This window comes from Mesoplodon bidens (assembly GCF_964165515.1).
Source record: "Mesoplodon bidens genome assembly, chromosome: 11".
NCBI lineage: Eukaryota > Metazoa > Chordata > Mammalia > Artiodactyla > Ziphiidae > Mesoplodon > Mesoplodon bidens.
In genome coordinates this window covers 47,893,040-47,965,128 of record NC_138167.1, presented here as the reverse complement: position 1 = coordinate 47,965,128, position 72,089 = coordinate 47,893,040, and the positions used below count along the sequence as shown (strand labels likewise).

General features: G+C 42.2%; 1 protein-coding gene across 11 annotated transcripts; it reads right to left on the bottom strand.

Annotated features, from left to right (window-relative positions):
* Positions 1-45,544: 45,544 nt before the first annotated feature.
* On the bottom strand, positions 45,545-65,048 carry KANSL2 (KAT8 regulatory NSL complex subunit 2). 11 transcript variants are annotated; one of them, XM_081249028.1, is made up of 11 exons: positions 64,969-65,048; positions 64,340-64,409; positions 63,865-63,897; positions 63,174-63,352; positions 62,551-62,665; positions 57,802-57,969; positions 57,428-57,590; positions 56,210-56,306; positions 52,005-52,258; positions 46,943-47,062; positions 45,545-46,253 (listed from the first exon to the last, which is right to left on the bottom strand). In XM_081249028.1, the coding sequence occupies exons 2-11, from the start codon at positions 64,399-64,401 to the stop codon at positions 46,122-46,124; spliced, it is 1,323 nt and encodes a 440-aa protein (XP_081105154.1). In that variant the 5' UTR covers positions 64,402-64,409; positions 64,969-65,048; the 3' UTR covers positions 45,545-46,121. The 11 variants fall into 11 exon arrangements, with proteins under 11 accessions (XP_081105154.1, XP_081105149.1, XP_081105153.1 ...); XM_081249023.1 differs by lacking the exon at positions 63,865-63,897 and having other exon boundaries at positions 64,151-64,409; XM_081249027.1 differs by lacking the exon at positions 63,865-63,897 and having other exon boundaries at positions 52,107-52,258; positions 64,151-64,409.
* Between the last annotated feature and the right edge of the window lie 7,041 nt (positions 65,049-72,089).

Sequence of the window (72,089 nt, the reverse complement as noted above, 5' to 3'; positions counted from 1 at the left end):
CCCGTTTTGTGGCTCCTGGCTACATAAGCAACAAGGAGAGCAATAGATTAGGCCAGATACAGTCAGGGGCCAGACCATGAAAGACCCTGTAAAGTCAAGATACGGATTTTGACAATTGTAAGTATTAGAATATGTTGAGAAATCACCGTATTGAGGGAGAATGAATAAAATGGATCAAGAAATTTTATCCAATCAGATGAGTACTGTTATATCTTTTTAACAATTCCTCAAATATATAAAAAATTTTGCCAGAGAAATAAAATTGGAGCTGTGCTTGCATTACATCAAAAGAATACCAACCATTATGTTGATTTTGGGGAACTTTGACATATGTGCTAATAAAAAAAAACTATAAGAACTTGTATAACACCCATTTAGTTCTACTTCTATAGACTTATAAGCAGACAATTTTTGTTCTCAGAGAATATGATAAACAATTCCACAATATTCTTACTGTAATTGTGAGGTATATAAGAATATAAACATTGATTAAACCTATATCTTTTAACTATTAAAAATTATCTTGTGCTAAACTGACTTTTTTGAACTGATCATCTTTCTTAGGGGCAAGATGAACAATTTAATCAATTAGTCTTGACTACATGTTCTCTGACCTTTCAGTACAAATGCAAGAATGGATCCGGATAGTCACACTTCTTTCTTTTTACATTAATTGCTGGGTATGTTTCTCCATACGGAAAAAAATGAAAAACGTTAATTTTTTGGTGTCATCACAGATAGAAAAGAAAACCTGCTTTTACATTTCCATGTCATCACTTCACACATTAAAACTAAGTGACAACTAACACTCCAATCTCACTTTAACAAGCAAGCATCTCGGGTATACTTTAGAACAGGATGACCCAGAGAAATTATCAGTGTGGTATCCAAAAGAGAGTGTGGTGTCAGCGTCCAAGTGTGGCTTTGAGCACTGGCTTTGCCAGTTAGCATCTTAATGGCACTACTAACACATTCTAAACCTACCAGAACCTCATTTTTCTTATCCATATAATATCACTAACAATATCTACCTCCTAACGTTCTTCAAACAATAAAACAGGTAACATGAAGTTGTCTAGCAAAGAGTTGATATTATATAAGTTTAATATTTTCCTTCTTTCCCTTGTATATGGAAAGGAAATTTAACAATATCATGGTATTATTTATTCACAATATAACTTTCAAAGTAGCTGCTCTTCTAGGTAGAGTCTTAAGAACTGGACATTAAAGCCACATGATTTGAAGTAAGATGGTAAATCTTATTCTTGTTTTTTAATTGATCTATAAGATGAAAGTTGATATATACGTTTGCTAGGGCTGCCATAACAAGATTCCACAGACTGGGTGCCTTAAACAACAGAAATCTATTTTCTCACTGCTCTGGAGGCTGAAGGCCCAGGATAAAGGTGCTGACAGTTTTGTTTTTTCCAAGACCTCTCTCCTTGGCTTGCAGATGGCCATCTTACTGCTGTGCCCTCACGTGGTCCCTCTTCTGTACACATTTCTGGTGTCTCTCTGTGTCCTAATCTCCTCTTCTTATAAAGACAACAGTCATACTGGATTAGAGCCTACTCCCACAGCCTCATTTTAATTTTACCTTAATTGCCTCTGTAAGAGTTCTATCTGCAAATACAGTCACATTCTGAGGAACTGGGGTTTAAAGTTCAACAGATGAATTTGAGGGACACAAATTACATTGTTGGGGGTGTAGGAAAAATTTCAATATTTTCAAATATTTAAATGATTTTAATCCTAAGAAGGAACAAAATGATACTTTAATAGAGAAGTTTTCTCCCCTACAGTATTATTTTTTCCCCCTATGGTATTATTTAAGGTGAAAGATGATGCCTGTGGAAGATGATGTTAAACATCGCTCACTATCTGTGCCCCCATCCTTCAAAGCATGAGCTTCTCCCTCTCCCACTGTATTTACTCTGAATATTTGGGATAATTTTGGAATAGCACTTACAGCTGATTTAAAAAATAAATTACTTCACAGCAAATCTACTGTAGATAAAAAATACCTGCTAGTATCACATGGACATTTCAGGGATGGCTTGGCCCATGACAGCAGGTGCACTCTCTGCTTTGGGCTGATGTTCTTTTGTATACATCTTGTCTTTTTTCTTTTCTTTCAGCTAAGGCTGGGGTTCTTAACCTGACAGCTGTGGGTGAGGGTTAAGAGAGCCCACTGCTTCCCTGAAATGTACACAGAATGGTGTGCAGACCCGTGTCATTTCCCTGTGGAGATGCTTCATGTGTTTTTGCAGATCTTTGAAAGGGTTTTGCATTCTGTCCTTCAATCATTGAACTAATGTTTACTATGGTAATGTTTATTTCTATATGCTGGGCACAGTTCTAAATGCTGGTAATACAGTCATGAACTACAAAGACAGCAGCCCTGTTCTTACAGAGCTAACATTCTCAATCCCAAAAAGGCTAGGAAGCCCTAATCTAAAGCTTAAGGTAACTTGTTATGGCTGTTCTCCTTGTATTCCAAAAATGAATAATTACTTGATTGTCTTATGAATGGAAATCTTCTGAGTCAACTTTTTGTTGTTGTTATCATTAAAGTAATTATGGGAGGGCTTCCCTGGTGGCGCAGTGGTTGAGAGTCCGCCTGCCGGTGCAGGGGACACGGGTTCGTGCCCCGGTCTGGGAGGATCCCACGTGCCGCAGAGCGGCTGGGCCTGTGAGCCATGGCCGCTGAGCCTGCGCATCCTGAGCCTGTGCTCCGCAACGGGGGAGGCCACAGCAGTGAGAGGCCCGCGTACCGCCAAAATAAATAAATAAATAAATAAATAAATAAAGTAATTATGGGAAATCATGTTTACTACTAAAATTTTATCTATATATAAAACTACATCTACCTATGCATGCATAAATATACACTTATATATTAATTATATATATTTGTGTATACATGTGATTGTACAAAACCTTTTCTGTTTTAAATTATTTCACTACTATGCTTTTCCACCTCCAAAATAAAATGGAAATTTTATATCAGTTTAATACTGTTTTGATGTCTTAATAATTAAACGGATTTTGCTATCAGAAAACTGGACTTTATTCTCCACGGACTTAGAAAAATCAGTAACTTACATAGCACAGATATTCAGCAAATCTTGGTACAAAGAATAAAAAGTTGCAGGATGGATGAAAGGGTAAATAAATGACAAGTCTACATTTAGAAATAAAGGGTTTTAAAAGCTAAACTCCTTTGTGGTTATACATACCAAGAGTATACAAACTAGTAATTCCAGGACACCACTTCATGTGAGAAACACAGCTGAAAACCATTTCCTACAGACAGCAGGCTTTCGGCCAGGTTACTTTCTGCAATCTAAGATGCCTATAAAATGCCTATTATAGAACAAAGGAAAGAACAAACTAGAACTTCCATCATATTTAACCTTGCCTATTATGTAAACAGAAGCCATAAACCCTTTGTGGTACTGGGTCACCCTCTCTCCACAGTACATTTCTTGAACCTAGGGGATATCATTTAGCTTTTTTTAAAAACAAGGTTGTAATTACATGGCTGCTTACAGAGCCACATGCAAGGGCCTTTGAAGCAGGAGCATTCAGTGGGGCAAAAATCACACTTCTAGACTTGAATAATTTTCTCTTTTCTACAAAATGAAGTATAGCATAGAATTTTTAAGGAATAAAATTGAAATGTAGCAAAAATTGTTGGAGTCATATTCAAATTAATCGAGTTTTGACTTTCCTAGGTTGTGTTAATTTGCTAGGTAGTTTTAGGTAATCAGATGATAGAGGTCAATAGGCCTATAGAGATATTACTGAAATTTTCCAGAACTCTTTTTTTTTAATGTAATAATTGCACTAGCTCAAAGGAATAGATGACATCCAGAAATAATGAACTATTAAGTGGGCGAGTTAGCGCCAATAGGAATTTCTAAACCAAACTCTGAGCAGGGCTACTCTTAAGGTAAGGAGTGTCCATCACTCACTCGCACTCGTACAAGAGTACCATCTGCTATTGGATGGTATCACTTATCTCTCTGCAAAAAAAGCAGCCTTTAGGGATGGTAGGCCTGAGCTTCTGGACTAATTATAAGTTAGATGATCTTGCTTAGCTACATTTCCCAAGCAGTTTTATCTAAATTTCCTGCCTGACGCCTATTTTATTTTATTTTATTATCTACTCTAATTTTATTATCTACTCTAACTTTTGCCAAGAGCTAGAATGCACAGTTAATCTGCCCCTTGATTTGGGAGCAGATGTAGTGGCTGCGCCGTCCCATCGGTGGGCTAAATGTCTCCTGACAACACTGGGATGTTATCCTCTAAGGAGTGATGGAGATGGAGAATCTGGAACTGGTCTGTAAAGGACAAAGGGTCCCTGAAGAGGGGAGGGTTAAATTTATCTTGCAAAGTGTCTGATACTGCATTTACGTTATAGAAATCAGATTGGGGGAGGGTGTATTTGATTAATATATGGCCATTATAGAATATAAGTTGAAAATTATTATTGAATTTACTAAGAAAGGATTGACTGGCCTTTCTTGCTAGGCTACAAGAGCACCAAGATTAAGTATATCTCCTGAGAGGTAAGATGATGGACCACTTAGGGAGAGGGCCTTGGTACTTTTATTAGTGACATAGGTGTGAAGGGCAAATGGCTTTGGTGACTGGAATATAAGTCAAACCTACTACTAGGGTAGTGTTACGGAATGGTGCAAGCTGGTAGACTAGAGCATGATTGCTTCAGATCAAAAAGCAATCACCAGGGGGACTTCCCTGGCAGTCCAGTGGTTAAGAATCCACTTTCCCATGCAGGGAACGTGGGTTCAATCCCTGGATGGAGAACTAAGATCCCACATACCAGGGGACAACTAAGCCCATGCACTGCAGCTACTGAGCCCTCGCTCTCCAGAGTCTGCACCTCACAGCTAGAGAAAAGCCCACGCACCGCAACAAAGAGCCTGCATGCCACAATGAAGATCCCGCATGCCATGACCAAGACCTGATACAGCTAAATATATAAATAAATAAATAAAAGCAATCACCGGGGAAGCAGCTGAATTTGGAAGGTCAGAGCAGAGGAATTTTCACCAAAGCCTTGTAGTAGCACACTACTACCAAATTCCACTATTAAAGAGCTCAGTGTGGTTGCTGTAGTCAGCATGGACTACGGCTTAAAGTGGGGAACTGACATTTACTGAACTGGGTTAAACATTTCTTTGGCCAAAATTCTGTTTCCAGAAATAAAAATATACAGCTTAAAGTTAAAATGCAAGAATGTGAGAAGAGTTACAGAAAGAAAATGACATTATATTCTCTAAAAATTACATCAAATATGCAATAAAAATATTTGAGTTCTTGAGACAAAGGAAGGGAAAATAATGAAACTATTAAAGTTTGGGGCTGGGTTAACAGGTGCATTATATCTAATACGGCTGGGAGAGGAGGGCAGGAAAGTACAGGAAAGGGGCCCAGGATATACACATGCATCATTAGGAAATTGGTTTAGAATAGGTTTATAACAACCACAACCAGGGAAGCAGACCCTTGAAAACAGAGGTCTGGATATAAGTACTCACATCTTTTTTTTTTAATTTTTATTAGAGTATAGTTGTTTTACAATATTGTGTTAGTTTCTGCTGTACAGCAAAGTGAATCAGCTATACGTATACATATATATTCTCCTTTTTGGATTTCCTCCCCATTTAGGTCACCACAGAGCATTGAGTAGAGTTTATAATTTGGCTCTCCACATACCTTGCCTGCATAGAATGTGCTGGCTAGTCCATCCTATCCCTTCAGCATTTACTCTTCTCATTGTAAATTAATATATTGTCATTTTGATTTTAGATCTCAATGTTACAGACTCTGATTATATTTGAGATCAAACTACAATGTGCTGATAAATCAAGTTCTATCATAAGAATCTGACTTTGAATCATAGAAAACTCATTAAGGTAACGTCAGATATCTTGAGAGAAGCCTTTGAGACATCTCCATGTGATCTAATTTCAGCTCCCAGAATTTGATGCAGCAAGCTAAGTTTCTTTCCTTTCTGAAACTTCTATGCATAGACAAGCATTTCATCTATACTGCACTATCCTAAGAAGTTGCTTCAGATAAAAATCTCTACTAAATCCTTTCTAATATAAGTGAAGCATGGTTTCTTTGTTTTTCTGCTTTCTCATTAAAAGTGAAATTTCCAAGGTGGTTCAACATTTTTATTTTCTCAAGGACTTCATTTTTATAGATCTTTCTCCTACATGTAAAACTTCACTTATATCTCTCCTCCTCAGGTCATTTATGCTTTCTTTTATTTCTCTGAACCATGCCTGCACATATTTTCTACATTTTGCCTGAGTTGCATTGTTCCTATCTTGAGGTGATACTCAAGACAGGATAACAGCAATTCTGAGTGGTAGTAGAAAAACTGATTAAAATTTTTTTGGTTATACATTTTCACACTATTCTTATCCCAGCTGATTTTTAAATTTATATTTGGTCTATGTTACTTTGGATATTTATCTCTCATATGTGACCAAAGCCAACCCCTCCCCACTGAATATATCTCTGTTGGTAAAATACTCTGGTTTCAGATGTATGGTATCAGGTAACATTTAGTTTTAATTTTTTCCACCTCTGTCACTTTAATTTAAATTCACTTATAATTATCAATTTAGTAAATTACAGCCAATCAGCCTGATTATTTTCCCAACAAATGCCATTGTCAACTTTAATAGCAGACACCTATTCCATATACGTAATTTAATTCATTTGCATTTCAAATATGCTCTGTGTATTGTTACTTTCAAGAAGCCTGCGCAGGGCTTCCCTGGTGGCGCAGTGGTTGAGAGTCCGCCTGCCGATGCAGGGCACACGGGTTCGTGCCCCAGTCGGGGAAGATCCCACATGCCGCGGAGCGGCTGGGCCCGTGAGCCATGGCCGCTGAGCCTGCGTGTCCGGAGCCTGTGCTCCGCAAAGGGAGAGGTCACAACAGTGAGAGGCCCGCATACTGCAAAAAAAAAAAAAAAAAAAAAAAAGTCTGTGCCATAGGGACTTCCCTGGTGGCTCAGTGGTTAAGAATCCGCCTGCCAATGCAGAGGACATGGGTTCGAGCCCTGGTCTGCGAAGATCCCACATGCCGTGGAGCAACTAAGCCCGCATGCCCCAACTACTGAAGCCCGGGCGCCTAGAGCCCATGCTCCGCAACAAAAGAAGCCACTGCTATGAGAAGCCCACGCACCGCAATGAAGAGTAGCTCCCACTTGCCGCAACTAAAGAAAGCCTGCGCACAGCAATGAAGACTCAACGTACACACCATACACAAAAATAAACTCAAAATGGATTAAAGACCTAAATGTAAAGCCAGACACTATAAAACTCTTAGGGGAAATGATGGCCATTCTCACTGCTGCGAGGTGGTACCTCGTTGCAGTTCTCAAATAATTAGTGACATTGAGCATCTTTTCTTGTGCCTACTGGCCATCTGTATGTCTTTTTTGGAGAAATGTCTATTAAGGTCTTCTGCCCATTTTTCAGTTGGGTTGTTTGTTTTTTGTTGTTGAGTTGTATGAGCTGCTTGTATATTTTGGAGGTTAAGCCCTTGCCTGTCACATCATTTTCAAATACTTTCTCCCATTCTGTAGGTTGTCTTTTCATTTTTTTTTAATGGTTTCCTTACTGTGCAAAACTTGGTAAGTTTAATTAAGTCTCATTTGTATAGTTTTGTTTTTATATCTATTGCCTTGGGAGATTGATCTAAGAAAACACTGGTACGGTTTATGTCAGAGAATGTTTTGCTATGCTCTCTTCTAGGAGTTTTATGGTGTCACGTCTTATGTTTAAGTCTTTAAGCCACTTTGAGTTTATTTTTGTGCCTGGTGTCAAGGTGTATTCTAACTTCATTGATTTACATGCAGCTATCCAACTTTCCCAGCACCACTTGCTGAAGAGACTTTTTCCCATTTTATATTCTTGCCTCCTTTGTCAAAGGTTAATTGACCATCGGTGTGTGGGTTTATTTCTGGGCTCTTTATTCTGTTCCATTGACCCATATGTCTGTTTTTGTACCAATACCACACTGTTTTTATTACTGTAGCTTTGTAGTATTGTCTGAAGTATTGGAGAGTTATGCCTCGTACTTTGTTTTTTTCCTCAGGATTGCTTTGGCAATTCTGGGTCTTTTATGGTTCCATAATTTGTCCTTAGTTTTCTTCTAATAAATCTCCCTTCTTGCTTAAACAAAAAGCATGAGCTAAATAAAGGAGGAAAGACAGACTCTTCAATACTCTTAGAGGAAAACATAGGCAGAACACTCTATGACATAAATCACAGCAAGATCCTTTTTGACCCACCTCCTAGAGAAATAAAACAAGAAATAAAAACAAAAATAAACAAATGGGACCTAATGAAACTTAAAAGTTTTGCACAGCAAAGGAAACCATAAACAAGACAAAAAGACAACCCTCAGGATGGGAGAAATATTTCCAAAGGAAGCAAATGACAAAGGATTAATCTCCAAAATTTATAAGCAGCTCATGGAGCTCAATAGCAAAAATCAAACAACCCAATCCAAAAATGGGCAGAAGACCTAAATAGACATTTCTCCAAAGAAGACATACAGATTGCCAACAAACACATGAAAGGATGCTCAACATCACTAATCATTAGAGAAATGCAAATCAAAACTACAATGAGATATCACCTCACACCAGTCAAAATGGTCATCATCAAAAAATCTACAAACAATAAATGCTGGACAGGGTGTGGAGAAAAGGGAACCCTCTTCCACTGTTGGTGGGAATGTAAATTGATACAGCCACTATGCAGAACAGTATGGAGGTTCCTTAAAAACTAAAAATAGAACTACCATACAACCCATCAGTCCCACTACTGGGCATACACCCTGAAAAGACCATAATCCAAAAAGCGTCATGTTCCACAATTTCATTTCAGCTCTATTTACAATAGCCAGGACATGGAAGCAACTTAAGTGTCCATCAACAGATGAATGGAAAAAGAAGATGTGGCACATACATACAAAGGAATATTACTCAGCCATAAAAAGAAATGAAATTGAATTATTTGTAGTGAGGTGGATGGACCTAGAGACTGTCATACAGAGTGAAGTAAGTCAGAAAGAGAAAAACAAATATCGTATGCTAACACATATATATGTAATCTAAAAAAAAATGGTTCTGAAGAACCTAGGGTCGGGACAGGAATAAAGACACAGACGTAGAGAATGGACTTGAGGACACAGGGGGGGGGAAGGGTAAGCTTGGACGAAGTGAGAGAGTGGCGTGGACATATATACACTACCAAATGTAAAATAGATAGCTAGTGGGAAGCAGTGCATAGCACAGGGAGATCAGCTCAGTGCTTTGTGTCCACCTAGAGGGGTGGGATAGGGAGGGTGGGAGGGAGACACCAGAGGGAGGAGATATGGGGATATATGTATATGTATAGTTGATTCACTTTGTTATACAGCAGAAACTAACACAATATTGTAAAGCAATTATACTCCAATAAAGATGTTAAAAAAAAGATGATATATCAAAACTTTGTCAATTGATATAGAGGGCTTAGAGACATTGAAGTAAGTGTTCAATGGATAAAGCAAAGTGCAGAAAATTTTGTGAATATAACTCAAAGATTATTTGAAAAAGTAATTATTTGTTAGTGAAACGCCCAAAATGGCACAGAAGGGTGTTAGAGAATGCATGTTTTTGAGAAACTCAATGCAAGTCTAAAATGTATATTAAAGTAAAAAATCTATGTGTGAGTGACCCATCAATAACTCTTTCATTATATGGGCCAGAAGAAAATTGCAGAAGGGGATGTACCAAAATGTTCAGCATTGTTTATGTTAGCAGGCAGAAACAATCTGAAGTCCGTCAACAGGGGAATAAGTAAATAAAATAAGCTACGTATTTTTCATAGTATCTATATAACATTAAAAGCACTTAATTATTTGTGCACAAAACAATATGAAACGGTTTCAAAAGCACGTATGGAAAATAGGATGTGTTTAAATATAAAACACATTTACATAAATGTTGAAACAACATGTAGAAAATAATTTATAAACTAAATGATACTATTTACAGGATAGAGAGGAAAAGCATTGGAAATTATAGTTGTAAGGGGAGATAATGATTGCTGATGATAGTATGCCATGAATTTAGGGGTGGGAGTATCTCAATTCTGTACTGAATTCAAAAAAATAAAAAGGCAAACAAGGAAAGAGCGACATGTAAACTGAGAAGCATTTTCTAAATAAACAATAAAGAGAAAAAATGATAATAACAAATAAATAAACAAAGGAGGGAACAAATGGATTAACAAGGTGGTGAGTGGCTGAGTGAACTGACAATAAATGACAGAATGACCAGGGAAATTAATTCACGTCTCCAAAAGTTCAAAGAATGAAGAGAAACTAGACTCATCCGGAAGAAAAAGGTCTCTCCACTGGGCTTGCCTCAGAGGGATCCGTCCCTTCCCCACCAATACACCAGGGGTCTCTATTCTTCCAGGGAGCCATGACAAATTTCTTCGGTGACAGAGAGAGGGCATGGGGAGAGGAGGCTGGGAGGGAGAGGGAGGTGGATGATGAACGGGCTCTATGGAACCTCTACATCATCCTCCCTCCCCTCCCTGTGGTCTCCCTCTACTTTCAGAGTTCAGACTTGACTCTCAGTGAGAGGGCTTGAGAATCACAAATGCCCCCAAGAAGATTTTCTGTAGCAGCAGCAGCACTGGGCAACCTCATAGGGACCTAGAGCCCAGGGTCCTCACAGGCACAGAAAGCCCGGATCCTCAACTGCCCTGGGTGCCCTCAGCAGCCGTGAAGGGGAAGGATTTAGATGCACAACTGTGTGATTGTGGACTCATCTCTGCCCAGCTCTGTCCTGGGAGTGCTGTGGTCACTGTCCATGGTGCTCAGGGGCTGACTCACAGCTGGAGAGACATGTTTTAAGACACCAACCACATTAAGTCAGAGCTGAGGGAGCTCCAGGACCTCATTTTCCCTACTGCCTCATTTTGCAAATGAGAAAGCAGAAGCCCAGAGAGGGGGAGGAATTCCTCAGGGCCACACAGTGGGTGGCAGAGTGGGACTGGAAGCTCACCTCCAGATGCTTCCTCAGACAAAACTTGTTCCCTTAGGGAGGCTCCCAGGTGATGCTCACTACTCAGGACAGCTAACAGTCCTGAGAACCCATAGCAGCACATAATAGGTGCTCAGTGGACATTTGTTGACTGAATAAATGATTGTAATGGGACAAAAAAGCAAGTCTTGAGGCTGGGAGTTAATCCCCAGTCCTGTCTTCAAACAGGAGGTCTTGCTCCTTTTTGGTGTGGGTGGGTGAAATGGGGCTTGAGAATGGATGAGGTGCATCAGGAATTCTTCTGTAAACAGAGGACAACGGGGTGTGGGAAGAGGATGTAAGCAGGTACATCCCAGGAAACTGAACACAGAGGACCCAGTGGCTGGACCCTCACCCCTGCTCTCTCAGCATCACACTATCTCCCACCCCAGATACAGGGTGAACAGCTCACAAGTTTCCTGGAGAGGATGGTCACATGACCTGGATCTGGCCAATCATCATGCTCCATCCTTCCTGGCCACCGTGATTGGCTCAGGGCTGGGTGAGCGACCAATCAGGTCCCAGGATAGAGCCTTGTGCTCGAATCATGGGGAAGAGAATCTCTATTTCTGTTGGGAGCTGAGGGGATGTGACGTCAGCCTGTGGCAGCTGGTGGCCGTCTTGCTTTCCTAAAGGCACAGCCACCTGAGTGAAGATGACACCAGTAAGCAGAGCCCAGAGGTCAGGAGACACGATCCCTGCTGACATCATTGAGCTTCAGGTACAGCCCTGCCTGAAGCTGTCTGCCTGTGGACTTCTTAGTTACATAAGTCATCCTCTCCTATCTTGTTTGTTAGCTTGTTTAAGCCACTTTGGGTTTTCCATCACTGACTTTCAAAAAAATTCTGACTGTTACTTCCAGCTGGCTAAATGGAGACCCTGGAACTGCAACAGTGTGGGTTTAGGCTAGCTTCCAGGAAGAACTCCAGTCTAATCTGGAGATCTGAATGGATTCAAGCAGTATCTGTTGTGGCCATCTACAGTCTGAGCCACTCATGTTACCCAAGTTAATTCTCACAGGATTAATCCTGCTAAGGTAGCAACCAATGTCCCCATTTAGAGGACAAAACTGAGGCTCAGAGGAGGGAGGCAACTGGGCCATAGTGAGTAAGTGTGGCACCAGACAGAAAGCCCAGATCCTGCTGCTTGAACTCTGGGAAGCCACATGGTGCGGCTTGTCCAAACACGTGGTGTGGCTTGTCTGTGTGATGGGGCTTAGGCACCCAGCCCCATGCCGGCTACTGTGGGTGCCTGAAACTTGGTAACTGCCATGCAGCTGCTTTGAGACTCACAAAAGCAATTCACATTGAAGGGAGAAGGGGGACCTTCCTTCACCAGCAGCACCACACCCTCTGGCTCCCCGACACCCTGCATCCCTTTCTCCTACTTTGCATGAAAATTACAGAGTCATGCTCATGTGATCACATGGGCAGTCCTCCGTTCATGGGTTGCCATCTGCTACAGGGGATGCCAAGAGGCTTTGCCCTCACCACACCTGGAGACCTGTCCTTCCTTTGGGCCTTGGGGGACTCTACTCCCCACTTGCACACCAGAGGCCTTTTCCAGAATATGCAGAGAACCTCGCTCAGTTTGCAACAGGATGCATCCATCACTGTTCTTTCCACATCTCCCTTGAAACTGAGCCCCTGTATTCCTTTATCCACATTGTGGTCTCCATGGCGGCCACAGGAGAGATCAAGCTAAGAATGAATCCACAGCTCAGCACTGGAAGGCACACATGAGGCAAGATCTGACAGCTGGGAAGCTCTGTTTACAAGGGAGCTCACTCTTCATGCTGTAGAGGCTGTAGAATCCCCCAGGGTCTGGAAGCAGTGCTTGGACTGAAGTGAATCCATAGGTGTTTTGATGGCTGGAAGCTTCTGGCCATGGTGGGGGTGGGGCAAGGCCTCTGAGGCTCTGAAGGCCCACTGTGTGCAGGCTCCGGGTGCACAGAGAAGAGAAGGCAGAGGCCTGCCCCAGAGGTATTCATAGACCAAATATAGATGAGCCAGACAGGCAGACAGGGCACTCTAGCACGTGAGCTGCTTTCATGGGTGAAGGGTAGGGGCAGAGGCAGAGACCCAAATTTGATGGTGAACTAGTTACAGACAGAAAATTTTCAACTGAGACTTGAAGGCTCTATCAGTTAGTTATGTGTTTGGCTGAAGTGACGGAAGACCCTACTGAGAATGGCTTAAACTACATAGGTATCTTAACGTTTAATGTTTAAAGACAGAGTGAGAGATGGGAGGTCCAGAGGTGGTCTGGTGGCCCAACGATGTCATCAGTGACTCAGATAACACTCACCTCTCTACTCCACCATTACCAGAATGCTGGTGTCACTCCCTCATGGATGCAGGGTGGTTGCCTCCACTCCAGCACTAACTAACTTTGCATAACTAGGGCTCAAGCCAGAAGCAAGGGGACACCTTATTCCCTGCCCATCTCTTTTTTTTTCAGGAAGGAAAATCTCTCACAGAAGCCCCTGTAGACTTCCTCTAGTGTCCCATTGGCCAGAACTAGGTCATGAGTCTTTGTCCTGACCAATCACCAGCAGGGGAAGCGGTTGCCATGGCTAGCTTGGACCAACCATGATTTCTCCACATTGAACATGCAAAGGAAGAAGGGCTGGGTGGGCTGGGCAAAGGCTTCTGGGTGAGCAACCAACACCATGCTGCCATTAAGGGGAAATGACAAGGGAGCTGAGGGTTCAAACACAAGGGAACAGGAGAGCAAGAAGAGCAGCACATGCAAAGGTGCAGAGGTGCAGGGGACCACTGGGAAGCTCAAGATCACTGGTGATCCATTGCTGCAGGGACACAGCACAGGTGGGGAAGGTGGGCAGGGCCTCATATGGCATTTTCTGCCTGGAGCGGGGCAGGCCCTAGGCAATGCGGAGCTACTGAGAGGCACTGAGCAAGAAAGTGAGTGTAGGAGCACATGGAAAATCATGCTGTGCAGAGGCCCCTGTGCCTAGGAGCTGAGCAGAGCCGTTCTGGGATAAGCAATAATGTCACTAATAAACTCTGTTCAAACAGGTGATTGTGGGCTTCCCTGGTGGCGCAGTGGTTGAGAGTCCGCCTGCCGGTGCAGGGGACGTGGGTTCGTGCCCCGGTCCAGGAGGATCCCACATGCTGCGGAGCGGCTGGGCCCGTGAGCCATGGCCGCTGAGCCTGCGCGTCCGGAGCCTGTGCTCCACAACGGGAGAGGCCACAACAGTGAGAGGCCCACGTACCACAAAAAAAAAAAAAAAAAAAAAAAAAAAAAACAGGTGATTGTAACTGATGAGAGAGGAAACGTGGCCTTAATTAATGGATTTGCTTGTGGCAGCTACCTGTTTCTGGATATTAGAACACACACATTCAGCCAGTTCTTAGACAGCTCTGCTACACCCACACCTCTACTCTTCCACCTGCTTCCTGCCTGGCCTACACGCCCCAATGTGCCCAAACAACCCAGTGCTTTGTGTTGTAATTTACACAGGGGGCCCCCACATCTGAGGGCGAGGGTGACTGGGTTCTAGTTTACAGAGGAGAAAACAGAAGCTGGATATGGGTGAGGGGCTTGCTGGTGACTTGGGGATGGTGGGATCCCAATCCAACCTCCAGTTTATGATATCAGAGTGGGGCAGCGCCCCTAACTCCAGCCAGGTTGCTTGCTGAATGGGGAGGCCTCTTCTCTCCATGATGCTTGTCCCTGCAGAGGGCACACGTGTGACCCCACAGATGTGTCGTTCCTTCCTTATGACCTGGGGCCAGGCATGAGGAGCACCCTGGCCTGTGGGGATTGCAGTCCATGGGTGCACAGGTGGGCAGGTGTGCCCATGACTGAGAGGACAGCACCCCCAGTTAAGTTCCCCTGATTCCGAGACAATCACATCCCAGAACTGAGGGGTGCCCAGGGGTCAGGTGGCCAATTCCAGCCTTAAAGGGCAAACTGTTATCATCCAGGTGCTGATTTTTTTAATTAAATTACACATTTACAATCCAGTAGTCAAGCCCCCTTTTCAGCAATCTTGTAGGCCTCAGCCTCAGCTTTTATTTCCCTCTGAGACCAAGTTTTTAGCTTCAGACTGAGTCCCACTGTGGACATAAATACTGTCCCTTTCATATCCCTTCAGTATAAGAGGCCACCCTAAACAACCCCTCCTTCCCCTTATCAAAGCTTCCACACAGGGACTTCCGGGGAAGATGGCGGAAGAGTAAGACGCGGAGATCACCTTCTCCCCACAGATACACCAGAAATACAGCTACACGTGGAACAACTCCTGCAGAACACCTACTGAACGCTGGCAGAAGACCCCAGACCTCCCAAAAGGCAAGAAACTCCCCACGTACCTGGGTAGGGCAAAAGAAAAAAGGTTAGGGACGGGACCTGCACCAGTGGGAGGGAGCCGTGAAGGAGGAAAGGTTTCCACACACTAGGAAGCCCCTTCGCGGACGGAGACTGCGGGTGGCGGAGGGGGAAGCTTCCAAGTCGCGGAGGAGAGCGCAGCAACAGGGGTGCAGAGGGCAAAGCGGAGAGATTCCCGCACAGAGGATCAGTGCCGACCAGCACTCACCAGCCCGAGAGGCTTGTCTGCTCACCCACCGGGGCGGGCGGGGCTGGGAGCTGAGGCTCGGGCTTCGGTCAGAACGCAGGGAGAGGACTGGGGTTGGCGGCGTGAACACAGCCTGAAGGGGTTAGTGCACCACGGCTAGCCGGGAGGGAGTCCGGGAAAAGGTCTGGAGCTGCCGAAGAGGCAAGAGACTTTTTCTTCCCTCTTTGTTTCCTGGTGCGCGAGGAGAGGGGATTCAGAGCGCTGCTTAAAGGAGCTCCAGAGACGGGCGTGGGACGCTGGGGCTGCTGCTGCTGCCGCCAAGAGGCCTGTGTGCGAGCGCAGGTCACTGTCCACGCCCACCTTCCGGGGAGCCTGTGCAGCCCGTCACTGCCGGGGTCCCGGGATCCAGGGACGGCTTCCCGGGTAGAGCGCACGGTGTGCCTCAGGCTGGTGCACCGTCATGCCGGCCTTTGCTGCCGCAGGCTCGCCCCTCACTCCGTGCCCCTCCCTCCCCACCCCCGCCTGAGTGAGCCAGAGTCCCCGAAGCGGCTGCTCCTTTAACCCTGTCCTGTCTGAGCGAAGAACAGACGCCCTCCGGCGACCTACACGCAGAGGCGGGGCCAAATCCAAAGCTGAGACCCAGGAGCTGTGAGAACAAAGAAGAGAAAGGGAAACCTCTCCCAGCAGCCTCAGAAGCAGCAGATTAAAGCTCCACAATCAACTTGACGTACCCTGCATCTGTGGAATACATGAATAGACAACGAATCATCCCAAATTGAGGAGCCGTGTGGATGAAAGGTTCTTGGTGCTGCATCCAGGAGTCAGTGCTGTGCCTCTGAGGTGGGAGAGCCAACTTCAGGACACTGGTCCACAAGAGACCTCCCAGCTGCACATAATATCAAATGGCGAAAATCTTCCAGAGATCTCCATCTCAACACCAGCACCCAGCTTCACTCAACGACCAGCAAGCTACAGTGCTGGACACCCTATGCCAAACAACTAGAAAGACAGGAACACAACGCCACCCATTAGCAGAGAGGCTGCCTAAAATCACAAAAAGTCCACAGACACCCCAAAACACACCACCAGACGTGGACCTGCCCACCAGAAAGACAAGATCCAGCCTCATCCACCAGAACATAGGCACTAGTCCCCTCCACCAGGAAGCCTACACAACCCAGTGAACCAACCTTAGCCACTGGGGACAGACACCAAAAACAACGGGAACTGCGAACCTGCAGCCTGCAAAAAGGAGACCCCAAACACAGTAAGAGAAGCAAAATGAGAAGACAGAAAAACACACAGCAGGAGAAGGAGCAAGATTAAAACCCACCAGACCTAACAAATGAAGAGGAAATAGGCAGTCTACCTGAAAAAGAATCCAGAATAATGATAGTAAAGATGATCCAAAATCTTGGAAATACAACAGAGAAAATGCAAGAAACATTTAACAAGGACCTAGAAGAACTAAAGATGAATCAAGCAGCGATTAGAAACACAATAAATGAAATTAAAAATACTCTAGATGGGATCAATAGCAGAATAACTGAGGCAGAAGAACGGATAAGTGACCTGGAAGATAAAATAATGGAAATAACTACTGCAGAGCAGAAGAAAGAAAAAAGAATGAAAAGAACTGAGGACAGGCTCAGAGACTTCTGGGACAACATTAAACACACCAACATTCGAATTATAGGGGTTCCAGAAGAAGAAGAGAAAAAGAAAGGGACTGAGAAAATATTTGAAGAGATTATAGTTGAAAACTTCCCTAATATGGGAAAGGAAATAGTCAGTCAAGTCCAGGAGGCACAGAGAGTCCCATACAGGATAAATACAAGGAGAAATACGCCAAGACACATATTAATCAAACTGTCAAAAATTAAACACAAAGAAATCATATTAAAAGCAGCAAGGGAAAAACAACAAATAACACACAAGGGAATCCCCAAAAGGTTAACAGCTGATCTTTCAGCGGAAACTCTGCAAGCCAGAAGGGACTGACAGGACATATTTAAAGTGATGAAGGAGAAAAACCTGCAACCAAGATTACTCTACCCAGCAAGGATCTCATTCAGATTTGATGGAGAAATGTTTTAACGTTTTAGTTTACAGACAAGCAAAAGCTGAGAGAGTTCAGCACCACCAAACCAGCTTTACAACAAATGCTAAAGGAACTTCTCTAGGCAAGAAACACAAGAGCAGGAAAAGACCTACAATAACAAACCCAAAACAATTAAGAAAATGGGAATAGGAACATACATATCGATAATTACCTTAAATGTAAATGGACTAAATGCTCCCACCAAAAGACACAGATTGGCTGAATGGATACAAAAACAAGACCCATATATATGCTGTCTACAAGAGACCCACTTCAGACCTAGAGACACATACAGACTGAAAGTAAGGGGATGGAAAAAGATATTCCATGCAAGTGGAAACCAAAAGAAAGCTGGAGTAGCAATTCTCATATCAGACAAAATAGACTTTAAAATAAAGACTACTAGAAGAGACAAAGAAGGACACTACATAATGATCAAGGGATCGATCCAAGAAGAAGATATAACAATTGTAAATATTTATGCACCCAACATAGGAGCACTTCAATACATAAGGCAAATACTAACAGCCATAAAAGGGGAAATCGACAGTAACACATTCATAGTAGGGGACTTTAACACCCCACTTTCACCAATGGACAGATCATCCAAAATGAAAATAAATAAGGAAACACAGGCTTTAAATGATACATTAAACAAGATGGACTTAGTTGATATTTATAGGACATTCCATCCAAAAACAACAGAATACACATTTTTCTCAAATGCTCATGGAATATTCTCCAGGATAGATCATATCTTGGGTCACAAATCAAGCCTTGGTAAATTTAAGAAAGTTGAAATTCTATCAAGTATCTTTTCCGACCACAGTGCTATGAGACTAGACATCAATTACAGGAAAAGATCTGTAAAAAATACAAACACATGGAGACTAAACAGTACAGTACTTAATAACGAAGTGATCACTGAAGAAATCAAAGAGGAAATAAGAAAATACCTAGAAACAAATGAGAGTGGAGACACGACGACCCAAAACCTATGGGATGCAGCAAAAGCAGTTCTAAGAGGGAAGTTTATAGCAATACAATCCCACTTTAAGACACAGGAAACATCTCGAATAAACAACCTAACCTTGCACCTAAAGCAATTAGAGAAAGAAGAACAAAAACACCCCAAAGTTAGCAGAAGGAAAGAAATCATAAAAATCAGATCAGAAATAAATGAAAAAGAAATGAAGGAAACAATAGTAAAGCTCAATAAAACTAAAAGCTGGTTCTTGGAGAAGATAAACAAAATTGATAAACCATTAGCCAGACTCATCAAGAAAAAAAAGGGAGAAGACAAATCAATAGAATTAGAAATGAAAAAGGAGAAGTAACAACTGACACTGCAGAAATACAAAAGATCATGAGAGATTACTACAAGCAATTCTATGCCAATAAAATGGACAACCTGGAAGAAATGGACAAATTCTTAGAAATGCACAACCTGCCAAGACTGAATCAGGAAGAAATAGAAAATATGAACAGGCCAGTCACAAGCACTGAAATTGAAACTGTGATTAAAAATCTTCCAGCAAACAAAAGCCCAGGACCAGATGGCTTTCACAGGCGAATTCTATCAAACATTTAGAGAAGAGCTAACACCTATCCTTCTCAAACTCTTCCAAAATATAGCAGAGGGAGGAACACTCCCAAACTCATTCTACGAGGCCACCATCACCTTGATACCAAAACCAGACAAGGATGTCACAAAGAAAGAAAACTACAGGCCAATATCACTGATGAACATAGATGCAAAAATCCTCAACAAAATACTAGCAAACGGAATCCAACAGCACATTAAAAGGATCATACACCATGATCAAGTGGGGTTTATTCCAGGAATGCAAGGATTCTTCAATATATGAAAATCAATCAACGTGATACACCATATTAACAAATTGAAGGAGAAAAACCATATGGTCATCTCAATAGATGCAGAGAAAGCTTTTGACAAAATTCAACACCCATTTATGATAAAAACCCTGCAGAAAGTAGGCATAGAGGGAACTTTCCTCAACATAATAAAGGCCATATATGACAAACCCACAGCCAACATCGTCCTCAATGGTGAAAATCTGAAACCATTTCCACTAAGATCAGGAAAAAGACAAGGTTGCCCACTCTCACCACTCTTATTCAACCTAGTTTTGGAAGTTTTAGCCACAGCAATCAGAGAAGAAAAGGAAATAAAAGGAATCCAAATGGGAAAAGAAGAAGTAAAGCTGTCACTGTTTGCAGATGACATGATACTATACATAGAGAATCCTAAAGATGCTACCAGAAAACTACTAGAGCTAATCAATGAATTTGGTAAAGTAGCAGGATACAAAATTAATGCACAGAAATCTCTGGCATTCCTATATACTAATGATGAAAAATCTGAAAGTGAAATCAAGAAAACACTCCCACTTACCATTGCAACAAAAAGAATAAAATATCTAGGAATAAACCTACCTAAGGAGACAAAAGACCTGTATGCAGAAAATTATAAGACACTGATGAAAGAAATTAAAGATGATACAAATAGATGGAGAGATATACCATGTTCTTGGATTGGAAGAATCAACATTGTGAAAATGACTCTATTACCCAGGCAATCTACAGATTCAATGCAGTCCCTATCAAACTACCACTGGCATTTTTCACAGAACTAGAACAAAAAATTTCACAATTTGTATGGAAACACAAAAGACCCCGAATAGCCAAAGCAATCTTGAGAATGAAAAATGGAGCTGGAGGAATCAGGCTCCCTGACTTCAGACTATACTACAAAGCTACAGTAATCAAGACAATATGGTACTGGCACAAAAACAGAAAGATAGATCAATGGAACAGAATAGAAAGCCCAGAGATAAACCCACGCACATATGGTCACCTTATCTTTGATAAAGGAGGCAGGAATGTACAGTGGAGAAAAGACAGCCTCTTCAATAAGTGGTGCTGGGAAAACTGAACAGGGACATGTAAAAGTATGAGATTAGATCACTCCCTAACACCATACACAAAAATAAGCTCAAAATGGATTAAAGACCTAAATGTAAGGCCAGAAACTATCAAACTCTTAGAGGAAAACATAGGCAGAACACTCTATGACATAAATCACAGCAAGATCGTTTTTGACCCACCTCCTAGAGAAATGGAAATAAAGACAAAAATAAACACATGGGACCTAATGAAACTTCAAAGCTTTTGCACAGCAAAGGAAACCATAAACAAGACCAAAAGACAACCCTCAGAATGGGAGAAAATTTTTGCAAATGAAGCAACAGACAAAGGATTAATCTCCAAAATTATAAGCAGCTCATGCAGCTCAATAACAAAAAAAAAAAAACCCAATCCAAAAATGGGCAGAAGACCTAAATAGACATTTCTCCACAGAAGATATACAGACTGCCAACAAACACATGAAAGAATGCTCAACATCTTTAATCATTAGAGAAATGCAAATCAAAACTACAATGAGATATCATCTCACACCAGTCAGAATGGCCATCATCAAAAAATCTAGAAACAATAAATGCTGGTGAGGGTGTGGAAAAAAGGGAACACTCTTGCACTGCTGGTGGGAATGTGAATTGGTACAGCCACTATGGAGAACGGTATGGAGGTTCCTTTAAAAACTACAAATAGAACTACCATATGACCCAGCAATCCCACTACTGGGCATATACCCTGAGAAAACCATAATTCAAAAAGAGTCATGTACCAAAATGTTCATAGCAGCCCTATTTACAATAGCCCAGAGATAGAAACAACCTAAGTGTCCATCATCTGATGAATGGATAAAGAAGATCTGGCACATATATACAATGGAATATTACTCAGCCATTAAAAGAAATGAAATTGAACTATTTGTAATGAAGTGGATAGACCTAGAGTCTGTCATACAGAGTGATGTAAGTCAGAAAGAGAAAGACAAATACCATATGCTAACACATATATATGGAATCTAAGAAAAAATATGTCATGAATAACCTAGGGGCAAGACAGGAGTAAAGACACAGACCTACTAGAGAATGGACTTAAGGATATGGGGAGGGGGAAGGGTAAGCTGTGACAAAGCGAAAGAGAGGCATGGACATATATACACTACCAAACGTAAGGTAGATAGCTAGTGGGAAGCAGCCGCATAGCACAGGGAGATCAGCTCGGTGCTTTGTGACCACCTGGAGGGGTGGGATAGGGAGGGTGGGAGGGAGAAGCAAGAGGGAGGGGATATAGGAACATATGTATATGTATAACTGATTCATTTTGTTATAAAGCAGAAACTAACACACACACCAAAAAAAAAACCTTCCACACAAGCAGCAAGCAGGGCTCTATTAATGCAGTTCTGCAGATCTGTGAGCTAAGGATTTAGAATAACACGGCTAGGAGGGCCCTGCCCCACATGGCTGGGCAGGGCGGGCAGGAGGGTGGTGTTGATTCACCTGTAAAACCTCAGCCAGCTGAAGTGTCAGGCAGCAGCAGGAGAGCGGCAGCCAAAGGGCTGAGCAGGTACAGAATAAGTGGATTAAATACTTATTTGTTTGTTTGTTTGTTTATTTATTTATTTATTTGGCTGCATCGGTTCTTTGCGGCACCAGGGATCTTTGTTGTGGCATGCGGGATCTTTCCTTGCAGTGCTCATTGTGGCGCGCAGGCTCTTCCTTGCGACATGCGGGCTTCTCTCTAGTTGTGGCATGCGGGTTTTCTCTTCTCTAGTTGCGGCGCGGCCTCCAGAGCACGCGGACTCTGTAGTTGAGGCACGCAAGCTCAGTACTTGTGGTGCATGGGCTTAGTTGCCCCACGTCATGTGGGATCTTAGTTCTCCGACCAGGGATCAAATCCGCGTCCCCTGCATTGGAAGGTGGATTCTTTACCACTGGACTACCAGGGAAGTCCCAAAATAAGTGGGTTAAATGTGTTAATCCAGCAGCCTCTGGGATGGCCAGCCCTGGAGCACAACTATAAGTGTGGAAGAGGGAGAGTCTCCAGTGCCTGGATTCCGCCTTCTAGAAATCGGGGTTGTGAATATTACTCAGCCATAAAAAGAAACGAAACTGAGCTATTTGTAATGAGGTGGATAGACCTAGAGTCTGTCATACAGAGTGAAGTTAGTCAGAAAGAGAAAGACAAATACCGTATGCTAACACATATATACGGAATTTAAAAAAAAATGTCATGAAGAACCTAGGGGCAAAACGAGAATAAAGACACAGACCTACTTGAGAATGGACTTGAGGATATGGGGAGGGGGAAGGGTAAGCTGTGACAAAGCGAAAGAGAGGCATGGACATATATACACTACCAAACGTAAGGTAGATAGATAGTGGGAAGCAGCCGCAGAGCACAGGGAGATCAGCTCGGTGCTTTGTGACCGCCTGGAGGGGTGGGATGGGGAGGGTGGGAGGGAGGGAGATGCATGAGGGAAGGGATGTGGGAACAGATGTATATGTATGACTGATTCACTTTGTTATAAAGCAGAAACTAATTAAAAAAAAAAAAAGAAATCTAGAAACAATAAATGCTGGAGAGGGTGTGGAGAAAAGGGAACACTCTTGCACTGCTGGTGGGAATGTGAATTGGTACAGCCACTATGGAGAACGGTATGGAGGTTCCTTAAAAAACTACAAATAGAACTACCATATGACCCAGCAATCCCACTACTGGGCATATACCCTGAGAAAACCATAATTCAAAAAGAGACATGTACCAAAATGTTCATTGCAGCTCTATTCACAATAGCCCGGAGCTGGAAACAACCTAAGTGTCCATCATCGGATGAATGGATAAAGAAGATGTGGCACATATATACAATGGAATATTACTCAGCCATAAAAAGAAACGAAACTGAGCTATTTGTAATGAGGTGGATAGACCTAGAGTCTGTCATACAGAGTGAAGTTAGTCAGAAAGAGAAAGACAAATACCGTATGCTAACACATATATACGGAATTTAAAAAAAAAATGTCATGAAGAACCTAGGGGCAAAACGGGAATGAAGACGCAGACCTACTTGAGAATGGACTTGAGGATATGGGGAGGGGGAAGGGTGGGCTGTGACAAGGCGAAAGAGAGGCATGGACGTGTATACACTACCAAACGTAAGGTAGATAGATAGTGGGAAGCAGCCGCAGAGCACAGGGAGATCAGCTCGGTGCTTTGTGACCGCCTGGAGGGGTGGGATGGGGAGGGTGGGAGGGAGGGAGATGCATGAGGGAAGGGATGTGGGAACAGATGTATATGTATGACTGATTCACTTTGTTATAAAGCAGAAACTAATTTAAAAAATAAATAAATAAACTTAAAAAAAAATGGAAAAAAAAAAAAAAAAAGAAATCGGGGTTGTGATGTGGCTTTGGAATCAGAACACTGGGGTTCAAAGCTGTCTCCACCACTTGGTTAGTTATTAAAAGCAAAATGAGCCTCAGTTTTCTCATGTGTAAAATGGGAACATTGAGGCCTCCTCCTCTTAGGGTGGGGAGGGGGATTAAATGGAGCAACAGGTAGAGCACAGGAGCTGGCTGGCTGAGCATGCACCCAGGCATGCTGCTGTTGCTTCTATGACTAGTCTTCCAGGGCAGGGTCGGCACACTTTTCCCATAAAGGGCCATTTTAGGCTTTGAGGGACCTGCGGTCTCTGTCACAACTACCACCCTCTGCTGTTGTAGAGCAAGCTCAGCTTCAGCAATAGGTCGTCCATGCACTCACCCCTGCTTACTGAGATACAGATTATTAGATATAATTGTCATATAACATTGTTAGTTTTAGGAGTACAGCATTTGATATATGCACATATTGTGAAATGAACACCACAGTAGGTTTAGTTAATATCCATCACCGAACATAGTTACATTTTTTTTTCTTGTGATGAGAACTTTTAAGATCTACTCTCTGGGGCTTCCCTGGTGGCACAGTGGTTGAGAGTCCACCTGCCGATGCAGGGGACACGGGTTCGTGCCCCGGTCCAGGAAGATCCCACATGCCGCCAAGCGGCTGGGCCCGTGAGCCATGGCCGCTGGGCCTGCATGTCCGGAGCCTGTGCTCTGCAACGGGAGAGGCCACAACAGGGAGAGGCCCGCGTACCGCAAAAAAAAAAAAAAAAAGATCTACTCTCTTAGCAACTTTCAAATATACAGCACGGTGTTGTTAACTACAGTCACCTTGCTGTACATTACATCCCGGAGACTTGTTTATCTTATTGCTGGAAGTTTATACCTTTTGACCATCTTCACCCATTTCACCCACCCACCTCAACACCCCACCTCTGGCAAGCACCAACCTGTTCTCTGTTTCTATGAGTTTGGTTTATTTTTTAGATTCCACATAAAAGTGAGATCATAAGTGTTTTTCTTTCTGTGACTTATTTCACTTAGTGTAATGCCCTCAAGGTCCATCCGTGTTGTCGAAAATGACAAGGTTTTCTTCTTTTTTTATGGCTGAATGAGATTCCATTTTATACATATACTGCATTTTATTTATCCATTCATCTGTTGATGGACACTTCGGTTTTTCCATATCTCAGTTTCTGTAAATAATGCTGCAGTGAACGTGGGTACAGATATCTCTTTGACATAGTGATTCTATTTCCTTTGGATATATTTCTAGAGTGGAATTACTGGATCATATTGTAGTTCTATTTTTACTTTTTTGAATAACCTCCATACTTTTTTCCACAGTGACTGCACCAGTTTACATTCCCACCAATAGTGCACGAGTTTCCCTTTTCTCCACATCCTTGCCAACACTTGTTCTCATGTATTTTTGATGACAGCCATCCTGACAGGTGTGAGGTGATATCTCACTGTGGTTTTGATTTGCATTTCCCTGATGATGAGTGATGTTGAGCATCTTTTCATATGTCTTTTGGCCATCTGTACGTTTTCTTTGGAAAAATGTCTATTCAGTTCCTCTGCCCATTTTTGAATCAGATTGGTTACTTTTTTGCTGTTGAGTTGTAGAAGTTCTTTATATGTTTAGGGTATTAACCCCTTATCAGACATATGATCTGAAGGTACTTTCTCCCCTTCTGTTTATTGTCCCAACCTCTGCTTTCTGGATGACAGGGGTCCAGGCACTCGAGATCCTCTGTTTTTCGCAAGTGTTTCCAGTAGTGGGTGGGGCTTTGTTCCAATAAAACTGTACATGGCTGTGAATCACTAATCCCTCTTCTAGGAGGCTGGCTATGAGGAGTGCAGTGGTGGGTGGGCATGATTCCTGTGAATACATCAGTTGGATGGCCATGTGCTCTGGAACTCACATCTCCCAGCCCAAAAGTGATGGGGCAATTTGTAAAGGGAGGACCTTGCAAATAAACACTGAGCAGGGGCTCTTGTTTCTTGTTAGAAGGATCTGGAAACCAAGTTGTGGGGAAGAGGGAAGTCCCCCAAGTCACAGAAGATCAGTTCAGACTTCCTGGGATGCTGAGACCTGCTCCAAGCCACTGTCACTGAGGAGGGAAAGACCTCAGGCAGGGACGGGAGGAGGTGCTGAATTGCATTTGCCCTGCTTGACAAGGATCAGCTCTGTAACGTGTGGCACATGTGCTTTGCTTTGGGCACGTAAGGGCAGCAGTTCTTTGGGAAGGACTGGCTTTTTCCTCTGGTTGAGGGCCTACCATGTGCCAAGCACAGCAGTCCTCTGAGTCAGGGTTGGAAAGCCAGGCACAGAGAGGTCATTTCGCAGGGAACATTTCCAGGTCACCCAGCTGACAGGGGCGGTGCTGGAGTCTGATGCAGACCTGACACCCAGCCCACACTCTCTCTACTTTCCCAGGAGCCAGCATGATCCCACATGTCAGCGTCCCTCAGAGAGCCCCAGGTATCAGAGCTGGGAGCCCTCCCTGTCTAACAAGCCAGGACGCCGTTAAGAGGGAGGATGGAGCCTTTCCTGAGCCCGTGATGCCCATAGGCTGCTCTCAGCAAGGGGCCCAGCACACACACTCTGGGCTGAGTCCTGGCTGTGTCCTTGGGTGAGTCACTGTGTCCTCCATACCTCCATTCTCCGGTCCGCACGGGGCTGAAATCAGCGGCCACTTTGCGACATTCTGAGGACCTACAGGATCCTTGAAGCAGTGCCCAGCACACAGGGACCGCTGTGGCATCAGCTGTACTGGTCTTCTTATCTTTTCCTCTCCTCTTTGCTGGATGAGGAGGAGACCCAGTGGGGGCCGGGCTTGTCCCGATTCTCACCCCCATTCGGTGTCCAGCAGGGGGCGCTGCCAGCTGGACTCTGTCCTCTGCCCCTCCTGGGCATCCTCACTCCCTGCACCTCGGATGCCTGCAAACTGTCTTCCAGAGGCTTCTCTGTGCCTACCCCCTGACTGCTCAGCATCCCCCCTTCCAGGGATTATTCCAGCACCCTCTGGCCCTTGGCCCGCACACCTTCTCCGTGTTGGGTGTGAGATGGTGCACATGCCGTGCCTCCTGGATGGTGTGGGGGGGCTGATGCCCCAGTCCAGCCCACAGTCCCGAGAGCCAAGGTGGGGAGCAGGGCTTGTCTTCGTGCATTCATTCGTGTGCTCAGAGACCCTTAGCAACTACTTTGATGGGGGGTTACTGGGGACAGAGAGCTGAGGTGAACGTAGGAGAGCTGGGCAGAAAGGGGACATCAGCGCAGCATGAGGAGGGGGTGAACCCGAGCTGGTATCATAACCCCTCTCAGCCTTGGTTTTCCCATCTTTAAAATGGGAACAGACTGTTGTTGAGGTGAACAGCACTGTCCTATGTGCCTTAGAAGTAGGAACCCACTTAATCCTCATGGAAGTCTATGGGGTAGGTACTAATTATATCACCCTTTCCTGCAGATGGGAAACTGAGGCACAAAGAGGTGAGGTAACTGCCCCAGATCACGGAGCCCTGGCTGTCCAGCTCCAGCATCCAGGCTTGTGCTCAGTGCCCGTGTTGGGTGACCCTTGCCTCCCTCTACCCTGCACTAAGACCCATGGCCACAGCCTCATCTCAGAGTGATTATTCCTGGGGAGGAGGGCGGGGGCACTGGGGGCCTGTTTCTCTGAGCACTGCTTTCCCAGAAGGCAGGCAGCTCAAGGAACTGTGTTTTATTTACTGCCGGACACTTAGGCCCAGGCCCAGGCCAGCCACACTGCAAGGCCTGAATCAATATGTATTGAATGAACACCTGAACATCTGCACGTACGTGCACTGTGCCCACCATTTACTCATCTCCACAGCATGCCTGGCTGCACGACTGTCACCTCCATCAGTCCCCCTGCTAAGGACAGTCAGGGGGGCCAGAGCTCAGCCAGGGACAGAGAGCCTCAGGGGGCCTGTGGCTGCCCCAAGTCTCTCCTGGGCTGTCCAAGCCAATCCACAGGGAGGCCCAGCCAGCTTCCAGGAACTACAGTGAGGTCCCTGTTCCTGGGAGTGTCCTAATAGCTATTGAGGGGTGTTTCCTGAGGGTGACTTGGAACCCCATGGGGCACTGGAGGTCAGACTGATTTCTACATCCATTCCAGGCCTGGAAGCTGCTGGCAGCATGGAGCCGCTCGTCAAAGACACTAACCATGGGGCCTGGGTTATAGCAGGGCTTCCCTGCTCCCTCTCTGTGCCTCGGTGTCCTCATCTGTAGTAGAGAATTAGTAACAGGGACCCAGGAGGGCTCACTGAGAGCTGCTCTCATCAGCAGCCCCATCATTACAGAGGAAGGGGGGAAGGAGGACTGCTGCAGGGACAGGGTCATATCCCCTCTACTGCCCACACCTTCCGAGCCTTTGTACATGCTATTCCACCAAGCACACCTGGACCCTGTCCCTACCAGATCACATCTGGTAATGTTCTGAGGCCACCCCAGTCACTGGCTTCCCTCCCCTATTCGATGTATCCTCCCTTCCCCTTGAAGCCCTTGGCATCAACTGCCTTCTCATCTGCTGTTATTTGGTCTCTGTGGTCAGAAGCCCAGGCTCCCCAGTCCCCAGAGCTCCCATCTTAGGACCCAGTATACAGCAGGTGCTCAATATATGTTTTAAGCTGCTGGGAAGGCATACTCACTCTCCTTCACAGGGATTATTCTCTAGGGGAGGTCAACTCTAGCTCTTCAGTGTGCAGAGCAAACCTAGTCTGGTGTGTAGAGGGCTGCCGTGTGTGTGTGTGTGTGTGTGTGTGTGTGTGTGTGTGTGTGTGTGTGTGTGTGTGTGTGTGTGTGTGTGTGTGTGTGTGTGTGTGTGTGTGTGTGTGTGTGTGTGTGTGTGTGTGTGTGTGTGTGTGTGTGTGATGAGGGCATGGGTGGTGTCAAAGCTCCAGCTGCCGCAGATCGGCTGAACGAAAGGGCAGTCCCAGAAGAGCGCCTTGTCCCCTCCATACCCTGACCAGGGTCTGGTTCCTGGGAGATGAAGCTGTCCCCTGAACATCCATGAGGAAGCACCTGATGGGGACCCAAGCGTGGGGGCTGTGCAGTGACAGAGCATCCAGTCTGGACCCTGCCTTAGGGGGGCCACGCAGTCCACCCTTGGTCAAGCATCTTAAACCAAGGGCCTCGAACTAGGGACCAAGAACAAATCTAGATTTTTTTGAATTAATTCTAACATTTAAAAACTATAGAAGATTTCAGACAAAAACCTACCCTTCTAGATTTGCCTGTTTGTTTTCATATGAAATAAGTTCCAGCCTTCTGGGTGACATTCCCTCAGGGCAAAGCTCTTCTGGAGCTGAGTGGGAGCCCCCTCTGGTTGGAACTTGTGTCCCCCAGCTTGCCACCACTCCCTAAGCTTCCCCCAGGCCCAGGCTCTCCCCCTGCCTCTCCTTGCCTGGCCCCTGGAGACATCTGAGTTTGTAATCCTCGTTCTAGCCCCATGGAGCTTCACTTCTTCACAAGGGACATGAGGGCCACAGCTGTGTGGAGCCTACCCTGACCCCCCAGGTGGGCAGGTTAAATGGGCTGAGAGTGCAGCCCTCAAAGGAGGGGTTTATCACATGCCCTCCGAATGCAGCCAGGAAGGGGTGAGGCTGAGAGAGCCCCAGGGCCAGGGGCTCTGGAAAGTGTCCCCTGGAAGGCCATGTCATCTGACTCCAAAGCTGCACCCTAACCTCCGCCCTTCTCACACTCCCTCATGCATCACTGCATCCACACTTTCCGCCAAGCCTGGCCATGCCAGGGCCACAGTCCCAGGACCAGCACTGAGGGCAACAGTCCCCAGTCCCAGCTCCATCTCTGGCAGTTCAACCTGCTCAGTGCTGCTGTGAGGTGGCCACTGCCACACCCCTTTACAGTGAGAAGCTGAGCCTCCAGAGGGAGAAGGGTAGTCAGGGTCAGGGACAAATCCCGCAGAAGAACAGGGTCTTGAAGGGCAGGGGGCATTGCTAGCTGATGAGTAGAGGAAAGGGGTTCCTGGTGGAGGAGCCAGCCAGGTGGAGGCCCGGAGGTGTGATGCAGCACAGGCAGCAGGCTCCCCTGTTGTGGCAGGAGCGGCAGGATGTGAAGGAGGGGTCCCGAGAGACCCTAGACCCCGCTCCTCCTGCCTCGACCCAGGCCCTGGCAGCTCTGCCTCCTCTCTCTCCCCGCCTCCCCCTTCCTGCTGCCCAAGGCCCAGCCACTGAGGCGCCTCCTGTTCCACGTCCCACCTCTCTGCCTCGTCCGCTCTCCTCTCAGACACAGCAGGTAGGTCCCTCTCTTGAAGTGGTGACTAAGTTTCTCACTACTGATGGGCACTGTCATGACATGGCTTCCAAGTTAAAAAAAAATGAAACAGACTGTTAATGGTCTAAATGAGCACGAGGGGGAGAGCAGGTTTCTCTGGTTCCTGTCGATGAGCCCCTGGTCGCGGAGGGACGGAGAGGGTGAACTTGATGGATACATGACCTTTTGCCCAGCCATAAACAGACACGAAATTGAGTTATTTGTAGTGAGGTGGATGGACCTAGAGTCTGTCATACAGAGTGAAGTTAAGTCAGAAAGAGAAAAACAGGGCTTCCCTGGTGGCGCAGTGGTTCAGAGTCCGCCTGCCGATGCAGGGGACACGGGTTCGTGCCCTGGTCTGGGAAGATCCCACATGCCGCGGAGCGGCTGGGCCCGTGAGCCATGGCCGCTGGGCCTGCGCGTCCGGAGCCTGTGCTCTGCAGTGGGAGAGGCCGCAACAGTGAGAGGCCCCCGTACAGCAAAAAAAAAAAAAAAAAGAAAGAGAAAAACAATTACCGTATGTTGACGCATATATATGGAATCTAAAGGGAAAAAAATGGTTCTGACGAACCTAGGGGCAGGGCAGGATGCAGACGTAGAAAATGGACTTGAGGACATGGGAGGGGAAGGGTAAGCTGAGATGGAGTGAGAGAGTGGCACTGACATATATACACTACCAAATGTAAAATAGATAGCTTGTGGGAAGCAGCCACATAGCACGGGGAGATCAGCTCAGTGCTTTGTGACCACCTAGAGGGGTGGGATAGGGAGGGTGGGAGGGAGATGCAAGAGGGAGGAGATATGGGGATATAGGTATATGTATAGCTGATTCACTTTGTTATACAGCAGAAACTAACACAAAATTGTAAAACAATCATACTCCAATAAAGATGTTACATAAAAATTTTTTTTTAATTTAGAAAAAGGAGCAGCTGCTGGTTCTCCCTGCTTGAGTGATAAATTCAAATCTGGCTCTGGGTCCTGGAAACCAGTGCAAGTTCTGACTCCAGGGGTGAATCCTCAACGCTCTGGGTCTCCTTTAGAAGCAGCAGCAAGTTCTCCCTGCAGGAATTGTGGATCTTGGCTTGGCTCTGGGTCTCATGCAAAAGCAAGAGCAGGTAATCCTGGAGGGTTGCTTGATCCTACTATGGCTCTGGTTCTCCTGAAGAAGCAGGAGAAGTTTCCTCCAGCCAGAGGGGTGTATCCTCATCTGGCTCCGAGTCTCCTGCCAAAGCAAGAGCAGATTCCACCTGTACGGTTGTTGAATCCTACTCTGGCTCTCAGCCTCCTGCAGGAGCAGGTGCAGGTCCTCCTTGCAGATTCGTGACTTCTAATCTGGCTCTAGGTCCAGCAATGTCAGTGCAGGTTCTCTCCACCACAGTGGTGAATTCTCATCTGGCTCTGGGGTTTCCATGGGAGCAGGTTCTTGTTCTCCCTGCTGGAGTGGATATTTCGCCTCTGGCTCTGGGTCCCAGACAGCTGGTGCAGGTTCTCCCACTGGCGGGGTATGGGGGTGAATCCTCATCCCTCGGGGTCTCCTTTACAAGCAGGATCAAGTTCTCCCTGTAGGAGCTGTGGATCCTGGCCTGGCTCTGGGTCTCTTTCAAAAGCAAGAGTAGGTTCTACCTTAGGGTTTTTAGATACTATCTGGATCTGGGTCTCCTGCAAGAGCAGGTGTAGGTTCATCCTGCAGGATTGGTGAATACTCAGTTGGTTCTGGGTCTTCTGCAGGAGTACGAGCATGTTCTCCATGCAGAAGTGGTAAATCCTCATCTGTCTCTAGGCTTTCTCCAGGACAGGTGCAGGTTCTCCCTGCTGCAGTGGTAATCGAGCCTGGCTCTTGGTCCTGCAGAGCTGGTGCAGGGTCTTCCTGCTTGAGTGGTATATTCAAATCTGGCTCTGGGTCTGGACAGCCAGTGCAGGTTCTCCTTTCGGGGTGGTGAATCCTCATCCCTCTGGGACTCCTTCAGAAGCAGGATCAAGTTCTCCCTGCAGGAGCTGTGGATCCTGGCCTGGCTCTGGGTCTTCTGCGAAAACAAGAGAGGGTTCTATATGGAGGATTTTTCGATCCTACACGGACTCTTTTTGTTTGTTTGTTTGTTTGTTTTTTGCGGTACGCGGGCCTCTCACTGTTGTGGCCTCTCCCGTTGTGGAGCACAGGCTCCAGACGCACAGGCTCAGCGGCCATGGCTCATGGGCCCAGCCGCTCCGTGGCATGTGGGATCTTCCAGGACCAGGGCACGAACCCCTGTCCCCTGCATCGGCAGGCGGACTCTCAACCACTGCGCCACCAGGGAAGCCCTGTGCCTCTTTCTTAAGGTTGTATTGACTATTCAGGTTCTTTTGTTTCCATACACATTTTAGAATTCTTTGTTCTAGTTCTTTGAAAGATCCCGTTGGTATTTTGATAGGAATTACATCAAATCTCTAGATTGCCTTGGGGTGTGGAATCATTTTAACAATACAAATTCTTCCATTTCATGAGCACAGTGTACCTTTCCATTTGTTCGTGTCATCTTCAATTTCTTTCATCAATGTCTTCCAGTTTTCTGAGTACAGGTCTTTTACCTCCTTGGTTAGAGGTATTTCTAGGTATTTTATTTTTCTTAATGTCATTGTCAATGGGATTGTTTTCTTAATTTCTCATTCTGATAGTTTGCTGTGAGTGCATAGAAATGCAGCAGATTTCTGTACATTAATTTTGTATACTATAACTTAACTGAATTTTCTTATGAGTTCTATTTGTTTTTTGGTGTTGTCTTCAGGATTTTCTTTTTTAATATTTATTTATTTATTTATTTTGGCTGCGCCAGGTCCTAGCTACGGCACGCGGGATCTTTAGTTGCAGCATGCGAACTTCTTAGACTCCTAGTTGCAGCATGCGTGCGAGATCTAGTTCCCCGACCAGGGACTGAAACCAGGCCCCTTGCATTGGGAGCACGGAGTCTTGCCCAGGGGACCTCCAGGGAAGTCCCCAGGATCTTCTCTACAGAGTATCATGTCGTCTACAACCAGTGACCGTTTTACTTCTTCCTCTCCAATCAGATTTTTGTATTTCTTTTTTTCATCTAATTATTATGGCTAGGACTTCCTAGACCATGTTGAATGAAAGTGGCAAGAGTGGTTAGGGTTAGAGTTAGGTTTAAGCATAACTAGCTCTTTTTCCCTTCCTCCCTCTCCATCTCTCTAAGGCCTCCAGGAAGGACAGAACTAGTCCAGGGTCACCCATAACTCAGGGAGTTGAGCTGGACTATTGCTTTTCTGCCCCCCAGTCCTGGGCATATTTTTGTATACTATCTGTGTATCGTCTTTGGCCAGGTTTCCATTCAGATCGTTACCTATTTTTAATGGGGTTGTTTGTGTTAGAGTTCTTTGTGTATTTTGAGACAAATCCTTTATTAGATATGTGTTTGCAAACATTTTCCTCCCAGTTTGTGACTTGTCTTTTGATTTTCTGAATAAGGACTTTCACAGAGCAGAAATCTTTAACTTTATAAAGTCCATGGTATCACTTGATTTCTTTGTGGATTGCCTTTTTGTGTTGTGTGTTAAAATTCCAAGTTCATGATCTACATGATGAAACCCAAGCTCCTGTCAACTTTCTTCTATGCTTTCTTCTATAATTTTGAATAGTTTTACATTTCAAATTTGTCTATGAATAATTTTGAATGAATTTGGTGTAAGTTGTAAAGTTTGTGTCTACATTCATTTCATTCCATAAAGTTTCCAATTAATTGCTCCTTAACTGTTTTTGGAGAAGTTATGGGATATGTAGCTCCATTTCAGCTTGAATTTCCGAAGTTCAATGAGTTCAGCAGTTCTGCCAGCAGGGAGCACTATCTCCAGGGAACTGTGAGCTAGGCGCGGCCTGCATTTCCCGCATCAACCACAGAGGGCGCTGAGCCCGCTTCTCTGACCCGCCGTGCATGTGCCTTCCACCGCGGACTTGCCTCTGCACGCAGCTGAAAGGAGTTCTGTCTTTCAAGCACCGCCAGGGCTTCCGCTTTGGGACTCGAAGGGCCAGCGTCCGTGCAACAGGAGTTCAGTCTCCATAGGACTCGCTGGACTTTGGGCTTCAGGACAACCTGGGGCTATGTCCATGCTGACAGGACCTGGGTTTGCTCAGGATCCGCCCAGGGAGGCACGGCCAGGAGTAAAAGGTGAGGAAAAATTGAGAAGTGAGGAAAGTGAGCAGAAGCTTCCTGTGTATGACTGACTGCGGGGGTGGGGGTGGGGGGGCGGCGGCGGGGATCCGCCTTCAGATGACCCAGGAAGGGCTTGATGTGGAAAACTGGGTTTTTGTTTTTCCTTTTTTGCGGTACGCGGGCCTCCCACAGCTGTGGCCTCTCTCGTTGCGGAGCACAGGCTCCGGCCGCGCAGGCTCAGCGGCCATGGCTCACGGGCCCAGCCGCTCCGCGGCATGTGGGATCTTCCCAGACCGGGGCTCGATCCCGCATCCCCTGCATCAGCAGGCGGGACTCTCAACCACTGCGCCACCAGGGAAGCCCGAAAACTGGGTTTTTGGGGTTTTTTTGTTTTTTTTTTTTGCGGTACGTGGGCCTCTCACTGTTGTGGCCTCTCCCGTTGCGGAGCACAGGCTCCGGATGCACAGGCTCAGCGGCCATGGCTCACGGGCCCAGCTGCTCCGCGGCATATGGGATCCTCCCGGACCGGGGCACGAACCCGTATCCCCTGCATCGGCAGGCGGACTCTCAACCACTGCGCCACCAGGGAGGCCCTGGGTTTTTGGTTTTTATTCAGGTTTCTGTGCAGTGAAGACTAGTGTCTTGTGTAGTTTTTTGGCGTGTGGTGTCCAATTTTCCCAGCACTGTTTATTGTGGGGACTGTCCTTTCCACTTGTTGTGTTCTTGGCGCCTTTGTCATAAATTAACTGACCGCATCCATACAGGTTTGTTTTTTTTTTTTTGCGGTACGAGGGCCTCTCACCGCCGTGGCCTCTCCCGTCGCGGAGCACAGGCTCCGCGGACACGCAGGCCCAATGGCCATGGCTCACGGGCCCAGCCGCTCCGCGGCATGCGGGACCCTCCCGGACCGGGGCACGAACCCGCGTCCCCCGCACCGGCAGGCGGACTCCCAACCACTGCACCACCAGGGAAGCCCCATCCAGGTTTAATTCTGGTCTCTCTGTTCTGTTCTTCTGATCCTTGCACCTGTTTTTGTGCCAATTTCACACTCTTTTGGTTATTGTAGCTTCACAGTGCAGTTTGAAGTCAGGGCGCGAGATGCCTCCATCCTGTTCTCCTTTCTGAGGATCGCTTTGGCCGTTTGCTGTCCTGTGTTGTTCCACACAAATATTAGAATGATTTGCTCTATTTCTGTGAAAAATACCATTGGAATTTTGGTAGGGATTGCATTCACTGTGTACATTGCTTTGTGTAGAATGGACATTTTTATAATATTAATTCTTCCATTCCATGAGCATGGGATATCTTTCCATTTGTTTGTGTATTCCTTAATTTCTTCACGTGTCAAAGTTTTCAGTGTGCAGGTCTTTCAAGTCCTTTGTTAAATTTATTTCTAGGTATTTTGTTCTTTTTGACACAATTGTAAATTGGATTGTTTTCTTTCTCTTTCTGATGGTTCATTATTAGTGTTTAGAAATGCAGTTGATCTTTGTGTATTGATTTTGTAACTTCACTGAATTCACTTATTAGTTCTAATAGTTTTTTGGTGGAATGATGTAGAAAATTGGGATTCAAAAATCCCACTGTTGGGGCTTCCCTGGTGGCGCAGTGGTTGGGAGTCCGCCTGCCGATGCAGGGGACGCGGGTTCGTGCCCCGGTCTGGGAGGATCCCACATGCCGCGGAGCGGCTGGGCCCGTGAGCCATGGCTGCTGGGCCTGCGCGTCCGGAGCCTGTGCTCTGCAGGGGGAGAGGCCACAACAGTGAGAGGCCCGCCTACCGCAAAAAAAAAAAAAAAAAAAAAAAAAAAAAAAAAAAAAAAAAAAAAAAAAAAAATCCCACTGTTTCTATCACATCCAGGTCATCCACAACACAGAAGACATAGTGGCTCCTGATATAATCTTCCCACAGTGCCCGTAAATTACAGGTGGACTCCTACCTACGTGGGTGATTAGGTTCATGACTTTGTGTGAACTGGATCTGGGTAAGGCTTGGCCTTTACAGGGAGGTGTGATGTCTTCTCTGGTGTTCTGGCATGGTATTGACATGGTGTTTTGGACAGTAATTTCACTCATACAGAAAATTTGCAATAGCAGTGCAAAGTACTGTTTATCTCTACTCAGATTCCCTAGCTGTCATTGCTTTACCACATTTGCCATTTCACACAAAATACTCCAGTGTGTTTTACCCAGAACAAGGATACTCTCCCAGGAAACCAGCACATAACCTCCAAATGAGGAAATTAGTATGGTTTCCACTTTATAATCCAATCCACAGGCCCACTTCAACTTTCACCAGCTGCCCCAACTCTAGGGAAATGTCTTTTTCCATTCTGATCCAGTTTTCTTTTTCTGGAACCACTACTCTTACTTTCCCTCAGTTTCGCAACCTTGATGAATTTAAAGCACACAAGTTGAGTACGATCTCGCTGGCCTTTTCTGTGTGGCTTTTTTCACTTAGGATGTTTTAGGATATTTTCAATGTTCATCCATGTTGTGGCATGTATCAGTACTTCATTCATTTTTTTCATTGTGCTTAAATGTCATAACATTTACCATTCAAACCATTTTATGTATACTTAAAATTCTATGACATTAACCACATTCACATTGTTGTACAAATATCCTCACCATCCATGTTCAGAACTTTTCAATTTTCACTAGTGAAGCTCTGTAGTCATTAAACACTAATTCCCCTCAACCCCTGGCAACTGCGTTCTACTTTCTGTCTTTGAATTTGACTTCTCTGGATACCTCATATAAGTGGAATCGTATCATTTTTGTCTTTTTGTGACAGGTTTATTTCATTTATCATAATGACTTCAAGGCTCATATACGTTGTAGCATATGTTGGTATTTCCTTAGTTTTTATGACTGAATTACATTCCTTTGTGTATATGCCACATTTAGTTCAGTCCATTCATTCATCAGTGGACACTTGGGTCGCTTCTACCTTTTGGTATTGTGATTAATGCTGCTGTTAATATGAGTGTACCCATATCTGTTCCAGTCCCTGCTTTCAATCTTTTGATGTGGAATTGATGGATCGTACATTAATTCTATGTTTAAGTTTTTGAAGAACTGCCATACTGTTTTCCACAGGGGCTGAACCATTTTATTTTATTCCTTCTATGGCGAATAATATGGCTGTTTATGGATCTACCCCATTTTTTTTCTTTTTGGCTGCACCGCACAACATGTGGGATCTTAGTTCCCCAACCAAGAATCAAACCCGCACCCCCTGCATTGGAAGCGCGGAGTCTTAACCACTGGACCACCAGGGAAGTCCCTGGATCTACCCCATTTTGTTTACTCATTTACCCTCTGATGGACATTTGCATTGTTTCTACCGCTTGGCTATTGTGAACAGTGCTGCTATCTCTATATGTGTACACGTGTTTTCAATTCTTTGGGATATATATATATAGGAGTATAGTTGTTGAACCATATGCTAATTGTACATTTATGTTGTAAACATAGGTTGTACATTTTCCCATTTCCACAAGTAATTTTTAATGTTTCCAATTTCTCTACATTGTTACCAACATTTGTTAGTTTTCTTGATTATAACCATTTTAGAATATGTGAGGGAGTTGTTGAATTGTGGTTTTAATTTGCATTTCCATCATGACTAATGATATTTGATATCTTTTTTCTGCTTGTTGACCATTTGTCCTGTGTGGAGAATGGTCTATTGAAGTCATTTATACATTTTTAATTGGTTTTTTTGTCTTTACGTTATTGAGTTGTAAAAGTTCTTGATATACTCTGGATAACGACTCATCATATTTTTAATGTGCAAATATTTTCTTTAATTCTGTGGGCTATATTTTCACTTTCTGAATTGCATCTTTTGATGCAAAAAGGTTTTTAATTTTGAGGAAATCCAATTTATTTTTTCATTGCTTGTGCTTTGCTCTCAGATCTACAAAACCATTGCTAAATCCTAAAGATTTATCCCCACGTTTTATTGGAGAGTTTATACAGTCATCCCTCGGTATCTATGGAGGATCGGTTCAAGGACAGCAGGGCATACCAAAATCTGCATATGCTCAAGTCTCTTATATAAAATGGTACAGCATTTGCATATAACCTAGGCACATCTTCCTGTATGCTTTAAATCATCTCTAGATTACTTATAATAGCTAATACAATGTAAATGTTATATAAACGTTGTAAATACAATGTAAATGCTATGTAACTATTTGCTGGCACATGGCAAATTCAAGTTTTGCCTTTTGAAATTTTTGTAATTTCTTTTTTCTAATATTTCCAGTCTGGAGTTGGTTGAACCCCTGCACGTGGAACCTGTGAATATAGGGTGTTGACTGTAATTTTACTTCTTACATTTAAACCTTTTATGTATTTTGAATTACTTTTTGTATGGGTAGAAGGAAAGGGTCCAATTTCATTCCTCTGAATGTGGACAGGGAATTGCCTAGCACCGTTTGTTGAAAACACCATTATCCCCCAATTTCATACTGTTGACTGTTGTCTAAAATCAGTTCACCATAGATGGGTGGGTTTATTTCTGGGATCTCCCTTCAATTTCATTCATCTATATGTATAGCTTTATGCCAGTCTCACAGTGTTTTATTTACTGTTCCTTTGCACTAACATTTGAAAATGGGAAGTGTAAGCCTCCAACTTTGATCTCCTTTTCTAAGATTGTTTTGGCTCCTTGGGGTCACTTTAAATTCCATATGAATGTTAGGATCAGCTTGCGTATTTCTTCCCAAAGGCCTTTGGGAATTTTCAGAGGACTCACACTGAATGTGTAGCTTGCATTATGTACTATTGCCATCTTAACAGTATTAAGTCTTTCCGTCACCATGGGATGGCTTCACATTTATTTAATTTTTATTTTATTTTTTTATCCATGTTTTATGATTTTCAACATCTAAGTATTTTTTTTAATTTATTCTTTTTTATTGAAGTATATTTGCTGTACAGTATTATATGTTACAGGTGTACAATATAGTGACAATTTTTAAAGGTTATGTTCCATTTATAGTTATTATAAAATATTGGCTCTATTCCCCATGTTGTACATCATAACATTACTGAGGACCAGCCCCTCCCTTGACTGGAACCCTGATACATATAAACATGAGGCACATCTGCTCCTTCCTGTTACCTGGCATTAAAGGACTGAGACAGCACTAGGAGGATGACAAATCATAAGAGAACGTGACCTAAATACAGGAGAACTCTGGGAGGGGAAGAGTCAGCAAAGAAAAGTAAAAGGAGGAAAGGGAAGGGAAGGAGGAAGAAGCGGGGCAGGGAGCAGCAAAATGGAAAGAGAAGGGGAAGCAGTAGTATAATGGAAGGGAAAAGAAAAAAGCAACAAATGGGAGAGATGAGATAGGAAAGTAATAGGAGAAAAGGAGAAGAGAAGGATTTGGAAAACCTTTCCCAGATTCCTCCGCTCGGGCCACGTTTATTTTCCTAATGAAAAGAATACAGGTTGGGTTTTTATGAATTGCATTAAAATTTTCAAGTTACTAATATGTATTCTTCTCAATATTGCATTTAAGTCCATGCTTTGAGGTACCCTATATAATATACAGTGAGCACATTAACAATAATTGAAAAAATGCAAAAGAGAACATTTTAAAAGCATATAATGGTTCAAAGGCAAGATAAATATCTCCATGGGCCACAAATACAAGAAAACTATTAATTAAAGCTGTGAGTAGGGCTGAAGCTGAGGGCCTGCTAGATTCCAGGCTTAAGCAGTTAGAGGCAACTATGTGTTCAGCCCCTGCAAGTTAACAGAGACTAAAAGTTCTCCACCTGCAACCAGGACTAGAGCCAAAGTCACTCTGGAAGTGAGGGGCTGGGAACAGGTCCTCTTTTTTATTAAAGAGAAATGAAAAACTTCTGCCTGCCACTGTCTAAGGCCAAAGCTTATATGGAGTACACCTAGGAACTGAGAGTGTGTGTGTGTGCTCTCCCACTAAAAATGAGTCTGAAATTCAACACTGTAAAATACTTGGAAAAAACCTAAGTCTACAAGACCTAGCCAAAAAATCAATATTTGGAAGGTAAATTTACACTAGAGAATATTAAAATATTAAAAGTCTATAAATACTTCAAAATAAACTTTTAAGCTCCTCAAAAAGAGAGTGAATGAAAAATTTACATATAACATAGAGAAAATCATGAAACATGTGCAGAATTAAAACAAGCCCAGATAGATATATAAAAGAACAAATTTGAAAACTGGAAATGAAAAATATATCCACTAAAATGTTTAAAGACCCAACTGGTGGACTAAACTCTAGACTTAACAGAGATGAAGAGAGAATTAGTGAATTGCAAGATAATGTTGAATACCTCACCCAGAACATAACACAGAGAGGCAAAGAGATAAAATATCAAAGAGCAGTACAGAAATGGAGTTTTCATGGAGAAGCTCCAACATTTGCTGATAGGAGTTACAGAAAAAACAGAATGGAGAAACTAAGGGAGAAGAGTAACTTGAACAGATAGTGAGAATTTTCCACAATTGAAAAGAGATATAAATTCTCATTAAAATATATCCAAAATACCATTGAATAAAATATAAATCCACATTTGGACACACAAAAGTGAAACTGTAGAATATCATAGATAAAGAAGAAGACACCTGTAATTATGTCCAGGGCAGCATTTTCTGAGTAACAACAATTGAAAACAATCTAAATATTCATCAACAGAAGAATGAATACAAAACAGGTAGCAATACCATTAAATATTGTAGTTAATGTGAGTGAGAGCAAGTATCAACATGAATAAACCTTAAAACAAATTGAATGAAAATACAAGGTACAGAATAATATGCAAAGTATTATGCCATTTGTTTAAAGTTTAAAACCATACAAAACAATACATATATTGTTGTGGGTATATACATGTATAATAAAGACATGAAAATCTGCATAGAAATAATACACACAAATTCAAAATCCTCTGTAAAAATCGCCTCAATTAGAGACTATTTATTCTCCCAAACTCAGGTATATCTGGATCTAGAAGTAATCAATCTCACTCCTGGCACTTTTTTTTAAATTGAAATATAGATGATTTACAATGTTTTATTAGTTTCTGGTGTACAGCAAAGTGATTCAGTTTTATATATATATATATATATATATATATATATATATATATATATATTCTTTTTCAGATTCTTTTCCATTATAGTTTATTACAAGACATTGAATATACTTCCCTGTGCTATACAGTAGGACCTTGCTGTTTTTCCATTTTATGTATAGTAGTTTGTATCTGCTAATTCCTAATTTATCCCTCCCCCTGCCGCCTTTCCCCTTTGGTAACCATAAGTTTGTTTTCTATGTGAATCTCTTTCTGTTTTGTAATAAGTTCATTTAAATAATTTTTTAGATTCCACATATAAGTAATGTCATATGGTATTTGTCTTTCTGACTTCACTTAGTATGATAATCTCTAGGTCCATTTGTTGCTGCAAATGGCATTATTTCATTCTTTTTTATGGCTAATATTCCACTGTGTATATATATATATACCACATCTTCTTTATCCATTCATCTGTCAATGGACATTTAGGTTGCTTCCATGTCTTGACTATTGTAAATAGTGCTGCTGATGGGGTGCACGTATCTTTGCAAATTAGAGTTTTGTCCAGATGTATGCCCAGGAGTGGGATTGCTGGATCATATGGGAACTGTTTTTAGTTTTTTGAGGAAGCTCCATACTGTTCTCCATAGTGGCTGCACCAATTTGCATTCCCACCAACAGTGTACGAGGGTTCCCTTTTCTCCACACCCTCTCCAGCATTTATAATTGGTAGACTTTTTGATGATGGCCATCCTGACTAGTGTGAGGTGGTACCTCATTGTAGTTCTGATTTGCATTTCTCTGTTAGCGATGTTGAGCATCTTTTCATGTGCTTATTGGCCATCTGGGTATCTTCTTTGGAGTAATGTCTTTTTAGGCATTCTGCCCATTTTTTTATTGGGTTGCTTTTTTGTTTGTTTCGTTTTGTTTGCTATTGAGCTGTGTGAGCTATTTACATATTTTCAAAATTAAGCTCTTGTCGGTCACATTGTTTGCAAATATTTTCTCCCAGTCCGCAGGTTGTCTTTTCATTTTGTTTATAGTTTACTTTGCTGTGCAAAAGCTACTCCTGGATTAAAGAAGGGTAAAACTTCAGGCTGGGAAACCAGTTAGGTTTTCTCTTGAGAGAAAACAAGGGGTCACAGATTCCAGTCCCTGCAGGAGACAGACATGTAACAAAAACGAGTGAAGCAGGCAGGTTCTAAAGACAATAGGGAATGGTGGGAACTGTGAAAAATCAAAAGTACGTAACTTCTCTAAAAAGATAGCCACTATTCAGCTCCAATTAATAGTCTTCATGCAAGAATACTGCCCGGTATTGCTAGATCTTACAAATTTTCAAGAAAATTTCTATGTAATTTTTTTATTTTTAAAATTGTGCAAAACTAAACCCAATCAAATGGCCAAATCTGGTGCAAACGTCACCAGTTTGCAACCTGTGGTTCAAAATAAGGTAATGTCAATAGAGATAAAGGGGACAAACTCAAGGGATATTATGAAGGAAGAATCAACCAGATAGTAGTCAATCAGATGTGGGCTATAGAGGAGAGGAAGAACAAGGGATGACTGCTAGGCTTCCAGTTTAGGCACTGAGTGGATGGTATGCCATTCACTAAGTCATGAGACATAGGTAGAGGAGGTTTAAAGGACATTCAGGTAGCTATCGCTAATCGGCAGCACGAATATAGGGCTGGGGAAGGGAACAGAAGTCATTTTTCAAACTGCAGCCCTCAATTCTCTACTCATCACTCCCATCCCTACATCTTTGACTCAGCTGCACAAGTGACACCTGATCAAAGCAGGAGGGCACTAGAACCAGCAGACTAGATCCGAGGGACTTTGGTTAGATTCACTGTTCAAATGCAGCCATCCACAGGGGCTGAACAGTGAGGCAAGTTGGTATCGCCTGATGATGCCAGGATAGTGACAGTCTTAATGACCTGGGGTTACAACCAGGGTGGCCAATCATTGCAGGTTGTAGGATTTGGGCAGCCGAGCCAGTTGGGGACCCCAAAGTGTTAGGAAAATAAAAGAACAGGGAATCCAGAAAATACTGTCTCCACTTAGAGGAAGCTAGATTCAAAGAAGATTGAAACTATGACCTCTTGCCCATTATACTATCCCTGGTTGCTGGATTCTGAGGGCATCAACCTATCTTTATCCCAGCCACATACCGTTCACAAAGCTTCCCGTGAGAAAGGAAATCTTGCCATTTGCAACAATGGACCTTGGGGGCATTATGACAAGTGAAATAAGTGAGACAGAGAAAACTACATTATCTCACTTAAATGTGGAATCTAAAAAAACACCAAACTCATAGAAACAGAAAGCAGATTTGTGGTTGCCAGAGGTGAAAGGGGATGGAGGGGTGGGGATAGGGCGAATGGGTGAAGGTAGTCAAAAGCTACAAACTTCCGGTTGTAAGATTAATATATTCTGGGGATGTAATGTACAGTTAATTTTTAAAGATAGCTGAAGGGTGAGAGAGCCAGCTCCTTAAAAGGGGACCCTTATCACCTGCAGCATAAGAGCAGACTCAGCTGAGGAGCATGCTGGGGACTAATAAGAGTTGAACTCCAGAGAAACTGGAGTTTACAAAACAATCACACTGGGTGATGTGGATGCTAGTGTTTTTTTTTTGTTGTTTTTTGTTTTTTTTTGCGGTATGCAGGCCTCTCACTGTTGTGGCCTCTCCCGTTGCGGAGCACAGGCTCCGGACGCGCAGGCTCAGCGGCCATGGCTCACGGGCCCAGCCGCTCCGCGGCACGCGGGATCCTCCCAGACCGGGGCACGAACTCGCGTCCCCTGCATCGGCAGGCGGACTCCCAACCACTGTGCCACCAGGGAAGCCCCAGGTTACTTTTTAAAACAGTGGGAAGATGGGACTTCCCTGGTGGTCCAGCGGTTCGGACTCCATGCTTCCACTGCAGGTGGCACAGGTTTGATCCCTGGTCAGGGAACTAAGATCCTGCATGCCACACAGAGTGGCCAAAAATAAACAAATAAATAAAACAAACAACGGGAAGAAAAAAATAAAACAATGGGAAGAGAATATTTTAATCTCTAATCCTGTTGCAGAAGCAGGTATGCTCAAGCTGCTTAAGAAGTAATGTTTGTCTTTGTGGATACAGTGTAAAAAGGTACCAGACAAGAAAGCAGTGGGAATAACAAATTGAAAAAAAGTATACTGCAAGCCCTATTAAAGGTGATCTCAGGATTCACCTGATGGGTCTTCTGAGTCATTTCCTGACCACTCCCTGGAAGTAAATATTTAAACTAAAGCCAAGGTGATGGTGGTGATGGTGTTAACTGTATAACTCTTCTCTGTTCCTCAGTTCAGTTCTTATAATCTTTTGGCCTCTTGTCATATTGCTATAGTAACAGACAACTTCTAGCATAGGTAAATTAACCCTACCTGAACGTGTTTTAACCCTACCCTTAGATTCATCATCAAAATAATCTTGACAGTTTATGTCTGTGATCCAGCATCAGGCCCAATTTCTCTAGAGGTTTTATATATATATATATATATATATATATACACACATTCCTAGCCTTAGAGAATTTTGCGACAATAATCAGGCATAATTGTAAGAAATGGGAGTGGGAGGAGGGGGCACAGAGGGTAAAAAGAAGACATTTGGGAGATATTTGCAGAAATAACATAACTCTGGGTAGGTAGGCTTTAATAAGGAAGTCCCACCCTTTCCATTTACTTCTTACATGGTTTTTAACTTATCCTCCCAACCAAAACCAAAAGCAAATTAAGTTACTGAAAATGTATTTACTTCTTGGGATGGAAGTATATCTTTCCTGTTTTCCCTTTTCCATCAGAGGCAGCTCCCTAAAAACCCCAAATACACACACACACACACACACACACACTCTCTCTCAAACACAAATAAAACATGCATTCAAGTGACTGTTTTACATTTTCATAACATTTTAACATTTAATAGAAACTATGTACGATAATTTTTTATTGTATCTTACATAAGATAACCACTACAGAAATTTACATAGGTTAGAAGCAAGATGGATAGTTAAGGAGGGCCCAGTCCTGTGGGCTATTTTCTCAGAGGCTATAGGTCAGAGTTCACTGAGGGGAGGGGCTTCAGATTACCCAATTAGGTGAGAAGTGAGAAAAGGCTAAAACAGGCTGCTAGACAGAGATAACCAGCCATGGGGTCCATCAACATCCCTAGACTTGGGAAACAGCATTACAAAACTCTCTCTCCCCTTAGGCAGTCCCAAAATACTCTCAATCTCAGCAGCTCTGACGGGAATCGCCTGTCTCTCTTCCTTGCCTAGAGTGGGAAGACATCCACAATTTTTAGACACTATTGGTCCCTTCCCCCAACATTTGGTTTGACTATAGCACTCAGTAACCCAGAAGAAAAACAAGGTAGTCCAGGTTGTCCTTTAGTGAGAGACGGTCAGAAATACTTGTTTAAATGGGAAATACAAATCCTCCAAAGTCAACTGGTTCCCAAAGCAAACTATCAACTGACAGAAGTGGGTTCTGGCTTTCCGTTTGCAGTAGCCACTCCACTCTGAGGCAGAGGTGCAGAGGCTTTCTCAGAATTTCGAGATCCCTGTGGTCTGCACCCATCTCCAGCCATCTGCATCTGGCCCTGTTAAAAGAAAAGTCACTTTGGTTACAAACTCATTCACTGTGGTCTGAAGCATGAATCTGACTTATATAATGCCCATGTATAGTAGCAACAAGAACAAGACAGCAGATATAACTCTGTGCGGTTGCTCTTCCCCATACTTAACTATCCCTGACCCTCGAAGTCAGAAGTCATTACTTGTAGCATTCCTGAGGCCCTCCCAATGGAAAGGAGAGCTGTAGGTTGTTTCTTCCAAATGAAATAGCCATTCTCTGCTGAGGTTCCAGAACAGCCGACAGATCACAGGAAGACAGTCCTCTGGGCCTCTGTTTGAAACCAACAGCTGTAGTATAACTGCAGGTCTTCAGTCAGGGCCATGAGTGTCCCACCCAAAGCTCAAAGAAAGAAGCCAAATCATGCTGCTTGTGCTTAACTCTATGATGAAAACAATTCCAGGGCTGAACTCTCCCTTAAAGCAACAATTTTCCTACATTCCTTGTCTCAACCTTTTCTAGTTAACTAAATAAATTTGTTCTGCTCTCCCAGATATGGGGACCAGGAGCTAGTAAGTGTTCTCTCTAAGGCCCATCTGGAGAACTGCCATCTGGAGCACCTTTACAGCTAGTGATGACAAGCCCAACCCCCAGGAGTACATGCTAGCCATAGCCAGCAGGGAACCCTCTGCCTGGCTGGAGTTATTCTTCACTTGCCAAAATATCCACTGGGCCTTCAGCAATTTCTTTGACAGGATGATCTTCAAGGGTTAGTGAAGGATCAAAAAGCAAGGGTGAAGGAGGGCACTGCATACCGTCACCCACAACATCCAAGTCCTAGAAAAAGAAAGAGAAAAAAAGCCTATCAGCAATATCAAGGGAACCAACAAGCTAAAGTTGGCATTTTTCAGCAAACCTCGAAGAATTCTCCCTTACTTCCCTCACCCCTTGCCTACCTTTAAAACAAGTAACGATTTCCCCAGAGTGTGCAACAAATGGGATAAGATTGAAAAGCACTGAGAATTTTTCCTTGCTGCCAAATATAAAGCACAGACCACTATAGTAGCTTTAAAAAGCATATTTTTTTTAAACAGAAAAATTCAGAGGCAAAGGTAGAATTGGAGCTACCAGGGGCTGGAGACAGAGGGGAAGTGGGAGTTACAGTTTAATGAGTACAGTCTCTGTCTGCACTGACAGAAAAGTCCTGGAAATTGACAGTGGTGATGGTTGCACAATGTTTTGAATGTACTTAATACCACTGAACTGTACATTTTTAAATGGTAAATCTTACATTACAAATATCTTACCACAAAAAGAAATATTTAAAAAAAGCATATACTGGGAACTCCCTGGTAGTCCAGCACTTTCACTGCCAAGGGCACAGGTTCAATCCCTGGTTGGGAAACTAGGATCCACGTGACCAAAAAAAATAAATAAAAAAAGGCATATACTTCTAAGACTAACTGTAGTCGACATCTAAGTTCACCAGTGATGAATCTAATATGGACAATCAGCATACATGCAAATTAAAATGAAATATTGCCCTAATAGATTGAACAATATGAGACCACTTGATTAATATTCTAATGGCCACAAAGCAAGCCAGTGAGCAAAAGAGGAAAGGGGATGGGGGAAGAGAGAAGGAAGATGAAATACTCAAAGTCCTTCCGAATGGCCAGGAAATATTTTAGTTAAGTCCCCATCCCCACAGAGAAAAGTCCCTGATTCTTAAACCTAACATATCCAATTGCTCTTTAAAACACCCACACACAGGGGGACTTCCCTGGTGGTCCACTGGTTAAGACTCCGCGCTCCCAATGCAGGGGACCCGGGTTCAATCCCTGGTCAGGGAACTAGATCCCGTGTGCTCCAAGATCCCACACGCGGTGAGGAAGATCCCAAGTGCCACACTAAGACCCGGCACAGCCAAATAACACCTCTCTCTCTCTCTCTCTCTCTCTCTCTCTCTCTCACACACACACACACACACACATTGTATTCTACAGACTATGTTTCTTCCAACTGAACTGGCCATTCCCACAGAGGGGTTGAAGCCAACAGACCAGAGGAGGACACTGCTCTTGGCTCCTGCGTGAAACCAATAGCTACAGCAAACTACTGGTCTTGATTCAGGGTCTAAAGCACTATAAAGGCTCAGACAATATGTCAGACTGACTTTCATCCCTCTGCTGTCTAAGCATCTATTGCTAAACTCTGCTTCCCAAGAGTGAAAACTACCCAAGGGTTTGTACTCTCCTGTGTCCAAGCTACTTTATAGAGGCTCTATGTTTCCAGTAATTGAGCTTCTTGAGAAAAGCTAAGTTCTGTGCTTTTAAAATAAGACTAAGAGTTTGAAATCCTTTCCCTTTCTTTGTTGTGCTGATCACCAAAAACAAGTTAAGGTAAAGAAAGAATACAATTAAAGGTCGTGCTGGACTTAAAGCTGCTCAACTTAAGCAGAAACATAAGGAAAAAGATACAGTTGGCTACCTAACATCTATTTCAGATGTGTTAGAAACTTCTGTACTATACACAGAAACCACCATGTTCTCACACTGTTAACTAAGACTGTGAACTGTTTTCTCCAATTCTTTTAGTATGCACAATTATTATGCACTTGATCCTTGAACAACGCCGTGGTTAGGGGCACCGATGCCCACAGTCAGAAATCCGTGTATAACTTCAGTCAGCCCTCTCTGTCCATGGTTCTATACCCTCAGATTCAACCAACTGTGGATCATGTAGACTGTAGTAAGAATTTACTGGGAAAAAAAGCTGTGTATAAATGGACCCGCACAGTTCAAGCCCGTGTTATTCAAGGGTCAACTGTACAAATAATTAACTTGAAATTTAAAAGAACCCATTTAAGCAGTGTGGCAAAAGGTTTCCAAGTCTTAAGATAACAGTGGTACAGAAATTTTTCAAAGAAAAACAGATACTGAAAAGGCTTTCCTCACATATTCAGTGTTGTCTTTTATAAGAATTAAAATTGGGAACAGGAACCTAAAATAAAAGAAGAAAGGATCAGCAGAAATGCCTATCCTAAGAGGAATGAATCAGGACACAAAGACAGAATCCATATTTTGTTCTATGTCAAAATCAGAGCTCAAACAACAAACACAAAAAGAGAGCAAGGTCAAAGTAATAGGATTAAGGTATTAAATTCTTATTTGTCAAATATCCTCGGATCAAAGGACAGAAAACAGGCAAGTGTTAATATCCAGAATGAAAGGCTGAACTTTTACCCATATGAATATCTGATACCTGGTCCTCCCACAAGTAAAGTTACCATAAATTATTAATAAGTATAACAGAAATGATATCTAAGAAAGAACATAGGTAAGATTGCTGGGTGGAATTCATATAATTAAGAAATTATTTTTACCCAGCAAAAGACTAGTTAAATATATCCAGAATTTATGGGAGGACAAAAACTCTTTTCTAAAACAGAATTGTTTCAACATTTTCTGGAGAATTTTTACCTCCAAAGATTAAGAATAAAACTACTTTTTAACGACCAATGTGGTTCATCTAAAGTACAATAATACAAACATAATAGATGATCAAGTACAAATAGCTGATTATCATTTTTAAACCTCTAACAAAGGTCCATCTTAAAAACCCATGAGATTCCCAAAAATAAAGTTACTTCTCATACATTCTTTAAAAAATTCACACCATAAAATAAATATTAAAAGATCTGACAATATATCTTTAAATGTTTAAAAATTAAGATTCCTTAAATGTCACTTTTCGGCTATGATCACATCTTATAATCTCTAATATTTTGTGTTAATATTCTCCAAAGAGCAAACAAGAACATAATCTTCAAACATACTGGAACAGTCATATTTTCTTAGCTCTAGATCATCAAAAGTTTAAGAAAACACTACTTAAAACTAACGCAAAAACAGGTGAAAGGGGAAAAGCAAAAAGGTCAAAACAGCAATGGCTCTAGAAATAAACAATCAGATGAAATAAAAGTTAATAACCAAAAAAAAAAGTTAATAACCTAGTACATCTATGTAAAACCCATGTACTAGTTACTACATACGTACATTAATATTTGAAGGGAATTTGGCAATGTAGTGATTATTTTTTAGACCCTATAAATCTGCTTGTTACTAAGTTTAAAAAAAAAAAGGAAAGATAGCACCTCTTTGGGTTTTCTTCACATGTAAAATGAAGGGAAGTGGACAAAAATCTGTATCAATCTAGGGCTATCCATTTACTCTCTTCAACATAATCTCATTGGAAAATTCTGGGAAGCACTGGAGTACATAATCTCTAAGGTTCTCATATTCTATGAATCTGTTTGAAAGAAACTTTTTAAAAAGCAATTATAATCAAGATTATAACAAAAATTATAAGTTTGTTATAAATGAAGTGACAAAAATCAAGTTCACTAATACTACAAACAGTATACAACCAAAAAAGGAGGGGGCGTAGTTAATTGGCATCAGTTTACTCTTTTTGGGGGCCACTCTGCACAGCTTGTGGGATCTTAGTTCCCCGACCAGGGACTGAACCCAGGCCACAGCAGTGAAAGTGCCAGGTCCTAACCACTGGACCACCAGGGAATTCCCTGGAATCAGTTTACTCTTAGTGCCACTTTTTCAGATACTAGCCTGTCCTGATATATCTTCTTTAGTGAGCAACACTCGAGGCCACCCAAATCTTGCTTCTACCCCTAGGCAAACAATCTTGCAACCTATACTGAATTTTCCATTTAGATTTGTCACTTTAAATATGTCATGGTTATATATTAATACAAGACACCTTTATTATGAAATTCAGAAGAATTATCTTCAGAATAAATAATGAAGACCTTTACCCAAAAGGCTAAAGATTAAGCAAAGTGCCAAAAAAGAGATGGAATGTCAACTGATCTCTGAAGTGAATGATATAGTAGGGTAGTGCTAATTAGGGAAACATGCAATCAGAGATGGGTTTACGTGCTGGGACCAATCAAGGAGCAGACTGAAAAAGGCAGAGTAGTGTACACACTTAGAAGGCTATAAAAGTAAATATTTAGGGAGATCACTGTTGTTCTGGTCCATTCACAAAAGAATCTTTAATAACATATCAAAAATGAAAAACAGTATGCAAAGCTAAGTTTAGAGTCATTTTTAGGGGGGACACATTAATCTGAAAATGAGAACTCTTATAGGGCCAAAACACAAATTTACATTGTCGAGTAGATATCAGAATTCATTTGTATTATTAAGATTCAAGCAAATTACTTACCTTGTGGGTGGGCACCAAATTTCCCAGCTACACAAATCCAACCATAATCTTGACTTTCCAATTTCCCTTAGTTTAAAATTTCCCTTATCATTCCCTCAGGAAAAAAAAAAACTTCTGGGGCTTCCCTGGTGGCGCAGTGGTTGAGAGTCCGCCTGTCGATGCAGGGGACACGGGTTCATGCCCCGGACTTGGAATATCCCACATGCCGCGGAGCAGCTGGGCCCGTGAGCCATGGCCGCTGAGCCTTCGCGCCTGGAGCCTGTGCTCCGCAACGGGAGAGGCCACAACAGTTAGAGGCCCGCGTACCGCCAAAAAAAAAAAAAAAAAAAAAAAAAACTTCTGTAAATTTAAACTGTCTCTAAATGAATATGTTAACATACAAATACAACCATACACATATCATTTCAAAAAACTTATCAAAGTTGTTTTCTTTTTTTTTTTTTTTTAAACCACAAAACACTAACCTATTCTCACCATTAATAAATAAGGCCTTGCCTCAAGGGCCAACCAGAGCAGAGCTTCTCTAACTTACATCACTGAACTCCAGAGGTAAACTCTCAGTGGGCTGAAGCTCAGCAGCACTCAAGTACAGATCCATGGGGCCGGCTTCCAGATCGTCTGGCACAGACAGTACCTGCTCGGGCTTATACATCTGAGGAGGCAACTGGAAATGCAGTGGGCAGCAGGGATCCTCAGAGAGGCTTACAGGAACTGGTTTGTTGCAGGGTACCTCTTCAGACCCCTGGCAGCATTTGAAGAGAACCTGATTCGTGTCCTGACAAATATCTGTAGAAAAACGGTCAAGGGAAATAAAATGGATCTATTGGAGGCACAAAAAAGGAGGTGTCTGCCATGTAAAATTCAAGGTCTGGACAACACATGATATTTGGTTACATTTGATACAGAACCAAATGCAGGTAGCAATTTTTAAAGTTACTTCTCAAATTGTCATTTACTAGCATAATTCTAGCTCTACCAGTAATGTAAAACTAGTCCCCAACCTCCATTTAAAGCAGAGACACTAATCTTGTTCTCCCTATGAGGGTCAAATGCAAAACATTTCAAAACATAGTGCTAATAAGCAAACAGCAGTAACAATCCTAGAAATCTGTACCTATACAAAAGAAACATGTCATGGTAAATGCAAATAGCTTGCAGAAGCCCCTACCAACCCCTTCCAAGAGTCAGGAGATACAATGTTGTTTCTGCTGTTAAGCAGATGGGCAAAAACTTCCTCAAAACTTTTTGAACCTTGTTTCCAAAATGTTTACATGATACATTTGTTTAAAGCAGCAGGGTGTTGGGGAAAATAGAAGCTCCAATAATAGTAACTAGGGATCCTATCCTGACAGAAAATAAAATTAAATTTCCACACACACACCCTTTTTCAGGGGGGTGGTATCACTGGAGTCCTGTTATGATCCCAAAAAGAAAGGGAAGAAGAGCACTTCCCTGGTGGTGCAGTGGTTAAGAATCCGCCTGCCAATGCAGGGGACACGGGTTCGAGCCCTGGCCCGGGAAGATCCCACATGCCGCAGAGCAACTAAGCCCATGCACCACAACTACTGAGCCTGCGCTCTAGAGCTCACGTGCCACAACTGCTGAGCCCGTGTGCCACAACTACTGAAGCCCGCGTGCCTAGAGCCCATGCTTCACAACGAGAGAAGCCACCGCACCGCAACGAAGAGTAGCCCCCACTCGCCGCAACCAGAGAAAGCCCGCACACAGCAACAAAGACCCAATGCAGCCAAAAGATAAAAATTAAAAAAAAATTTTTAATTTAAAAAAGAAAGGGAAGAAGAAAACAACTGCTTATGGCGCATGGAAAGAAGTACTCCAGGAACGCTCCAAGAGCCCTAACAACTTCTCTTAATGGTAGAAGCAGAAAAGGGCTATATTTCCAAGTTGGCAAAGAAGTTCTGTGGGATGAATCAACATTGAAATCATGATTAGATAACAAAATTCTGATTCAAGTCACTCTATAAAATACATTTTACTCAAGTTTTATCATTTCCTGAAATCTTAACTACATGGTTATTTTCCCTAGATTAATAGACAACTATTATTTCAAACTTGGGCCTATTTTTTAAACCAGAAAGCAAAATTTTCTGTAAACTGTACCCAGGATTATAGAAGTATGGGTAATTTTTATCCCCCAAATTTTAAGGTAGCTTTTTGAAGTTAAAAAATCTAATGTACATTATAAATTTTAAACCAAATAAAACCTCTTGAAGAAAAGCCATTTTTTTTCAGTACATTCCTTAGAACTTGATAAACTCTAAAGCAGAGTTTCATAGCATTGCCACCACTGGCATTACGGCTATCTGTGCACTGTAGAATGTTTATTAGCAGCATTCCTGGCCTCTGGCCACTAGATGTCAGTAGCACACCCATCAGAGTTAAGACAAAACAAAAATGTCTCCGCACATTGCCAAACGGTACCAAGTGGCCCCGGTTGAGAACCACTACTCTAAAGAACAGTATATAGCTCAAAGTAAACAAATAATTATTCAATAAAAATCAGCGCTCAAATGAATAAACATGAATCTGATAGGAACAATCAGATTTGCAATCTCTATGTGCTTAAGAAGCTCAATCTTATTTAAATTATTAAAATTTTCAATGTGAATCCATTAAATTGTTTCAACTGGAAACTTTTTCATGTAATTCGAAGGATTTTCACAAGTCTCTTATTTATTTAATATCACCGTATCCTTGAAAAGCCCTCCCCCATCCTCCTCCACCCCCTTTCCTTTCAGATAGGGACAACAGACAAAGAAGGGAATGGTTGACCTACAACTAGAGTCTGGGTCCTTCACTTTCAGTCCAGTGGTGTCTCCATTAGACCAGAGTAAAGAGTTAACAGGTCACCAATGGCAGTCGCATCTTTCTCTGGGATAAGGACTTAAGGAAGGGTAAGTGACTTAGGCAACTACAGAGTGGAAAGGAAAAGAGCAAAAAGAGAAAAATAATACTTCCCTTCTCTTTTTCAACTTTGCTTTTTAAAATATTAATATTCTAATGAACTATCTTGAGTATAGTGCTGTAAGTCTAAAATACTCCTTAATATCCATAAACTGGGTTTTTTGCCTTATAAAGTAATTCAACGTCACTGAAGAAAACCTGAAAAGTACAAAGCAGAGGGAAAAAGGGCATTCATAACCCCACCATCCAAAAATAGTCACATTTCTGTTACATTCCCTCCTAGTATTAGTTCCATGTAATTAAAACACACTCTACCGAATTCCATATTCTATTTTTGTCACTATCAAACATTTTCCTGTCATTCATAAATTTTGTTAAATATGTTTAATTCCTGAACATATTCCATACTATGCTGTGTCACAATTTTCCTCTCTATTCCCTATCTCTGAAAATTTTAAGGCTCTCTCCAGTTGGAGGAATTCTGTGTAACAATATTCGTCTGTATTTGATTATCGTCTTAAAATAAATTCTCAGAGGTGACGTTATCATATCAAAGAATATGAATATCGTCAAACTGCTTTCTAAAAGCCTGTGCCACTTTACAGTCCCACTGGCAGAGTTCAGAAGGGCCCATTTCACCATTCCCTCACAAACTTTTGGAACTTACTCATTATACATAGATAAGTGTCAAAGTTATAGATTAGGGAATTCCCTGTCAGTTCAATGGTTAGGACTCAGGGCTCTCACTGCCAGGGCCCAAGTTTAACCCCTGGTCCAGAAACTAAGATCGCACAAGCCGTGTGGCACAGCCAAAAAAAAAAAAAAAAGTATGGATTAAAAAAACTTCCTTGTTTTATTTCTTATTTCACTTATTTGTAGTAAAGGTAAATACTTTTCAACTATCAGCCACTTCTACTTTTAATCTGCCCATAGATAGCCTTTGCCCAATTATGTTTTGAGCATTTATCTTTAGTTTTTAATTACTCTGCACAAGAATTTTATGTATTAAGGACAGTAATCCTTTACCAGACATTTGTTACAATAATTAATAAATTGGTAAAATATTTAATAAGCAGAATAGAGAAACAATCAGTTTTCCTTTCAAAAGAGCAAGAAAGTCTTCCTTCCCTTCCTATTAAAGAAAATACATTTTACTTTCCAAATATTTGTATATCTTGCCAGGCAAATGAAATCCAGCAAGATTTATGCCTTTCATATGATGAAGATCACCATATTTAAATAGTGCATTTACTGTGAAAGTAACTTTCTCAATCAATGTCCATAGATGCACTTTCACAATTCAATATACAGCTCAAAAAATTTTTACAGCCCAGTAGTAAATGTAAGTTTCCTGTTTGAATGAAGTCTAAAATACACAAGTCAGGGCCCTGACCATAAAAGGATAATATTCAAAGAAAGATCACATTTCAGAATCATCCGACTGTTTTTGGATCCTCAGCAATTTTTTTGTAGTAATTAACAGTATTATAATTCTAATGAATGAGTTAAATCAGGGATCTCTAAATTTTGGAATTCCAATATTAATCAACTACAAGTATTAGCCCATATCTATCACCAATGACTGATATGTTTCTTTCTAATGAATTGACCATTACATTTCCAAAGTTCTGAAATGGCCAACAGACCATAGAAAGAGACTTCTTTAGGCTCCTGCTTGAAACCAACAGCTTCAGCAAACTGCTGGCCTTGATTCAGGGCCAAAGGAAAACAAAGACCTTCAATTAACTAAACTATCACAGATCCCCACTAGCCTTCAGTCTAGCTAGCAAACTGAACAGAGCAAAAAGATACGGGTAAGGCAGTGTCTGGTCATTGGAAGAGACTGATTGGAACAACGAACATCATCCACAAAGGCCAAGCACCTCTGACTGGAACGAGTGGTATGGGCCTAAAATAGAGAAAACAAGTCAAAATAAATTATCTATGAAAACACTTACTCATATAAGAAAAGTGTATCCTTAAAGCCTAGAAACTTGAACATTTAACAAATTTATTCACCAATACTATGCAAAAGGAAAAAAAAAATTAAACCTCATGTCCAAATAATGAGTCAACCATAATTCGAAATACAATTCCTCCATATTACAAGTGTGTGATACACAGCCTAATGGTTTTCAAACTATTTTGTCTTTTAGCAGAACCCTTTTTAAATCGTGATCTTACATCGAGCCTCAAAAAATAAAAAAGATAAAAATGGAATTACTCTTTTTTCTTAATTTACTAATTTTATTTTATTTTTGGCTGCGTTTGGTCTTTGTTGCTGGCTTTCTCTAGTTGCATCGAGTGTGGGCTACTCTTTGTTGCAGTGCGCGGGCTTCTCATTGCGGTGGCTCCTCTTGTTGTGGAGTACGGGCTCTAGGCTCGCGGGCTTCAGTAGTTGTGGCACACGGGCTCAGGAGTAGTGGCTCAAGGGCTCTAGAGTGCAGGCTCAGTAGTTGAGGCACACGGGCTTAGTTGCTCCACAGCATGTGGGATCTTCCGGGACCAGGGTTCGAACCTGTGTCCCCTGCATTGGCAGGCGGATTCTCAACCACTGTGCAACCACGGAAGCCCAAAAATGGACTTACTCTTACTGACGCAGAGACCAGGGGCTTGAGGAACAAATTTAAGAATAATCACTTAACTCTGCTTGTCAACCTTACTTCCTGACCTTCACTGCTCCTATTATTCTACCTATCTTTCTGCCTTCTAAAACAAGAGTCCCAATCTATTAGGCATTCTATGCCTGTTTCTGAACTGAAGAATTTCTGAACCAAATAACTTAGAAATCTATGGCAACCCTTCAATATGCAGATGAAAATAGAGTTCAGTTATCAGTGCAGGCACAGAATTGATCAGAAGGGAACTAAAACCCATGTCTCTGCACTTCCAGATAAGTGCTCTTTTCAATATACCCCACGTCCAGTAAGTTAGATTTCAGAACCAAGACTGTACAACGGTGTTTTGACAATTACCCTAACTCTGTAAATAAAACAAATGTAACACCTTAGAGGTATATACAAAAATCACCTGTTGGGCGGCACCATCTGTGGCCAGCATTCTGCGCTCCTTCAGCTGCCTATGTAGTAAGGCTTCCACTCCATAGCGCTGACGATACCGCCGAAGACATTTTAGACGCTTTAAGTTCTCTCGTTCTTTGGCAAGAAGTCCCTCTGGGCCAGTCAGGAGACTACTACCTAGAACGTCACAACAGTCAAGATGTTATCTGCTAAGCAACCAATCAAGGGTGCGTCCCCAAACTAACAAGAAGAAAACAGGGAAATCTGCCCATACAACAGTTTCAAAAGCAAATCCTTCTCCAGTCCAGGTAACAAGACAGAAGTCTAACTACTACCAAATTCACATGTTGAACCCACAACAGCTTATTGGAACTGGCATAAAACTTGCCTAGAGCTTCATGTTCCACTTTGCGATTGTGTAAGTAACGTCGCTTCTTCTCTTTGAGTAGATGCTGAAGTCGTTTAAACTGGTCAATGTACAAAGACTGCAAACGAATAAGCTTCTCACGCATAATCAGGGCCACTTCTTCCGCTGTGTAGACACCAGCATGCCTAAAATAAAAGAGACAATACAAAAAGAATAAGAAAGCACAACAATAAAACCCAAGCTTAGAAGGAAAAAGGAGCAAAGGTGAGACTTAGATTTGCTATTCAACAATCAGTCAGTGCTGAGACAATCACCTTATTAAATAAACAGGAATGATTTCACACAGCATTTTACCATTCAAGTTGTTACTCAAAAACAAAACAAAAGAAAATTCCCAAGAATGGAAACTAATGTATGATATCACAATATGGGAAAGGGGAAATGTTTCATTATTTTCCCCAGTAATTTGCGTTATGTTTAAATAGGAGTAAAGATATAGAATACTCAAAATTTTTATTAATCTACATTCTTGTTCCATTTAATAATTTAATACAGAAAAATCACTTACAGTCAGGATAGCTTAAAAGTGTTTAATTTAGTAGCATGTATCTCAATACATTTTATTTAAAGCACAAAAGATAACAATTATGACTTCTAATTTAAAAATATACTCGTAGGGAAATACACTGGCGGTCCAGTGGTTAGGACTCCGTGCTCTCACTGCTGAGGGCCCGGGTTCAACCCCTGGTCCAGGAACTAAGATCCCACAAGCCACACGGCCAAAAATAAGTAAATTAATTAAAATTAAATAGAAATAAAAAATAAATAAAAATACACTTGTATTTTGGAGTTTACACAGGCCCTCAAAACACTGGTCACAATGGCTAGTCAATGTCCTCAGCTCATTTTGACAATATTCTCAAAATATATACCCTGGAGTAACCCTTTGCCAAAGATCTAGATCCACATCAACTTTATTAAGTTTTGCCACCAACTATGAATCAACAGAACTTAAAAAAAAAACTTATTCTAGTGATTAATGAGGTCGCATAAGCAAATCAGTTAAATGTCAGTTTAATTAAAGACTGGTTCCTGCCTCTGATTTAACTCAAAGTTTAAGGGATTAGCTGCAAATTTAAAAGATTTTTGGTTCCATTTGTCTTATGTGATCATTATATAAACAGAAAGAACAAGCTAGATATAAACCCTGACTTGCTATTTTCATATTTTGACTGAGTAAAAATTATTTGTTATTTAAAAGGTAATACACACAAATTACATACTAATTTTAAATCCAAAAATATGTGCTCTTTAAAATTTAACTCTTAGGGCTTCCCTGGTGGCGCAGTGGTTGAGGATCTGCCTGCCAATGCAGGGGACACGGGTTCGAGCCCTGGTCTGGGAAGATCCCACATGCTGCAGAGCGACTGGGCCCGTGAGCCACAACTACTGAGCCTGCGCATCTGGAGCCTGTGCTCCGCAACAGGAGAGGCCGCGACAGTGAGAGGCCCGCGCACCACGATGAAGAGTGGCCCCCGCTCGCCGCAACTAGAGAAAGCCCTCACACAGAAACGAAGACCCAACACAGCCAAAAATAAATTAATTAATTAATTTTAAAAAAAAATTTAACTCTTAAATCACTGAAATACACAGAATTAAATTATTAACTTTAGGACCGAAAGCAAGTAATCTCTGCCAAAAACTTTTCCTAAATATAAATAGGAGACAAAACTACCTGTGTATAAGAGAACTACAACTACAAAGTACTCTGAAATAAAAATAAGTGAAAAGAAATTAAGAACCAAAACATGAAAAAAAAACCCAGCAAATTACAGAAATGACAAAATCTAAGACTATCAAAAAATGTGAAAAGGTTTTAAAAATATCTAATGTCTAAAAAAGGTGACTAGGTTATTCATATTCAGGAAAATGGGGCATGTCTGCATTAATATGTCTGTACCCCCTAAAATACTGAGGCCTTAATCTAATACCAAGTTTGTTAAAATGAAATTAATTTCATTGTACCCTGTCAGAAGAGAATGTAACCAATGATCTGGGGACTATAATTTATAAATGGGAAGCCACTACAATTAGAATTTACTACAAATCATTTGGGGCAGGGGTGGGAGAGGATGAGCACCCTAACTACTATGAACGCCTAGTTCATGTGACAAATGGATCATTTGTTTAAAGATGGATGTCCCAGACATTCACAGCTAGTTATTAAAGTGATGTACTAATTCTTCTTGCTCTGATATACACAAATATAAATCTAGGATTTATTATTAGAATTCAACTTCAAAAAAGAGAGTCACCTTATATTCCATTAAATAGTGTCTCTTCTTAAAAGTGCATTCTCTCAAATTTCTTCATTTTGATAACTATGATGAAGACTCAATAACCTGAAATGACCTTTACCAAAACAAGTTCTGGATGCGTGTAGAGGTCATATGATAAAACGTACTTTTTCAATAGGGAAAGATTTAACAATTACTCTTAAGCTAAAACGTCACCAGTGTTGGATGTTGCTGGAAACAAGCTTTTAAAGATTACTTTTTACAAAGCAATTAAGTAAATGATTATTTTGAGAGAAATCACATCTATGTACCTACAATGGGGAAAAATATGCCAATAATAATTCTAGTTAGGATAAAATCTCTAAAGACATCATCATAAACAATTCAAAAAGAACCCTTTCTGAAACAAGCAAGTGAAGATATATGCTATAAACTGTTAATGATTCAAAAATGATGACAAAAACATTGGCACTGGGACTTCCCTGATGGCACCGTGGTTAAGAATCCACCTGCCAATGCAGGGGACACGAGTTCGATCCCTGGTCTGGGAAGATCCCACATGCCACGGAGCAACTAAGCCCATGCGCTACAACTACTGAGCCTGCGCTCTAGAGCCTGCCAGCCACAACTACTGAAACCCGTGTGCCTAGAGCCCGGGCTCCGCAACAAGAGAAGCCACCGCAATGAGAAGCCCACAAACCACAACGAAAGTAATCCCCACTTGACGCAACTAGAGAAAGCCCGCATGCAGTAACAAAGACCCAACGCAGCCAAAAATAAATAAATAAATAAAAATTAGCGCCAAAGATGAAAATTCTTAATCAAAAGAATTTCATTAAATACTTAAATATAAGATAATATGTAACCATATTAATGAATTAAATATTGTAAGCAGACAATTAACAACTCTATTTACATCTCTAAAAATGCATATACGTATAGTACTATTTACTCCCGCTGGTGGGGATCTCCAGGTATGGAGGACCAACTATGGGACTTGAGCATCCTTGCATTTTGGTACCCGGGTCAGATCCTGGAACCAATCCCCCTCAAATTATGAGGGACAACTGGATTTTAGTTGGTCAAAAATTTTTTTAAATAGTATCACTGGGAGAATTAAGGAAAGCCTTATATTTAGTTACCTAATAGTTGAGCACATCTGGGGCTTTATTTTCCCCTTTGAATGTTCCTTTTAAAGGAAACTAACATCAAGTACCTAGTCCTTTTAACATTTATACTTCTCATAAAATTAACTGGTATTTCGGTTTATATAGCAATCTCTTGTTAAGTCTCTTGTTAAGATTAGAATGAATGTGTCCGCTAGAGACTGATCCACTCTAGATTACTACTGACAAAATCCAGTTTCTGGACCTTCAAAACTGAGCATTTACCATACCAAAAGACAGTGACTCTGTGACCCTACAGTGTGTACACCTCCTCAAAGAAGCAAGTTCGGCATTTCTAGAAGCACAGTGGAGGAAGGGGGAAGAAAAAAACAACGTATATATATTGCTTGCTATAAGGCTTCTACTGTAAAAGAATCCTGCTAGAAACAAACATTCCTTCTCAAACTACTTAGATGGACTCTCCAAACAAGTACTTCCTGAATAGCTTACTACATCGAGATTACTTAAATAGATGAAATTATTCTACTCAGAAAGTGTAATCGTAAATGACCTCTTATAAACTTCAGAATCCAAGGAATGAAGAAAATGCTATTCTAAGAATTTGTCAAACACAGTCAAGTCTAGAAATTCATTACCCCTCCCACTATTCAGAGTTCTTCCACCTGAACTGTCAGTGAGAAGTGTCATGAGATGGAGATCAGAGAGAAAACAAAAACTAAACCCAAACCATGAGACATAGAAACATGAGACTTTTGAGTGGCAATATGTCTACAACTCCAAAGCGAACATGGGATAAGTAAAGAGCTTAGTAAGATATAATTAGGTTGATTACTCACTTCTGGGTTTCTAAATCAGTTTCTCCTTCTTAGGCACGAAACCAAAGGAAGCTCCTGAACACCTTTTAATTTTTCTTAAACAAATAAATTAATTAGACAGAACTTTGCAAAAGGAAGTAGTTATTAAAATATAATCACTTTATTATTCCTGAGGTTTAAGCCAAGAACCAATTCACATCAATTTTCTCTTCTCTAACTGATCTCCACCCACCTCCCACTCCAATGTCCAAGAAATCTATTTTCTCCCCTACACTTTCTCATGTGTAGAATGTGATGTCCCAAAATTTTCCCAAATTACAAGACTTCTAAAAAAAGAATCAAATCCTACCCTGAAGCAAGATGGTGATGAACAATGACACTTTAATATGCAGAAGCTATTTATTACTGCTCACAAATAGCTATCTTCAACCCTCCTAGGTTATTAATCTACTAAACAGCATGCAGTACTACATTCCACATACTAACTACTAAAATATTTAAAAGCCCTATGTGGAGTTACAACTTACTTTAGGGGATCTTCTTGATCACTGTCTATGCTATCAGCTTCACTGTCAGGGTCACCTCTCCATGTCTGATCCACAGTAATGGGTTCCTGCTCCCCATCACTCCAGCTGTCTTCATCTGAGGCAAGGAAGGGAGAGCAGCCATTAAGACTTCCCACCTCTGTAACTCCACCACACAAAACTAGATTACTTAACACATCAACCCAAATCTTAAAATTAAAAAAGCTTAGTACAGAGGCACTGACAAACAAAAATGGCTTAAGAAAATACATCCCAAGTATGAATACTTATAACACAAATGAGTTAACCATGCCCTCAAAGGGACAGAAAGGCCAACTCAAAATTATTGTTTCCAGAAATTACCTTACCTAGCAAAGATGGTAAGTATAAAAACAGCATTGAAGGAAAGAGTCAAACTCAGGATAGTAAACCTAAGCACCCACTACTTAAAACCAAAAAGAATGGTGAACAACATGGCAATCCTGAATTCTCACCAAATTGCCTACGAATTAACAATAATATTGTACTATCAAGTGCCACCTATGTTCAAGGCACTGTGCTAAACCAAATTAAGTTCTTTGTTAACTTTTTTCCTCCTCTTTCATTCTGGGAGAGAAGACCCTTACCCAGAATTCGGCTGGCTTCACTGCGGCTACTTTCTGGAGTCTGAGAACCCAGCTCTGTCTTGGCATATGAGCTCAGTTGGCATAAGAGTGTTTCACCCACAGGCCCTGTACTGGTCTTCTTCATTTGAGCATGAAGTGCAAGGGCATTCCTACGGGCATGTTCAGCACAGAAGGACACCCTAAGGAGACAAAATATTAACATTTTATACTCTGGTTCTCTCTTAAAAGAGTTCAACTATTTTCACAGACACTGATCTTTAGATCATTTTCAGGAAATTAAAATGACTATTATCTTCATTTATAAATTAAAAATGCCAGCAAAGCTAAATAATTTAACTGGCCCAAGGTCAACTCATTTGGTATTACTAATGGGAAATACAGATAGCATAACCTAGTCGTGCTCCATCCATCCAACAAAACATTCCATCTCTAAAAATGCTGACATCATTTCACAACAAATCAAAGAGATTCACTTTCATCTTTCAAAATTGGTTCTGGAAGACAACATTTTACTTCAGTATCAATCCACTGTAGGTAATAAGATGTAGGACACAATTTTAAAACCAAATGATATATGCACAATTATCTAGCCAAGTTATGTTTCTGCATAGGTATTTTTGTTTAAATGATGAAAGCTATGAAGCTTTTCCCAGAAAAATACATATATATTAATACGATTTTGCATTATTACCTAAGGTTCAAGGACAGCCAAGAGTCGTGGAACCTAGGGTTAAAAATAATCCTTATTTTACAGATAAGGGAAAAGATCCAAAGAGATAACAAAGTGACCCAACTGGGAGTTGTCTCCTTCCAGTTTTCACCATTTTTTAAAATTTTCGAAGGATATACCCCATAACCTCAATTTTACAAGCACGTGACATAAAAAACTAGGCAGCTATTTCCAACCCACATCATGCCACATCCTCCTCTCACTTAAAAACTTAAAGTACAAACGACAGATATCTATACATATATACCCATCTTTCTTCTCAGGCTTTGGGGCAGCACTGGGACATCTTTTTCCATTCTTCGTAGATATATAACTACACTGCTTGAAAGGGGCATTCTTGTCTTCAAGTATATGCTTAATGCAAAACTCCTGCCCCTCCAGACGAGGTTGCGAGCATGGGCGATGAGTAAACGAACAAGATAGGGGCTCCTGAGACCTGGGCACTGGGGTGATCCTCCCCCGACTGGTCGGCAAGACGTGGATCCGAATCCTGTTCATACCAAAACCTGCAGGGTCACACAAAAGATCAAAAAGCCCTTACCCTTCCCGAAAATTCCTGCTCCACGATATCTGGGCAGGCTGCGCGTGGCTTCTAAAAGACAAGCGGAGGTCACGCTACTTAACTCCCCTCCGCCCAGGTCCCCCCAGGCGTTAGTGAATTTGCCTCACCTCAACTTCCCAGTCCAAGCCCGCCCCCCACCCCGACCACCTCCAGGCTGAAAGCATCTCAAGGGCTCGCACAGCCACGGCACGAGGGCGAAGCGCCAGCGCCGGCCCCACGCGGCGCGGCAAACACGCAGGGCCACCCGCCACCCCCGCCTCCGCGCACGCCGCCTTTGTCCCGGCCCGCCTCAGAGCTCACGGCTGGGCCCTGCCCATCCTCGGCGGCCCGTGCAAGCGCCATTTTGTCCTAAAGCTCCGGGCACCGGAGAATCTGGGTTCTGGGAGCCTAGAGGAGACTGACCCTGACGCTGACTTGAGGCAGAGTAGCAGCTCGGAACGGACAGACGGGGCAAGGAGCAGCTTAACCGCAAAGGCGAAGAGCAAGGGCCACCGCCATCTTACCTTTGCAGCCGCGCCGTGCTGCTTACGGTCTGGCAGCGCCAGTCGCTTCTAACCATTCCTCTCCGGGCTCCCAACCGCTGATTGGCTACTGCGCCTACAACTCTGTGTCACCATTGGCTACCTATCAAGCCTGGGAGGGCGGGGCGCTGAGAAAAGGCGCGGCTGGGTGGCTAGAAGAGCTGTCTGTCAGTAACTCAGCTCCAGAGAGAGTGAGGCGGAGGGAGCGCGGGCTGTGGAACGCGCTCACTGAAAGCGGATGACTTTCCGTCTCCCATCATCGCTGGTGTTCCGGCCGCATTTGGCCTGTCTGTGGTCCTAGGCCGCGGCTACCTCACCACCCCTAAACAGTAGGTACAAAATCGACATATAGAGGCCAAAGGATCACTGTACATTTGACTCTCAGTGTTTACAGGAAAAGGCTTTAGTTTTGTGAACAGTTCACTGATGGAAACATTTTTTGAGTGTTTACTAAGTCTGGGAAATTACATATATAAACATTTAATTTTCAGAACAATCCTAAGAGGAAGAAGCTATAATCTCCATTTTACAGCTAATGGAGGAACAGAATGAGCCCATATCTAGTAATTAGGGGAAGATGGCGAATTTGAACCCAGCCCTCATTCTTTATCCCTTTTATTCCCTCTCATATAGCGAAGAGCATTGATTGAGAATTAGGAAATATGAGTTCTCGTTGAGGCCTTGATTCTCTAAAATTCTCTACAATTCCATGCTAAATAATGCAGGTATATAGAAATGGCAGACACAATCCCAATTTTATCATCCTCTAAGCATCTTTAGTTAAAAGCATCTCTCCCTTCTTTCATCTTCACCACGCCTCTGGTAGACATGAACCAACATTTTCTCCCCATAACCCTTCTGGATCTTTTTTGCATCCCATCCTTCCCAAGCTCTCACCTGCTGTCAGTTTCATTTAAGTAAGCTATTTCTCCATTACCAATGAGCAGGTGAGCGTGGTTCAGCGGTGAGCGTAGAGAATCTACAAAGCTGGAGAACAGCAGTTTAGGCATAAGAAGTGATTAAAACCGAAATGGGTAAAGGAGAGCTTATACCTGCCGTTTCCCAGAGATTAGCGCAGTCCTAGAAGGCCCTTTCATGAGATTCATTCATTTATTGAGCACCTAAATGCCAGGCACTGGGGATACAGGGAGAACAAGAACAATAAACCTGCTCTTTCGGAGTAAACATTCTAGAGTAGTTTGGGATTGTGGATGCAATACAGCCATTAAATAGCAGCTATGAGTTATATACATAAGCAAACACTCCAACCCTCAGAAGAGGTACAAAGACATTTGTTATAAACACTCTATAACTCAAAACTAGGAGAGGAAGCCACATTACAGAAAATATGGGAATTTTCAACCAAATGCAGTGATATCAAAAAGGAACATTAAAGCTACTATAGGGAACAATGTAAAGAGGCATTAGGGACTAGATAGAGATGCAACAAAGGCTTTAATTAGAGAGTCTACTGAAGGTCTTGGGGGGAAAAAAATCTTTCTGCTAAGCCCAAAACAGACCAAAAAATGCTATTTAGAACCACTTCCGGACTTCCCTAGTGGCGCAGTGGTTAAGAATCCGCCTGCCAGGGCTTCCCTGGTGGTGCAGTGGTTGGGAGTTCACCTGCCGATGCAGGGGACCCGGGATCGTGCCCCGGTCCGGGAAGATCCCACATGCCGCGGAGCGGCTGGGCCCGTGAGCCATGGCCGCTGAGCCTGCGCGTCCGGAGCCTGTGCTCCGCAACGGGAGAGGCCACAACAGTGAGAGGCCCGCGTACCGAAAAAAAAAAAAAAAAAAAAAAGAATCCGCCGGCCAATGCAGGGGACACGAGTTTGATCCCATATGCCGCAGAGCAACTAAGACCAGGCGCCACAACTACTGGGCCTGTGCTCTAGAGCCCACGAGCCACAACTACTGAAGCCCATGCACCTAGAGCCCATGCTCCACAACAAGAGAAGCCACTGCAATGAGAAGCCCTCGCACTGCAACGAAGAGTAGCCCCCCGCTCGCCGCAACTAGAGAAAGCCTGCGCATAGCAACGAAGGCCCAAAGCAGCCAAAAAAACCCAAAAAACCACTTCCTTCTAAGTGGGGGAGAGATATTAAATGGTCAAGATATTGGCAAATTCTTTGTGCTTTTTAACAAAGTAGATGGCTGTTTTTAATCCAATGAACACTTTGCTAGCTACTGAATAGGTTAAAGTAGACCTGAGGCTGTTTGTAAACAGCAGTTAGGAAAGATGAATTCTTAAAAGAGAATTTTTAATTCGGACTTTTGGGGGCTAATCCCAGAGAAAAAGTGTGTTTGTGCGAGAGAGAGAAAGAGAAGAGTTAAATAAATGCCAAAATCCTGCACTTTATATAATCCTCATCTTTTTTCCTTCCAGTTTCTTGGGCCAAACACTGGGAGTCATCCTCGACTTCTCTTCCAACCTTAGAGCAGATCCTACTGGCTCCAACTTCAAGATATGTAACTTCTCATTACCTTCAGCGCTTCCAACCTGGTCCAAGCCACTCTCATCTGTTCCCTTAATTATTGTGAGAGTCTCCTTACCCTTGACTCTATATAGGCCATTTTTCAACACAGAAGCCAAATGAACATTTTTTTTTTTTTTGGCCATGCCTCGCTGCTTGCAATGGTGCAGGATCTTAGTTCCCTGACCTGGGATTGAACGTGGGCCCTGGCAGTGAAAACGCCAAGCCCTAACCACTGGACTGCCAGGGAATTCCCCGCCAAATGATCATTTTAAAACCCAAGCTAGATCATGTTACTTCTCTACTCAACACTTGTCAATGGTGCTCCATTTCACTGTCTTTATAATGGCTTACATGGCCCTACTGTATCTGGCCTTTTGCTGCTTCTCTAACCACATTATCCTACTACTTACTCTCTCCTCCTCACTCAATTCTATACTAGCTACACTGGCCTCTTCGCTCTTTCTCAAACATGCCAGTATCTTCTCACCTCAGAACCTTTGCACTTGTTTCCTGGAATGATCTTACCCATAAATATTCCTGTGGCTTGCTCTCTCACCTCTTTCAGGTCTTTGCTGAACTGTGATTTCATAAGGCCTTCCTCCCTAGCCATCTTATTTCCCATTTCAACAATCCTACTTACCTACATGCACACACAAAATCCCTGTCCCTCCTTCCCTGCTTTACATTCTCCAAAGTACTTATCATCTAGCATATTATGTTTTACTTGTCTCCCCTACACCTAAAATGTAAGTTCTATGAGGGCAAGATGCTTGCTTTGTTTACTGCCATATTATCATCTATAAACAGTATATAGTACTTGGTAGATACTATTTTCTAATGAAGGGATAAATGAAAAGCAAGGAAATGCCTGAAACTACTTTTCAGAAAAGATGAATCTAGTTTTCAATTTTAACTTGTTTTCATCACTGTGATTTTTTGGTTACCTGTTGGTTTTGAGTGTTATGTGAAATCAAGAAAAGGGGTTAAGATTCCACAATGCAAAAAAGGTAGCACAAGTAAGACATGTGACAATCCACAAATCAAATCAATTCAACAGAAGTAGGCCCCCCAAATCAATTCAGCAGAAGGTGACAGAGCTAGAGATTACAATAAATACAAGCCTCTAAGGGAATCCACAGAAGTCACAGAAAGGGCTTCAAACTTTCTACAGAAAGTTGAATGATAGAGATCAAGTCAATCTTATTGGCTCTCAAGTGTCAGAGAGACCAGGATGATTTAGGCACTCATCATAAGATGAAACCTAGCTCTATACCAGTTAGTTTAACAAACCTCTATAATTGGGGATCCAGCTGTTTGGAAGTTTACATTGATTTATACCTCATCTATTGCCAAGGATGACACAGTTGATATCTCTTTTAACAAAAGCAAATCACTATGACTTTATAATAAATTTATAATATCATCCATTCTCACATCATTCATTTACTACTTCTCTATTCTTCCATTCAAACCAGACCAAAATTCCTAAAACATCAGCAGCTTCCACAAGTTTCAGGAGAGGCACAGCAAACAAAAATCTTAAGTTGTCTTATTTCAGAAAATGGAAGGACGGAATGAACAGAACTCAAGACTCAAGTGATTTTTTTTTCAGAAGTGTCGAACATTCTGTTAAATTTCTTTTGTTCCTTTTAGAGTTTTTAAACTATAGCTACTCCTAACTTTTTTTATATAATTTGAGCATTATAGCATTAAAAATTATTTCCATTTAAATGGGTAATTTGCAAGATTTACCTTGTGTGTGTGGTTTTATTATGTCCCAAGGAAAGGGTGAGAATTCCCTATCAGCTTTTCCAGGCACCACCAAGAAGGCTATTAATTTTTTCTTCCAAAAGCACTGCTGTCTATACCAACATTTCAGTTTTCAAAGAACCAAATATACAATTATGAATCATTGATAGTGCTTGCTAGATAAGCAGTACATGTTGCTAGCATCTGTTAGAGCTATATATTTTTCTGTGTACCAGTCACCCTTCCAGGTATCCATGCAACAATACAGAACGAGGGGTTTTCCCCCTCTGCCACATCATATTTTATATACCATCAGGTTCACTGTAATGATCAAATCTTAGTTAGCTATTTCCAATGAACTCAATTCCCATAGGATCTTGTGCAGTAAGAAAGTACATACTATATTACCAAAACTAAAACAAAACTATTATCATATCAATCAAATGACAGTTAAAGACTAACTTGAAGACTCAGTACACATAAACAATAATCAGATGATTGTTTTATCATTAACATTTATTGATGGGATGGATAAATACAGATTGAGAAACATACTTGACAGCAAGATATCAAACTGATAGCCAGACTATAAAATGTATACAACATCCTTTTTTAAATTAAAAAAAAAATTTTTTTAATGTTTTACAAAGAGCCCTTACTATAATGGTCACTTACATCTTACCATTCACATAATAGCAGTAGAGATCCCAGGGGTAGCATCCAGAAATGAGGTGCCCCCAAGGAGGACAGAGGCAAGAACAGAATAATATGCTGAGAAAGGGCTCTTAAGAGCAATACAAAGAAAACAGACAAAAATATCACCACAAAATTGTACCTGAGTGACATAGATTGGAAAAGTGTTTTACTTTTTTTTTCCTTCTTTGCTCTTTGGTCTGACAAGAAAACAGTTTTAGGTGTGTGGAGTAGGGTGGGGAGGTCAGTTTCAAATCCGGAAACCTAGGTTAACACTAAGTTAGTCGGCTGCATTCTTTTCTTTGGGTGCTTAACCCAGCCAGCACTTCCATCTTATAACCAATTCCAAAGTGATCAACCACTCATCAGTTAAGGCCTCAGCTTTCAACTGAAGAGTTCCTGATAACCTGATGAAGACATACTTGCTCTGGCTTCAATTAGCATGCTCTCAAGTCTTTCTCTTCTTTTCATTCACCATGAATACACACTCATAAAGGGGAAGAGTAGACACCACTTTTTAGTAAACGTTCCTTTTTTGCCCTCCCTTTTCCAATGCCAAGTTCATGCTGAGAACTTTAGAAACATTAAAATGGAACGGTCTCCCACTTAGAAAATAATTCTCACTCCAGACCACTCTATCAGGCAGGATTATAGTACCATGCTTTTTATCCCACAGAGGGATAAAAAGATAAAACCTGACAGTGTGATACAACATGAACATTTTTTAAACCACCAGGAACACTCAGTTAAAAGCTGGGTGTTAACAAGCAGCAACACAAGAAATTTGGGGAGGCATCAAAGTCACTGAAAGTTTCGTGGGACTGCAGAGGGCTTATTTCTCACCATGTGAAGGGTTGCATAGACTGCTTAAATTCTCCCAAACCCAAGAGAATAATATTTGTATTCCAAGTTCAAGATGTCCTAGAATCCCTTTTCCTGGCATTAGTATCAAAATAGATCATCAACAAAAGACTAATCCTTTTAAAATTTAATCAGTTCCCAAGTTCCCACAGTCCTGTGTTTCTGCAGGAAACACAGATATGTTTAAAATCCAACCATACTGGGATAAGACTCCTCTACTTGCCTTTGTCCAGAAACAAGGCATAAGGGGTATGGATTTTCAATATGGGGAATTAAGTAGCAGAGGCTTAAGTAAATCCAGCACTGATGTTACCATGATTTTATTTCTATATCCTAATCCATTGCTGTTTCCAACTGGAGATTTAAATTTTTTCTATCAATATTGGTGAAGCCAATAATACAGAACTATGTAAAAGGATACATTAAATCAAAACACTAAAAGCATTTTTTTTAAAAAAAGAGGAGGCTGAGGTTCTCAGATATGGAAACACATTGATACAAGTGAAAAGACTAGACTAATTCCTACATATTTTCTAAACCCAGAAAGCATAACTGATACTTCAGAAGACCAAAGTAGCTTTAGATTAATGCTTCACTAGAGTTCAGCTAACAGCAACACAGGTATCTGATTAAAAGCCCTAAGGACGATTCACAGGTATTTGTTTTTGCCAACATGAGGTTCAAGCAAAGTTTTAGGAATGAAATTTACAGAACTTGAGGCTCCAGGCCTGCTTACCACCACTTATCCTTGATAAGGTTAAAAGGAGGGGAAAAAAAGCCATGTTTACTAGACTAACTTTGCATGTATAAATCCTGTTTCTCACCCTTTGAAGTGGTGAGGGTAAGAGAAGACACAGCATTTAGAAACCACACAATCTTCTGAAGCCTAAGCTTATGGAATTTGGACAACATGCATGCTAGCTGATAGGCACATTTGCTAACCCAAAGACAATGCAGTAAGCAGCTTCATGCAGAGCCCATAAGAAGTTTCATGACATATGCATAGATATAAAAGCGGACGCTGTAGGTATCTTAAAACAGTATCAGGAGGCACTAATATAAAAAAGTCTCTGAATTGACCTATATCAGCAATGATCTACTAGTGCAAAGGCCAGACTATGCAGCGTAAAGCAGCTCTTAGGCTCTAGTAAGCACTTTTTTCAAGGTCACTCCTGACAAAGTTCTAAGGAACTACAGACTGCCATGGAGAACTGCTGAGGCCAGGTGGATATGTATCTCTGTGGTGAGAGAGTGAATGTGATTAGAAAATATGTGACATTTGATGAGAAAAACTGAAAGCTGTAAAAGACATTTTCATAAATC

Excerpts from the sequence above, each read along its gene's own strand:
- KANSL2 (XM_081249023.1), bottom strand. The coding sequence starts at position 64,401 with ATGAACAGGATTCGGATCCACGTCTTGCCGACCAGTCGGGGGAGGATC. Across the intron at positions 56,307-57,427 it reads CAGATGGTGCCGCCCAACAG|GCCCATACCACTCGTTCCAG; the intron begins GTGATTTTTGTA and ends TCTCTATTTTAG. Across the intron at positions 52,259-56,209 it reads GACCAGACACTGCCTTACCC|ATATTTGTCAGGACACGAAT; the intron begins GTATCTTTTTGC and ends GTTTTTCTACAG.